Genomic DNA, 72,089 nt, shown 5'->3' with positions numbered 1-72,089 from the left:
TGGGATTTGGGGAGGCCAGTAAGAAGAGAATTGCAGTAGTCCCGTCTGGAGAGAACCAGCGATTGGCGCAGGGTTTTAAGGGCTTGCTCCAGGAAGAAGCAAATAATCCCCCAAAGAAGGCGCAGTTGGTATCGAGCAGACTTTGCAATGGAATTGATGTGGGAGAGTAGATTGAGTTTTTTGTCGAGTATGATACTTTGAAGAGATTTTGCACTGTCAACAATGACGGGTTTATTGTTAAGTAGATTCATCTGATCCATCCATGATTGAACCGGGGGAGGAGAAAGTGAGGAGGAGAGGAGGATGAATTCAGTTTTGGAGGGATTCAGAATCAGTTGAGGAGTTAACATCCAGTTTTGAATGGAGTTGAGAGTAGAGCTTAGGATGGAGAGATCGTGAGTGGAGGCCACCTTATTTGAGTGTCGTCTGCATAGAGATGATAGTGGATCCCGGAGATTTCCCAATGGTTCTAAATAGAGATTGAACAATGTGGGTGCAAGTATAGAGCCTTGAGGAGCACCTTGACCTACCGCCAAAGGAGATGAAAGACTGTTCGCTATTTTGATAATTTGGGATCTATCAAAGAGGAAGGAAGCAAACCATTTAAGCACAGTGCCCTCCATGCCTATTCTCTGTTAAAGGAATTAGAAAAAAGGGGAAGACCCGGTCACTGGTTTAATTCTGCTATCTTTTTTATTTAGTGCAGAAATGTACACTAAAGTGTTTAATCCTTAGGTATATTTTTTGTTTATTTGGATTAATCAGAAAGTATATAGACCAATTTTTACATAATTGTGACAGTCCGAAGATTTACTTGCTGTCCTGCACAAAGACAATTATATTTACAAATACTACAAGCATACATTACTGTGAAACAAAAGAATTCGACATTTCAAACATTTTGAAACAAAAACATTCAACAAACAATTTTCATTTTTGTGGAAGTACCCTGTCCACTGTTTCTGTATCAGGCCACTAGGATACAGCTATTGTTCTATGTTTAGCCTGATGGCGCAAAGGCAGACATTCTAAATAACATTCAATTGCATTTCTTTGTTTGAAAAAAGAGAAAAGCCTTATGCGCAACAAAACAACATTCGGATTTAAGACAAATGAATAATGAGCCAATGAGCCTTTAAGACAAATGAATAATGAGCCAATGAGCCCGTTCTCTGTTAAAGAGCATAGAGGAGAGTGTTGTGATGGACAGTGTCAAAGGCTGCAGAATGGTCAAGGAGAATTAGAAGCTAAGACTCCCCCGAATCGAGTATCCGCAGCGCGTCATCAATCACTTGCAGCAAATTGTCAAGAAGATCATTGTCCTTGGGGGTGTGGCTTAGCAAGCCACGATGGCGGCTGTGTTTTGCTGAGGCTCCGCGATCGGGCTTGCATCCTGCCCGTTTCCAGGGATCGCCGGGAGCCTCAGCCAACGGAAACAGTCACCAGTAGTGCATGCACACCAGAGGCACCTTCCAGGTGAGCCGCGGCCGTCGCTGAAGTGCGGCACCAGCAGGGGAAATCTTTTCTACCGGAGCAGTGAGCCGAGCCGCAAGGCGGCGGCCGCATCTCCGTCCTTCAAAGATCAATACCACTGAGCCCCCGTACCCGGACCGGAGACCCGGGGAACACACAAACAGACCAAGGCTGCGGAGCTCCTGACCCGGCGGCGTGGCTGACCCCCGGAGGTGCACTCAACACCGGGCTCACCCCTGCAGGCGCGCATCAGCACGCAAGATGGCGGCCACCGAACCGGAGCTTCACCCCACCAGCGCTCCTGCCCGGCCGGATGCCTGCCCGACCGCGGCCCCGACCACTGAGGACTGAGGGGCACCGGCGGACACACCACCGGCGCGGCGCGCGGCCCTTCCAGTGACCGCGACGATTCCTGCGGGTGGTGAGTGTCCGCTTCTCCCCCCCCCCTGGGGTCCCCAACGCTAACACCCCAGCGGCCTTCGGCCTCCTCTGAGGCCCCCCAGAGGACACCCGCCACCCCACTCCCTGGACGGGAGAGCGGAGCGGCCTGAACATACCTGGCACAGCAAACGGCCCACGGATCGGGCTGCCTGACCCTGACATGGCGCCCAAGATGTCTCGGATGCCGGGCTCGGCGCGGGCCTCCTCATAGCGGCGGCAGCGACCCCCCAAGGATACGGCGGTGGCACGCCACAACAGGGACAACTCATCACCGCCACAGTCCCACAGGAACCTACCGCTTAGCCCCACCTACCCCAACTCCTACCAAAGACTGTTCTCTGGCCCGAGGGGGGAGGGGTGCGACCGGCCATCTGCCTCGCTGCGATGCGCCTGCAGATGCCAACGCAGTCCCCCCCCACCTCACCACCGAAGTCACCGGACCCCCGGCGCGCGCCGGACTGGGGGGGGCCCGCGGCGAGCCCAGTAGTACCTCGGCTCCAACAACGACTAGATACTCGACTCCCACTGGGTTGGCATTCGTCCCGACGACCCGCAGCTCCGGGACTCCGCGACTGAAATGGCCATCGAGAAAATGCCGCACACAAGGACCTGGACACAGGCAAACACGCCGAATGCGGACCCCACATTATCGACGAAACTGGACCAGGTGTTAGCAGCTATTGAACTGTCCCGGCTTTCAATGGAGGAACGATTTGGCGTCTTGACAGCGGACATCAGCCTGATTTGCGACGACCATCGTAAACTGGTGGACAGAGTGAAGGAGGGAGAACGAATCGTGGCTGCACTCCAACCCACGGTGAAAACGCAAGAAGCAGACATGAAGGAGGTCCTGCGACGAGTGGCGGCCCTTGAGGAGCGCACGATCGATTTGGAGGGACGCTCGAGGCGATGCAACATCCGCGTCCTGGGACTGCCGGAGGGGATTGAAAACTCGGACCCGCTAACCTATATGGCATCATGGGTCAGATCGTTTACCCCCGAGTCGGAGCGGTCAGCATTCTTCTCAATCGAAAGAGCTCACAGGGTCCCCGCCTGGAAACCCAAACCAGGTCTTCCTCCACGCCCTATGTTGGCTAAGTTCCTACATTTCCGAGACCGCGATGCGGTGCTCCGCGCGGCCTGTTTGGCGGGCCCCCTGCAAGTGGAAGACCAACAGGTCATGGTGTTCCCGGATTACGCCCGAGAGGTACAGCAGCAGCGCTCGACCTATCTGGAGGTTAAAAGACGTCTCCGCGAAAATAATCTCCAGTACTCCCTATTGTTCCCAGCCCGCCTTAAGGTGCTCCATAACGGGAAGGCCATATTCTTCACCACGGCGGAGGAGGCGCAGGATTGGGCCGAGTTCCACTGCCCGTTTATTCCTAAGCCCGGACCCCAGCGGAGACACAACAATGACTCACGACGATCCAAGAGACGAGGCACGAACCGCACCCGGACAGACCCCTCCAAGAGTCAAGCATCTTCTCCCTCGGGCTCGCCCAACCTCACGCAAATCATGCAGGAGAGGCGTGACGCCTTAAGGGCGGTGACTGAACTGCACACTTCTCCCCAAGCATCGGACCTGGAAAGCCAACCACACCTGTTCACCCCTGAGAAGGACCGGGACAGCGACGGCACAATGTCGGGATTTGGCCCGATCTCATCCCCCCTCCTTGCAGGTAATACAACGGACGCTACCCCGGCTGGCCAACCTGGCACCTCTTCATGATGAACCAATGGACGATTGCTGTATCCTCTTTTCTTGGTTGTTTAACGCGCTGTGCGATGTTTGTGCGCCAAAGATGCATAACCAGTTGGCTGTATGTGCACACGCGCGATAGACATCTCTCCTACAACAGCCCGATCTGCGAATAAGCCCGGCAGTAACACACGCTGCCACCCCTGCAGAATTTTGTTATATTTCTCCCCTAGTGGGACTCTAGTTTGGATATGCCACCCCCGGTGATATATCCCTGGTATTGGGACTGTTACCCACCTTTGGTTCTACCTGTTGTTGCCCCCGTTAGACCCTCCCCCACACATATGGAAGCATGGCGCGTAGGGGCACACACGAAACACATGGCCTCACTGGCCTCGGGAACTGCAAGGGTGCCCCATTCACGAGCACGATATCTTAGCAATGGCGACTCCAAGGTCGGACGTTAACGTCCTCACACTGAATGTACGGGGCCTCCACACACCTAGCAAATGCTACTCCGTTTACTCCTACATTAAACGTATGTCAGCTTGCGTAGCACTTTTACAAGAGACACATACCAACGCTATCGAACTAGGCCGACTACAGGCCAAATGGTGAGGGACCTTCTGTGCCACGACATACTCCGCATTTGCACGTGGCGCCTTAATTTGGGTTAGGCCAGGCACCCCTTTTCGAACACTCGGACGGGTGGTTGACAGGGAGGGCAGATGCGCACTATTAGAGGGAATCTTAGACGGGCATGGGGTCCTCCTGGGCAGCATTTACGCCCCTAACACTGAGCAAGATAAATTCTGGAATCACCTCACAGGAGTCCTGGCCCAGTTCACTGCCATTCCATGGATCTTGGGGGGAGATTACAACTGCTCGCTTGACCCCGCCCTAGACCGATCACACCCACCCCCCGCAGGCTCCCCAATCCCCCGACAAGCGGAACACTTTAGAGCTTGGACCACACACTGGGGGCTCACTGACGCGTGGCGGCACTTACACCCACTGACCCGTGTTTACTGATTCCGCTCGATACCACACAACCTTCGGGTCCGTCTGGACAGGTTCTTATGCTCTGCACCTATTCTCCCAAAGGTAACATCTTCGGACTACCTAGATCGGATCCTCTCGGATCATGACGCCCACATTCTGCGCTTGATCTGGCGCCCACCAGTCCCCACTTGGCGCCTCCCGAAGAACTGCTTATCAGATCAGGTCTTCAGGGACACACACAAAACCAGCATACAGGACTACTTCCTACACAATGCGGACTCGGCATCGTCGACGTTAGTGGAATGGGACACATTCAAAGTGGTAGCACGGGGGGAATGCATTAAACAAATTGCAGGGGTGTGAGAAGGTGGCCTGATATGCAGTGCTCACTATTCTAGTGAACACTATGTATCAGTCCAGCAACCCTTATTGATGATTGGTTGTAAGTCAACCTTATAGACCAGCTATCCTAGTAGCGTGGATACGAGCAGTCTAAGGCTAAAGACTCGAGAGGGCGTGTTAAGCCAGCTGTTTACCACACATATACCCCTTGAACACCAAGTGAAAGGACACCACACAAGTGTTATGAAAATAAACAGTTATTTATTAAGTATCACAACAGCCCTGTACTCTTTATGAGGACAGGGTACTAAGCACAAACCAAAACTCTTACAAAAATACTTAAGTTAGCACAGTATATACAAATGCCCGAGGGGCACGGAAAACCATATACTCTGAAAGTGGAATGCGAAATTACTAGCAGGTAAGTACAGTACTAATAGCTTTTGGAATCGCTAGGACTTGACTAGGGAATCGTTAGATTACTTCTAGGAGGCCTAGGGGACTCGGGTGCAGTGTGTGCACTCTCACGCGAGATGCGGACAGAAGTCTATGGTAGCTAGAAATTGCAAAGTTAGTGTTCTCGGGCGAACCCGACCTGGTGGGAGGAAAACGAAAGTAGATTCTGACCCTTGGATAGTGAGGCTAAGCTGGGGCACCGAAATGCCGAAGTTACCTAGCCCAGGGGCTGCAGCTGCATAGGACTCAAAAGACGTCGGGAATCCTCGTTGACGGACCAGGAGCCTGGAAGAAAGAAGTTGCTGGCAGGCGACCAGTGAAGAAAGTTCGGTGGATCCAAGCCTGGATCGATGGAAGATGACACCTGAAAGCAGAGGGGACCAAGTTCGAGACTACTAGCCAGTAGTCAGTGGGCACCAGGAGGGCACCGGATGGTAGCCACCTCGACTAGGTGAGTGGGTGACGCTGTGCTCGAAGATCTCACGGACCAGGAGGCGTTGTCGGCGACCAGGATGGAGGATCGAGCTGTCCCACGAAGATAGAAGCTGTCGGCGTCGCTGGACCCAGGATTGGGCAACAAAGCCTTGGCAAATTCAAGCCCACGCGGTGGACCTAAAATGGCGTCTGGAGTGGACCAGGAGGGTCCGGGGTGCCTCTCTTGAAGAAGGAGGCAAGGGCCAGTCTGGAGCAACCAGACCAGCAGCAGTGATGTCGTCGGGCGTCGTTCAGAAGGCCACAAGCCAGCCGGCTAGTAGCCAAACAACGCGGTGCACAGCAAACAGCAGAAGGGCCCCACGCAGATCGTGGAGATGCAGGGAGGCTGACCTTGGGTGCTGGAGCTGCGCAGGGTCGGGGCTTCTCGGACCCCAAAGCACTCACCAGTGGAGGACACGGTGGGCTTGCAGTAAAGATGTCGTGCAGTCTTGGCGATCGTCGGTCCCTCGAGGTCTCGTCGCACTCACGGTTCTCAGCTTTGCTGTAGAGGTGAGTAGAGGTCAGAGGTGCCAGGGAAGCCGGGTCTCGTCGAGCTGGGTCGTCGGATTCGTGAAGAAGGACTTGCAGCAGACCGCAGTGTTTCTTAGGATGGTGCCCGCTTGATGCAGGGTGACTACTCCTTAGCCACAAGGGAGAATCTTGATGAAGAAATCGTGAAGTCCTTTCGAAGAAAGTCGTATCTTGATTCCAAAGATGATCTAATTTGAACAGGGGGCCCGCTCCCATCTTTATACTAAAAAAGGGGGCTGACCCGGTGACTAGGTCCTGCCTATGGGTGGGACCAGGAGGGGGGTGGTTACACCCCTCTGCCATGCCGGACTTCCCCAGGCCAGGGGCTGGTGTGCCCCTGGAACTGGTTCAGACCGGCCTATGCGTAGTGAGCACCGGGGTGCCACTCAGCAGTCACCTTCCTGAAAAGCCCTGCCTACCCAGGATACACAAAACCATGTCTGGGACGGTGCTAGCACCGCCCCTGACAGGAAACCCTTGGTCCAGGCTCCCCTTGCTGGGAGGACTCCCAGCTGCAGGGGGTCAGACTCGTGTCTGTGGTGGCAGCATCCATTTTGTGGAGCTGAGGCTTCAGTTAACTTTAACCGGGGTTCACAGTTACATACATGTCGTGTCCCTCTAGAAGGGTGGAATGCTAACCCCGTTGCCAGAATTGGCGAGGGGTTAGTATTCCAATTCGTATGACACCTTACTCGACATGTTTTGATAAAGCAATACCAAAGATAGCATTTAACCGCGAGGATTATAATGCACTTAAGAGTATATGGTATGCGATATCATGGAACAGCTATTAGGACTTGGTTCCGCAAGCTGCAGACAGGCTCAGCTCATGCCAGAGCACCATCTCACACGATTCCAAGCACTCTGCCTTCAGGATTGTCAAGGCCTGCCATAGGAGTGACTGATAGGAATCTGTGTGTCCATTTTAGGGTTAGGTATAGGTATACTACACCTACAGCAAAGGGTGATTACACGACTTTGCCCCAGCTGTCATGCAGCCAGTTGTGTCAAATTTAGGAGGCCAGCCAGGGGTGGCATAATACATGCTGCAGCCCCTGGCAGCCCTGGGTACACCCATGCCCTGAGTTACAGGGTCTGATAGGGTGGCCCAGTACCAATTGGAAATGCACCTAGGGTACATGGAATCCATTTTAAAGAGAGAGCAGTAGGCCTGGGGTCCTGATTGGCAGGGTCCCAGGTCGACTATGTCAAAAACCAGCTAAAACACAGGGCAAAAAGTTGGGGGCAACCATAGTCAGGATGTACCTTCCTACACAACCCCCCTCTCCCCCCAAACGAAAGGAGATAAATCTATCCTTGTCCAGGTAAGCCTCTATTACCTAAGTGGCCATATAAGGAAGGACCAGCTCTGGCTTGGTTTCCCCCTGTGTCATGGTCCACTAGGCAACCCCTCACCCTAAGGGTATCTGAGGGTCTCCACCATAGGGAATCTCTGTTTCTGGTGTGTCTTGGGAAAGTAGAAGGCTGATGTTGGGATGGAGTACTGAAGTGAGGCTCCTCTACCTTTGGGCTCAACTTCCTCCAATCACCATCCATCATGTGTGCCTTTCTTTCTTTAGCTGAGATGCACTGAGCTCTCAGGGTCAGCCTCTGGCTACCTAAAGCTGGAGGCTGAGTCCCTCTGTTTGGCTTACTGGAGGGACAGGTCAGGTCTGGGGTTTTTAGGCCCCATGTTTGGCTGTGCCCAACAGTGTCCAGCTGGGGGAGTTCCCTAACTACTTTTAAGGGGGATCCCTCAGGAGTCTGTTCTATGTTCACTTGGCTAGGTTTACCAGCTTCAGTGATCCTAATCTGCTGATTAAGGGGTTCTTTTGGACAGGGGGCCCTTTGGGGTCTACCACTGGCCTCCCTGATCTCTTCAGCCCTGGGCTGACTGAGACAGGGTAGAGAGGTGCAGGTTACCTGCTCCAGACTGGGTCCCACCTGGGAAGGGTCCACTGCCATCAGGGGCTCTGCCAGGCTAGGCCTGACTACCTCTGGGGCAGTTCCTTCAACAGGGGTAGAGTCAGTTCCCTGAGGAGGCTGGCTCTCACCTAGTGTCTGGGAGGGGGAAGACTCTTCTTCCTCCTCAATGCTCTCTGTTTGAGTGGAGTGATCCATTGTTTCAGGCTTCACAACCTCACTATCTGTTTGAGTAGAGGCTGAGACCATTTCAACCTTGCCAACCTTTTCAGGAGGGCACTCAGTTTGTGTTTGGGCTGTGACTGTCACAGCCCTCCTATCCTGCTCTGGAAAGTCTGTCTGAGCCTGGGCAGTGGCTACCACTGCCCTTTCAACCTTTTCAGGGAGGAATGGTGCTTGGACTGGGGCTGTAGCTATTACTGCCCCACTAACCTGTCTGGATAGGCCTATCATTCTGGAGTGAGTTTCTTGCTCCACCTCAGCCCATGCTGAGAGTTCCAGGTCATTCCCCAGTAAGCAATCTACTGGTAGGTTATCTGTCACTGCCACTCTCATGGGCCCTGTGACATTACCCCAGCTGAGCTTGACTACTGCCATGGGATGCCTTCTCTTCACTCCATGAATGTCTGTCACCTGATAAGTAAAACCAGGGGTCAGTTGAGCAGAGGGGACCAGATGGTCACTCACCATGGTGAGGCTGGCCCCTGTGTCTCTGAATGCCTCAACTTTCTGACCATTCACTAAAACTTCTTGTCTATACTTTCCCAAAATGTGGGGTCCAGTAGTGAAGTTGGCAAACCCCATGCCAGTCTCACAGACAAGAGTGTGGTCAGGGAACCTGGCTAGGCCATAGTCCTCCTGATTGCCAAAAGTAATGCCCACCACATTCTTGGGGGCACTCCCACCACCTGGGGGATTACCACTAGTGGTAACAGGAGGTCTGGGAGTGTTACTTGGGGGTATATTTTCCTTATTGCTATTTTTAGGGCACTTGGCATCACTTTTGTAATGGCCCACCTGTTTACAGGTATGGCAATAAGGTTTCTTCTGTTCTGAAGGAGTGTTCTGGGACCCACCACCCTTGTTGGAGTTTTGGGGCCCTTGGGAAGTCTTCTCTGTGGATTTATCCCCACCCTTCTCTTGAGGCTTGGTTGATTCCTTTTTCTGGTCACCACCCTGGTTTTTAGGCCTAACCCTGGTTCTGACCCATTTGTCTGCCCTCTTACCCAATTCCTGTGGAGAGGTCAGATCAGAGTCTACCAGGTGCTGGTGTAATAACTGGTTCTGACAATTATTTAAGATTTGCTCCCTCATAATTAGATTATACAATCCTTTAAAATCAGTAACCTTACTACCCAGTAGCCAGCCTTCAAAAGCCTTAGTGGCACAATCAACAAAGTCAGTCCAATCTTGAGACTGAGTTTTCTGGGTGTCTCTGAACAGCATCCTGTATTGTTCAGTGGTTAAACCAAACCCATCAACCAGTACATTCTTCAAGACTTGGTAATTGTTAGCATCCTCCACCCTTGTGGTGAGGAGCTTATCTCTACCTTTACCATCAAAGGAGAGCCACAAGATAGCTGCCCACTGACTTTGGGGAACACCCTGCACAGTGCAGGCTCTCTCCAAAGCAGTAATCCATTTGTGGATGTCATCCCCTTCTTTAAAGGGGGGCACTATCTTATTCAGGTGCTTTGTATCAAAACTCCTTTCCCTATTGCTAGGTATATTGCTGCCACCAGTGGGCTGTAGCCCACATAATTTTTGCTCTCTAGCAAGGGCAAGTCTCTCTTTGGCCAGGGCAAGTTCTTCCCTTTCAATCCTCAGTTTGACTGCCCTTTCTTCAGCTTCATACACTCTCCTCTTAGGGGAAGACATCCCTTTGTGAGAAGAGTTGAGAGAGCCATTGGTTCGAAGGGATCTGTTAGAGCCTCTTGATAGAGACCTAACTCGTCCATTCCCAATGTTAAGCTGACCTGAGAGTGGGCCCAGGGGTCCCCCAGTACCAATCTCATGTCTGCTTAAGTTGGACCTGGTTAGTCTTCTGACTTCTACCTGTCCCTTATCTGCCTCATCCCCTGACAACTGGTCATCATCCTCATCCTCAGCATCATCTGCTTCCTGGAGGGGATGGTCCTGGCTATCAAAGGGTCCCTGTAAGGAGGGCAAACTTCCTTCTGGATTAGAAGGGTCTGGGTTACCAGCCCTACTGGCATCATAAGCCTCTAAGGGCCAGATGTAGGTAGCCCTTTACCGATCGGAATCGGCCGAAAATACCGATTTTCGGCCGTTTCCGATCGGTAAAGGGCTATTGAGATGTAGGGGCACATTTTCGGTAATTTTACCGAATCGGTATCATTACCGAATCGGTAAATTTACCGATTGGGTAATATATACCGAATCGGTAAAATAATTACCGATTCGGTAATATATACCGATTCGGTAAAATTACCGAAAATGCAATGTAGGTAGGCAATGTACCTTCTGCACATGGCTTACAGAATCGGTATTTTACCATGGAATACAAATCCATGGTAAAATACCGATTCCGGTGTGCATGCACATGTGTGCATGCACACCTATGTCATGTGACAGGCAGACCTGCCCTTAGGGCAGGTATGCCTGCCACATGGCACCCAAGCCTGTTTTGGGGGTGCCAGGGGGTGTCAAAGTGACACCCCCTGCACCCTTGTGAATTCGGTATTTACCGATTCGGTAAATACCGAATCGGTAATGCCCATTCATTCCTATGGGCTTCATAGCCCATAGGAATGAATGGGCATTACCGATTCGGTATTTACCGAATCGGTAAATACCGAATTCATCCGATTCGGTATTCCAGCACATCTGGAATACCTACATATCGGACCCATAGATTTACCGAATTTAAATTACCGAATCGGTAAAATTCGGTAATTTAAATTCGGTAAATCTTTTCTACCTACATCTAGCCCTTAGAGACCAATCAGAAAGGAAGTGGTGGGGTTAGACCCCTGTTTTAGTTTCCTGAGAGTACACATTTGTCTCATCTCATGGAAGCTAAGAGCAGCATATTTTGAAGCAAGGACCTGTGGAGGGTCCACTGACACAAGGGGATACTCAGAGTTTCCTCCTTTGTCTGACATGCTGATTCTAGTGTGATGTAAGTGATGCACCTACCTACACTATGCGTTTACCTACTGATCCCTTGCTAAGAGTTGCAGCCAAGGTGTGCTAGGCCTTGAGGAGCTACAACAGCTGGTTCAGTAGAACTCAGAGTATTCTAAGCTTTGTTATATGTACTAACAGTACTTATGTGATCTTTCAACAAGATATTCTTAGGATACGTGTGGTAAAACAACAGCAAGCTCAAATCCCAACCGCTGCTCACCAATGTGAGAAGGTGGCCTGATATGCAGTGCTCATTATTCTAGTTAACACTATGTATCAGTCCAGCAACCCTTATTGATGATTGGTTGTAAGTCAACCTTATAGACCAGCTATCCTAGTAGCGTGGATACGAGCAGTCTAAGGCTAAAGACTCGAGAGGGCGTGTTAAGCCAGCTGTTTACCACACATATACCCCTTGAACACCAAGTGAAAGGACACCACACAAGTGTTATGAAAATAAACAGTTATTTATTAAGTATCACAACAGCCCTGTACTCTTTATGAGGACAGGGTACTAAGCACAAACCAAAACTCTTACAAAAATACTTAAGTTAGCACAGTATATACAAATGCCCGAGGGGCACGGAAAACCATATACTCTGAAAGTGGAATGCGAAATTACTAGCAGGTAAGTACAGTACTAATAGCTTTTGGAATCGCTAGGACTTGACTAGGGAATCGTTAGATTACTTCTAGGAGGCCTAGGGGACTCGGGTGCAGTGTGTGCACTCTCACGCGAGATGCGGACAAAAGTCTATGGTAGCTAGAAATTGCAAAGTTAGTGTTCTCGGGCGAACCCGACCTGGTGGGAGGAAAACGAAAGTAGATTCTGACCCTTGGATAGTGAGGCTAAGCTGGGGCACCGAAATGCCGAAGTTACCTAGCCCAGGGGCTGCAGCTGCATAGGACTCAAAAGACGTCGGGAATCCTCGTTGACGGACCAGGAGCCTGGAAGAAAGAAGTTGCTGGCAGGCGACCAGTGAAGAAAGTTCGGTGGATCCAAGCCTGGATCGATGGAAGATGACACCTGAAAGCAGAGGGGACCAAGTTCGAGACTACTAGCCAGTAGTCAGTGGGCACCAGGAGGGCACCGGATGGTAGCCACCTCGACTAGGTGAGTGGGTGACGCTGTGCTCGAAGATCTCACGGACCAGGAGGCGTTGTCGGCGACCAGGATGGAGGATCGAGCTGTCCCACGAAGATAGAAGCTGTCGGCGTCGCTGGACCCAGGATTGGGCAACAAAGCCTTGGCAAATTCAAGCCCACGCGGTGGACCTAAAATGGCGTCTGGAGTGGACCAGGAGGGTCCGGGGTGCCTCTCTTGAAGAAGGAGGCAAGGGCCAGTCTGGAGCAACCAGACCAGCAGCAGTGATGTCGTCGGGCGTCGTTCAGAAGGCCACAAGCCAGCCGGCTAGTAGCCAAACAACGCGGTGCACAGCAAACAGCAGAAGGGCCCCACGCAGATCGTGGAGATGCAGGGAGGCTGACCTTGGGTGCTGGAGCTGCGCAGGGTCGGGGCTTCTCGGACCCCAAAGCACTCACCAGTGGAGGACAAGGTGGGCTTGCAGTAAAGATGTCGTGCAGTCTTGGCGATCGTCGGTCCCTCGAGGTCTCGTCGCACTCACGGTTCTCAGCTTTGCTGTAGAGGTGAGTAGAGGTCAGAGGTGCCAGGGAAGCCGGGTCTCGTCGAGCTGGGTCGTCGGATTCGTGAAGAAGGACTTGCAGCAGACCGCAGTGTTTCTTAGGATGGTGCCCGCTTGATGCAGGGTGACTACTCCTTAGCCACAAGGGAGAATCTTGATGAAGAAATCGTGAAGTCCTTTCGAAGAAAGTCGTATCTTGATTCCAAAGATGATCTAATTTGAACAGGGGGCCCGCTCCCATCTTTATACTAAAAAAGGGGGCTGACCCGGTGACTAGGTCCTGCCTATGGGTGGGACCAGGAGGGGGGTGGTTACACCCCTCTGCCATGCCGGACTTCCCCAGGCCAGGGGCTGGTGTGCCCCTGGAACTGGTTCAGACCGGCCTATGCATAGTGAGCACCGGGGTGCCACTCAGCAGTCACCTTCCTGAAAAGCCCTGCCTACCCAGGATACAAAAAACCATGTCTGGGACGGTGCTAGCACCGCCCCTGACAGGAAACCCTTTGTCCAGGCTCCCCTTGCTGGGAGGACTCCCAGCTGCAGGGGGTCAGACTCGTGTCTGTGGTGGCAGCATCCATTTTGTGGAGCTGAGGTTTCAGTTAACTTTAACCGGGGTTCACAGTTACATACATGTCGTGTCCCTCTAGAAGGGTGGAATGCTAACCCCGTCGCCAGAATTGGCGAGGGGTTAGTATTCCAATTCGTATGACACCTTACTCGACATGTTTTGATAAAGCAATACCAAAGATAGCATTTAACCGCGAGGATTATAATGCACTTAAGAGTATATGGTATGCGATATCATGGAACAGCTATTAGGACTTGGTTCCGCAAGCTGCAGACAGGCTCAGCTCATGCCAGAGCACCATCTCACACGATTCCAAGCACTCTGCCTTCAGGATTGTCAAGGCCTGCCATAGGAGTGACTGATAGGAATCTGTGTGTCCATTTTAGGGTTAGGTATAGGTATACTACACCTACAGCAAAGGGTGATTAGACGACTTTGCCCCAGCTGTCATGCAGCCAGTTGTGTCAAATTTAGGAGGCCAGCCAGGGGTGGCATAATACATGCTGCAGCCCCTGGCAGCCCTGGGTACACCCATGCCCTGAGTTACAGGGTCTGATAGGGTGGCCCAGTACCAATTGGAAATGCACCTAGGGTACATGGAATCCATTTTAAAGAGAGAGCAGTAGGCCTGGGGTCCTGATTGGCAGGGTCCCAGGTCGACTATGTCAAAAACCAGCTAAAACACAGGGCAAAAAGTTGGGGGCAACCATAGTCAGGATGTACCTTCCTACAAGGGGTTCGCCGCACATTAGAACAGACACTTCTAACATCGGAACAGCGCCTTGCTACGCACACTAAACAAACCGATGACTCAGAGGAACACGTCGCGCTCACGGCCGAGGCGAAGTCGGTGTACCAAGCTGCCTGCGCTGATCTTCGGAAATACAATTTTAGGGCCTATGCCTCCAGAGTCCACAAAGACCGGGACAAAACGGGAGCGATGCTTGCCTGGATGGCGAGGCAGGACACCGAGAGAAAACCAATCACGGATATTATCAATCCGGAAGGCGTACTAGTGCGATCTCAGGCTGAGATCCTTCTGGCGTTCCAACACCACTACGCAAAGGTATACGAGGCCCCAGCCCGGTACACCCCGTCATTCGTGGACCACTTCCTCGATCCACTGACACTGCCCACGATATCGGACGCAGACAAGCGCACACTTGACACTAAAATAACACCCTCGGATGTCACCCAAGCACTACGTGCCCTGTCCCGGAATAAAGCCCCGGGGCTTGACGGCTTCCCACTAGAATACTACTCGACGTTCTCTACCCTGCTGGCTCCCCGATTGGCTCGGATGTTCGTGGCAGCCCTCCACTTAGGAGTGCTTCCCCGTTCACTGCTGGAATCCGTAATTGTGACCTTCCCCAAGCCCCACAGGGACCCACTCCAACTGGGATCGTATCGTCCCATCACGCTCCTGTCGGCAGACTGTAAGATCCTCGGGAAAATCCTGGCTGACAGGTACACCCAGGTCATACGCCTACTGGTCCACCCTGACCAATGTGGGTTTGTGCCGGGCAGGAACACCTCACAGAACATCCGCTGCGTCTTCCATGTACAGGATCAGGTTCGGGACAGATTCCCCCGCGCCGCCTGCCTAATTATGGATTTGGAAAAGGCGTTTGACACCCTCACCTGGCCGTACCTTTTTGCGACCCTACGTCGTCTCAACGTCGGCCCAACACTCATGGCATACACTCGTCTCCTGTACACCGACCTAACAACGCGAGTGCGGATTGGGAAACACATCTCCTCTGCATTTGAGGTTCGCCGAGGTACGAGACAGGGGTGCCCCATGTCACCTCTTCTATTCGTCCTGGCCGTTGAACCGCTGGCGGTCTGACTACGCCGGGAGGGGATACACTGGGGCATCCCGCTCGCGAACGGCACACACTGCGTCTCTCTGTACGCAGACGACCTCCTTATATATGTCCGGGATATCGAGGCGGATCTAACTCCCATAGGAGTAGCGCTGACTGAGTTCGCAGACGCCTCGAGACTCCAGGTGAACTGGGACAAATCCACGATCTATCCTTTCCACCCGCACGTACCTCCCCGTGACATCGAGCTAGGAACCCACAGACTCTCATGGTCCCCGGAAGCTCCCCGGTACCTCGGTGTCCGCCTGTACCACTCTCTGGCAGACATCTTCGACGGCAATCGCCGTAAAGTGCTCGCTGACCTGCACCCGACGGTCGCCTTCTGGAACAAGCTCCCATTGGCCCCGGTAGGGCGGATTGCTCTGGCCAAAATGGTGATGCTCCCCCGACTTCTCTACCACTTCACAAACCTGCCGGTGGTGCCGCCCAGATCCTTCTTCCGGGACCTCAACTCTCTCCTAGGTACCCTTATTTGGGGCACGAACCGACACAGAGTGGCCCTGAAAACCCTCCAACTTCCCACAACACAAGGCGGGCTCGGAGCGCCCTCCTTCGAGTCCTACTTCCTAGCGGCGCAGCTTCAGTGGCTGTCGTATTGGACGGCGGACCGTTACACTCAGGAGACCTTCACCCCGACCGGTAGAGTCCCGATCCCGGAGCTCACCCGTCTTCGCCTCCCGGGCACCAAACCCCGGCGCACATACCCCCTTCAGGTCACGATAGCGCGTCAATGTATGATGCGGATCCACCGGATGGCCCCCGGTAGAACCCCATACTCCCCGTTACTACCGTTGGTAGGCTGCCCCAGACGGGACTCCTATTTCTCGGCGCCAATGCTTACTGAATGGACGCATTGTGCCATCACGGATATGGAGTCGCTCTTCGAGGAAGGACAGCTGAAGCCAATCGATCAGTTGGTTGCAGAGTATGACCTTCCCCCAGGTCAATTCCTCAGACATCGACAACTACTCAAGGGATTCCGTCCCTACTGTAATCTAAGGGCAGGTGAACCAGACACGCATCCAGTAATACACACTATCCTACACATGGGAGTGGGACGCCACTTGGTCACCTGGTTGTATAAATCAATTCGGGAACTCTCGCACGCCCCCCTGATGGCCCTACGGGCCACGTGGGAGGAAGACATTGGTCGCGCACTTCACGACACAGAGTGGACCAAGGCGCTCGAGGCCCCGAAACGCGTCTCTAGGAATGCTCGATTCAAAAACATTCAATACAAAAAACTACACAGGGCATACCTCACCCCAGCACGCCTACAGCGGTTTTACCCTTCTACACAATTCCTGTGCCCCAGATGTCGATCCCCTGATGCAGATTTTCGTCACATGTTCTGGAGCGGCCCCGACCTCCACTCCCTATGGAAAACGGTGCACGACACACTGGCAGATCTTACAGGTCTCACATCACTAACCTCCTGGGAATCCAGTGCACTAGGCATCTTCCATGTCCCTAAACGAGACCCGGTACACAGGCGCTTTGTGTCCTTGGCGCTATTGCTGGCAAACAGATGCATAGCTATGCACTGGCGATCTCCGGAAGGCCCCCCTATAGCAGCTTGGATGGGGGCGGTTAGTAAGTGGGCGGCGGCGGAGGAGGACGCCCTTAGGGAGGAGAAAGCCAGAGGTGCGCGTAAGCATCCCATCTCTATGGAATGGGCCATGCTCCTACATGGCTTCCGGCAGACCCTGCACACAGAGGACCCACCTACGCCCCTCACTAGAATGTGCACGTAGTCCCTGGCCAAGGCCCCGTCCCCACACCAACCACCCCACTACACACAGACACAGAATGCCCCCACTCTCTGATTGCTCTACCCTAACGTGAGTGCACACTGAGGGAACCCCTTGTCTCCCGACACCCAATACTTGTTTTCCTCTACCGAGCTCTTGCCAACGCCTATATGCTCCCTCCCACAGTTCTGTCCCCCCAGTTACTGGTAATACCGTTATAAGAACTGTACAGACCCCGATCCTACGCCATCAAGGCGGGAATTCACGCACCCACTAGTATTCTCCTTCCCCCCTTATGGAGCACGATAACAGGACCCCAGCCTGATGACATATCTGATTGATCTGTACTGTTTAATGGAAGAAATGTCAATTGCCACAAGTTTGTATTCAGAAAAGTTGCGCGCACGGCTGACCGTGGCTGAATGTTGACGCCACGCCGGCAATTGGTCCACTTTGTATCCAGGAGTTATGATGCAACAATAAAAACAAATTTAAAAAAAAAAGAAGATCATCGTCCTTGATATGACGAGAGAGTTGTTTTGCTACACATCTTTCTGTGATTTTCGCAAGAAAAGGTAGGTTAGTGATGGGCGAAAGTTGTTGAAGTCGTTCGCATCAGCAGGGGTTTTTTTAAGCAGAGGGGTGACCTGCCCAGTTTTGAAGGAAACAGGAAAGGAGCCTTGACAGAGTGAGAGGTTAACCAGAGTGGTCCAATAGAAAAGAGAAAGGATATAGAAGTCAATGGCAATGGCACTAGGGATGGGGTCAAGAGAATGGTTGGAGCGCTTTGTTTCGAGGATGCATTTGAGGAGAGCATCTTCAGAGATGGGGTCAAAGTTCTGCCAAATGGTTAAGGATTTGCGCTCCTCTGGAGGGGTAGGGTGAATGGCCTGATCCACAAGTGATTTCACTTTTTCGTCAAAGAATATAGCGAATTCCGCTGCTCCAACTTGAAGGTTGGGGGTGAGCATTTTGGATTCTTGATGAGATCGAATATTTTTTTGGGTTTATTTTTGGCTGAGTCAAGGAGGGTTCTGAAGTGCGACGCTTTTCCAAGGAAGATGTGCATGTAGTACTTGGATCTTGCTGTACGAAGCGTGGCAACATTATCAGTGGAGGGCGCTTGTCTCGATTGTTTCTCCAGGAATCTTAGGTACTTCCTTTCTTCATAGAAGGATTTGTTGGGGAGTTGATGAAGGACCCCCTTGAATCTTTTCCTTTTTCAAAGGCTGATCGAAGGGTGTCATGGTGTTGGTTGAGGTGTGCTAAGTATATATATATATATCCAATTCTATTGCCAAAAAGGTCTAGGAGTTTACCAAAAAGAGAATTCAGGCCCATACCAGATCTCAGACACACAACATTTTTTATCAAAAAGACACATTTTGAATGCTAGCCCTTCATAAAATGTACCCACATCTGAAGGAAAAATAACGGATGAAGGCAACATTTTTCTACAGTCCTGTTGCATGCCCCCACAGGAAATGTCTTTGTTGCCTGATAAAAAACATACATTACCAGTACAGAGTACTTCCTTGCAGCTTCAGTGTGTTTTCAAAACGCACAGCTGTAATAGCGGCTCACCCAAGAATGAAAGGAATAGTTATGTATCCTTAGAGTATGGTTGCTGGAAGCTCGCAGTCAAGAGAAAGTATAAAACTATCTGTTAACAGTGTGATTGCTGAACAAATTATGTCTATGAGCAACAGAGCAAAAACAACTTCTTCTTTTGACCTCTTTGCAACAGTAGTAAAGAAAAAATGCAGAGATTTTTGGACAGGGAATGCCCTTTTGATCAAATGGTCAAGTTTCTTACTCTGCCCTTTTCCGCCGATCCCATTAATACCAGCAAAACTTTGAAGATTGCAATCGAAAATGTAACTGATTGCTCAGATTGACCTAGGCTCTGGTGTACCTGGATTCATTACAAATGTCCATAACACCACCCAAGAGGCTGGCGTACAGAGCAGACCTGCTGGGGAGACTCCAGGATCAAATCACACAGCACTTGCAGCATTGAGTTTGGCTGCTGAGGCCAGGCAATACGGACATCTACATTTTCCTCCTGCCTTTATGGAGCTCTTGAAGGAGGTAAAGCGTCCCTCAACAAGGAAGGATATGTTATGCCCTAAAGTGGAAAGGTTTCTGTATTTCGTGTCAGCAGAAAGAATACAACCCAAAAACATGTCAAGAAGATGTGATTCTCCCTTATTTGTTACACTTGGCCCAATCGAGGTTTTAGTTTTCATCAATAAAATGTCACCTGGCATCCACTACGGCATGCAGAAAGGCTCCAAGCCACTTATAATTTTTCAATGTTGCAGTCATCAAAGATTTTTGGGGGAGGACTGTAAAAAGGTTTTCTTCTGATTAGACATTCCTCGTCCCTTTGGGGGAGTTAACAACAGTGCCTTTGAAGCGAATTGGTTAACTTTTCCAACCTATACACAAATCTACTTTAAAGCATTTGTCATAGAAAATAGCTTCCTTGATAGCTATTGCTTCAGCTTGGAGAGTAAGGAAGCATTTACTATTTTCCACTCTAACAACGTTCCCATCCCTCATTCCTCCCGAAGGTAGTTTCAGATTTCTATATTAATCAGACTATTACTCACATTACTATATAATTCTATCTGGAAAAAACAAAGGATTTGAGGTAAACATGTCAGCTTTTGGTTTGTTAGGGGCCAATAAGACATGGTAAGGCCACATCTAAACAGTCTATAGGTAGCTGGTTAGTTTCTTGGCTCACACTATGCTACCAATTAGCAAACACACCATTACCAGGCTACCTTGAGCACATTCTGCTGGAGGAAGAGCTTGGATCAGAAACATACATGTAGCTGATATATGTAAAGCAGTTACTTGGAAGTCATTTCACACATTCCCTAAATATTATTGCTTAGATTCTGATGCACAAGAAGATGCAAAAATGGGTCACAAAACACGAAGGAATCTCTTCAAATAGAGCATTTCATTTTCTGTTGTAAGCACTTAGTTCTGCTCCTTCAGTCAAGGAAAATTGTAGAAAAATAATTCTCTTGCTACTGCCCAATGGCTGCGTTCAAAGGCTTGGATAAGCCTGCTATTCTGTTCTAGCTTTTATGACTCCCAATGAAGATCCAAGTCATTGTACTCTTCCAGAAAAATAAATCGAGCCTCTGATAGGCTATTATAAGGTGTGCCTCATTGTGAAATCAGATCGACATCAACACCCTGTGGAGATTTAAAATGGATTGTACATATATGAAGAAGTGCCCCGGGAACCACACATTCTAGTTTTTATGACTTCATTTAAGATTCCTATGATACAGAAACAGGACTACTAGTAAGTAACCCATTCTTCAGAACTTTCTTCAAGAAAATGAGGAATTTCTTGTGGAATTTGAATTTTATGTTTTTAGCACTATTTTCTGCATGTGTCATACTTTCTCCAGTATTAGGGGTGTCTTTCATAGATTCACATGCTTGAATATTCCCCGTCGTCGAAGTGGGAGTCCCACGGTAAATAAAATAGCAATAATGCTAATAAATATATATATATATATATAAATATATAAAGTATCATATAAGTAGTAAAACTGATAAAATATGTACTGAAAAACCTTTACAAAGGTTACTACATAGGAATGCATTAGAGAGAAAAAACTCATTTGCAACATATCAGTGTCATTATGTTAGTCCAAACTGCAGCCAATCAGGCCCAAGCACCCTCTAGAACCTTCTCCTCAGAAGCTCAAGCCCTCAGATTTTCTACCGCACGTCGTGTGAAGGGAGTCTCCCTGAGCTCTGCTCAGTTCTTTTCAACTTATCTACTCTTCTCAGTTTTTTCACAAAGATGTCAAGTAAGAAGTCTTTATTTAGACCTTGTTCCTCCTGTGGGAAATTACGTTTATTTGAGAAAGACCCTCATGACAAGTGCATTTATTGCTTGTATCCTGATCACAAAGTGGTTGATTGTAGGTTATGTAGAACTTTCAATCCTAAAACCCTTAAGGACAGGGAGGGTCGCCTCCTATTATGGCTTAAGCGCCTTCAAGATAAGGACGCGGTTGTTTCTGACGCAGAAAGCCTTCAGTCAGCTCCTTCTTCTGTGGCTTCTAAGCGTGGCAGTGTTCAGGAGTTACCATCTCCTTTCCTGAAGAAAAGAAAGCTGGCTTTGACTGTGGCTGCAGTGCCACCTACTGCTTCTGTGCCTGTTATAACTACGCCCACGAGATCTGGCTCTCAGGCGTCGTTTCCAGCTTCTATTAAAGTGGTTACACTTTTCACAGCGCGGTCGTCGACGGGCTCGTCGACGACCACTCCGACGACGAGATTGGCTGCTGTGGCTTCGTCTACAACTACAGTCACGACGACATCGGCGTCGTCATCGTCGACGAGAATCTCGACGACGGCTCTCACGTCGACGAGAGCCTCTGTTTCTTCAATCTCGTCGACGATCCCTATCTTATCGTCGACGAAGAAGCCATCGTCGATGAAGAACCCATCGTCGACAATCCCATCGTCGACGAAGGCCTCGTCGACGAGGCTCCCGTCGACGGCGACGACGAAGCTCCCGTCGACGAAGATTCCGTCGACGAAGCTCCCGTCGACGAAGCTCCCGTCGACGAAGATTCCGTCGACGAAGATACCGTCGACGAAGGTGCCGTCGACGAAGGTGCCGTCGACGAAGGCACCGTCGATGTCGAGGATGCCGCCTGCAACACAATCACCGTCGACGGCCCAGACGACGTCTACTACATCGTCGACGACAGCATCATCGACGGGCTCGTCGATGAGCAAACCAGCGACAGTAGGGCCTAAGCCTTCTACGTCCACGGAGGCGCCTATAGACTTACCGTCTACGGCGACTGCTTCAATATTGTCATCATGTACGCAGGGCTCTGCGTTGACAGCAACTTCCAGTTCTTCTTCCTATGCCAACATGCCTTTGGTGCCCTTGGACACTTCAGTTTCTGCTGTACAGTCCTCATTCAATAAAGAGGAAGATTCCGCTTTCCACCTTCAATCCCCTGCTCTACAACCACCACTCCAGTTGTTCGTGTCTGACCATGAGACTGAGTCAGTTCCAGATGACACTGTTTATGGGGATGCCCGGAGTCCATCAGATTTAATCATTAAATGCCAGGACACTTCTTCTGAGGAAGAAGAAGAAGAAGAGGTTGAGCAGGTAGATCAGCACGAAGACCAATGCGTGCAAATCCCAATGACGTCTATTCCAATGACACTTTTCTCTAACCTCCAACACATGTTGGACGATTATAACAGACGTTTTCCACCTACCCCCCAGGGTACTCCGGTTCATGAATCTGCTGATGTAGCACTTTCGCATCAACCTCTACAAACTCCTCCAAGACAGTCGGCTCCGTCAGTACATTTGAGTGCTCCTCTGTCTACTAATCCTCTTACGGACACTGACTCAGAGCCAGAGAGAGAGGAAGGAGAGGTTTGTCAGGATTCAGATGGTGAGCAGGATCCTTATTTGGCGGAATTTGATAATTATCGAGTTCAAACACCCTCGCCGCAACAGGGCACTTCAAGTGATTCACCTCCTGTGGACATCGCTAGTTTTCATAAGCTTATGGACAAGGCGGCGGACCGCTTCAAGTTGTCAAGGGTCCAGCGTGATGAAGACTGTTTTCTGTATGATTTCAAAAATCAGCCTTATAAGCAGGTGCATACAATACCAATTATTGAATTTATTTGGAAGGAAGGGCAAAAGATTATGAAGGCTCCTAACTCCTTGCCGGCCCAGATACCTAGATTGGAGAAAAAGTACAAGGCTCCAACTGGCTCACCTGCTTGTCTGCTCTCTCATCCAAAGCCAGATTCAGTGGTGACTCAGGCAGCACAACGTCGTGCACGTAATCCTACAGCGCCTGTCACTTCCCCTCCCGATAGAGAGGGTCGCCGATTGGATGCAATCGGAAAGAAATTTTCGTCCATGGCTTCAGCTTCAGCCCGTGCTGCGAATGCTCTCGCAATTTTGGGTCGTTTCGACCGACAAATGTGGTCAGACATGTCCATCTTTCTTGCGCAGCTTCCTGAGTCATCCAAAGTGGAAGCGCTCCAGGTCCTTCAAGATGGTCAAAGGGCTTCGGAGGAGATTATAGACTGTGCTGTGGATGTAGCGAATACTGCATTCCGTATCCTTGCCAGTGCGGTGGCGCTCCGACGCCAGGGATGGTTAAAATCTACTTCTTTCAGGCAAGAGGTCCAGTCAATGATAATTGACATGCCGTATGATGGCGAATCTTTGTTCGGTTCCCAAATCGATGCTTCTTTGGAAACCATAAAGAAGGATACCGACACGGCGAAGTCGCTTGGGTCCTTACAATTTAAGAAGCAGCCCTTTCGTGCAGCACGGGGGCGGGGCACCTCGTCCAATTTTACCAGAGGAGGACAGTCACAGTACCGCCAGTACAATCAAGGAAACCAACGGTACTCGAATCCACAATCTGCTCGTCAACAACAATCCAGACCCTATAGAGGGAAGTCCAATTATAGAGGTGCCAACAACACCAACAAACGACAATGACTTGCCAGTTCAGCAGGATGTTGGAGGTCGAATCTCGCAGTTCTACTCTCAGTGGTCTCAAATAACATCGGACCAATGGGTGTTGGACATTGTGCGCAAGGGTCACGCCTTGGAGTTCACAGAGTTTCCTCCTCCATCTCCGCCTTCGGGTCCGCCACCTCCCCATCTAGAAGAACTACAACATCAAGTTCAACTATTATTAACAAAGGGTGCAGTCGAAGTGGTTCCTGTATCACAGCGGGAGAAAGGCTTCTATTCGAGGTTCTTCCTCATTCTAAAGAAGACGGGGGAGTGGCGTCCCATTATGGATCTGAGGTATCTCAACCTCTTCCTGAAACAACAGTCCTTCCGCATGTTAACATTGTCAGAAGTCTTGCGGTTTCTCTGCAGCGGCGATTTTTTGACTACAATAGACCTGCAAGACGCCTATTTTCATGTACCAATCATTCCTCAACATCGAAAGTACTTGAGGTTCAAAGTAGGACACAATCACTACCAGTTCAAAGTCCTACCGTTTGGCCTCAGATCAGCTCCTCGTGTGTTCACGAAGGTTCTGGCTCCGGTCATGGCTTACCTGCGTCTTCAGGGGGTCCAGATATTTCCTTACCTGGACGATTGTCTGTTGAAATCCCAATCCGCAAGTCAGCTGCATCACGACACACGCTTGTGTCTCACCCTCTTCAATTCTCTAGGGTTGACCATCAATGTAAAGAAGTCACATTTCACACCTCTACGAAGCAGGACATTCCTCGGAGCTGTTATAGACACGGACGTGTCAAAAGCGTTCATCTCCACCGAGCGGAGACAGAAGATAGTTCATCTGGTCTCCACCATCAGATCAAGAAAGTCAGTTTCAGTGCGAATGTTAAAGTCATTTCTGGGGATGGCATCATCTTGTATCGCACTGATCCCGAATTGCAGGTTACGTACCCGTCCTATTCAGGAGGAATTGGACCTACAATGGCGACAGGTGTCGGGGTCGTTCAACGACCAAGTGACAGTCACAGCTGGCATGAAGACCAGTCTACTCTGGTGGGAGCGACGGACCAATCTGAACCAAGGGGTCTCTTTCCTTACCCAGACTCCAGATCTGACATTGACCACGGATGCGTCCATGGACGGATGGGGAGCCCATCTCCTGGACCTTTCCATCAAAGGAAAGTGGACGGCGACTCAGAAAACCTGGCATATCAACAGGCTGGAATTGCTGGCGATCTTCCTAGCGCTGAAGGCCTTCTTACCAGTGGTGCACGGAGAATCGGTGCTGGTTCAAACAGACAACACCACCAGCATGCACTACATGAACAAACAGGGAGGCACAAAATCTCAGCCCCTGTCTTGTCTTGCCCAAAGGATTTGGGAATGGGCACTTCGTCACCACATTTCTTTGACAGCAGTCCATTTGCCGGGAGCGTCAAACATACTGGCAGATTCCCTAAGCAGGTCTGCGTCATCCACTCACGAATGGGAGTTACACCAGCCGACTCTGGACCTCGTGTTCCACCAATGGGGTCATCCCAAGATGGACCTATTTGCAACGCCAGTGAATCGGAAATGCCAGGCTTTCGCCAGTTGGCATCCACATCCGGAATCCAGCGGCAATGCCCTACTCATGGATTGGACCAGCCTATTTGCATATGCGTTTCCACCACTCCCACTGGTGCCAAGGACGTTATGGAAGATGCGCAGGCAACCCTGCCGCTTAATTTTAATTGCCCCACGTTGGCCCAGACAGGCGTGGTTTTCAGAACTCCTTCTAATGTCCCAATGCAAACCAATTCGCCTCCTTCCACGTCCGGACCTTCTGACAATGGACGGCGGACAAGTTTGTCACCCAGACCCGTCAACGCTTCAATTGTGGGCATGGAACCTGAATTCATGGAATTTGCCTCTTTAAGTATACCTCAGGACTGTAGAGACATTCTAGCGTCAGCTAGAGCTCCATCAACAATCAAAACATATAGGTTAAAGTGGAAACGCTTCTGTCATTGGTGCGCAGCATCCAACGTACACCCTATCAGTTCCACTCCAGAACAACTGTTACCGTTCTTCTTAAGTCTTGCTCAGTCTGGTCTTTCACATGCCACATTGAGAGTCTTTTTGGCGGCCATCTCACGCTACCGTCATGATGGCTCTACGTCTCTCTGTTCATCCAGAATCATCAGACAGTTCTTTAAAGGACTTTTCAGGAAGTTCCCTCCGTTAAGGCGCCCTCCTCCAGCTTGGCACCTCAACGTGGTGTTATCACAACTTATGAAACCTCCATTTGAGCCAATTCATCGTTCAAACCTCAAGTTTCTGACCTGGAAAGTGGCTTTGCTTTTGGCTTTGACTTCGTCTCGTCGTGTAAGTGACTTGCACGCTTTCACCATCAAACCTCCATATTTGCAGTTCAAACCTGATGGAGTGTCACTTCGTACCAATCCTTCTTTTCTTCCAAAAGTACCTACTGACTTCCATTTGAACGAGCCAGTTTTCCTAAAGACTTTTTTCCTGGATCCTAAATCCCCTGCGGAACAGCGACTACATTCTTTAGACATCAAACGGTGTCTGAAATTCTACATTTCTAGGACAGCCCCTTTTCGTAAATCCAATCAGCTATTTATAGCATATGGACTACTGCGCAAAGGACACTCAGTGACTAAACAGACAATAACACGATGGCTCTCTTCAGCCATATCGTTTTGCCATCAGCAGGCTGGCAGGCCTTTACCTACTCCAGTGAGAGCACATTCTACGAGAGCGATGGCGTCGTCCATCGCATTGTTTGCCGGAGTGCCTCTACACCAGATTTGTCGTGCAGCGACATGGTCCAGCAGGCACACCTTTACCAGACATTATTGTTTGGATGCTGTCAACGAGGCGGATACCACAGTGGGGCAAGCAGTGCTTCGTCATCGTTTCAAATAAGGTGAGCCTCTTTCCCTCCTCCATTCTTGAGATTGCCTTGCTTTTATGCTATATATTGTTCTTCTATTGTTTGGAAATATTGCAATCTCAGCTCTAGGAGGTTACTGCTATCTATTCTATTCAAGCATGTGAATCTATGAAAGACACCCCTAATACTGGAGAAGAACAATTGTTACTTACCTGTAAACAGGTGGTTCTCCAGTATTGGTGTCTTTCATAGATTCACATGCGACCCACCCATCCTCCCCTCAGATGCTCTTTTCTCCTCATGCGCTATTATTACTAGTGCTACGAAAATCTGAGGGCTTGAGCTTCTGAGGAGAAGGTTCTAGAGGGTGCTTGGGCCTGATTGGCTGCAGTTTGGACTAACATAATGACACTGATATGTTGCAAATGAGTTTTTTCTCTCTAATGCATTCCTATGTAGTAACCTTTGTAAAGGTTTTTCAGTACATATTTTATCAGTTTTACTACTTATATGATACTTTATATATTTATATATATATATATTTATTAGCATTATTGCTATTTTATTTACCGTGGGACTCCCACTTCGACGACGGGGAATATTCCAGCATGTGAATCTATGAAAGACACCAATACTAGAGAACCACCTGTTTACAGGTAAGTAACAATTGTTCTTACTTTTTCCCTTTTTTAGATTTACTTTGTGGATGCTGCAGTTACTATTCAGAATACCGATCCCTGTGTAAAGCAGGGGCTTGCACTTGCATCAGAATTCACTAACCCGCAATACATATTATGGCATGCAATTGCTACTTAGGTTTCAAATGGGCAATTTGTTTATTGTCTGTCAGTGGTGATTCACAAACTGGGGTGATGTGAACAAGTGCATGACAAAGGCACCCAGCATATTACAGTCAATGAGAATATTGTCTGGCAATGGTACCTTCCTTAATGGGGCAATGTGAACACTGGCATGGCAATGATAGTTTGCCTGCTGTGCTCAATGAGGATGCTCACATGATAATGTGGCTTTGCATACTAGGGAAGGTAAACAGACATAATATCGAATCCAAAATATAGACTGGACATAATATCGAGGAAAAAATATAGACTAGACAAAATATCGACCAGACATAATGTAGACTACAAAAATATCGATTTATATCGATATTAATAGCCAAAATATCGAATCAAAAATATAGACTAGACATAATATCGACTAGATAGAATATAGACAAAAGAAAATGGAAAATAAGGTAAGTTTTTACTAATTTTTAATAATTGTGTAATATAAATCTGTAGCGGGTAGTGGGTTTATAGGGGAATAGGGTGGGAAGTAATTTAAATATAATTAATTAATTATGTAATTATTAATAATAATTGTAAAATAATTAATAATTGGTAATTAAATAAAAAATAATTGGTAATTAATAATAATTGATTAATTGATAAATAATTAATTTATAGTAAATTAGTTTTAGTAGCGGGTAGTGGGTTTATAGGGGAATAGGGTGGGAAGTAATTTAAATATAATTAATTAATTATGTAAATTAATATTAATTGTGAAATATTAATAATAGGTAATTAAATAAAAAATAATTGGTAATTAATAATAATTGATTAATTGATAAATAATTAATTTATATCAAATTAGTTTCAGTAGCGGGTTGTGGGTTTATAGGGGAATAGGGTGGGAAGTAAATCAATAATTAATTAATTAAGTTAATTAATTAAATTGTTTAATTAAATAATAATTGTCCATGAAATTAAAATTAATTGGTAAATAAAAGTTATTGGTATAGGAAATTAAATTTACTTGGTACTAATCTTTCTATAAATTATAATTAATTATGAAGTTTTGCCTTTTTATACTGTTGCACTCACTGGAGTGGGAATAGCAATTGTAACCCCTACGCTATCCAACGCTTTCCCTACTGTTGCACCCACTGGAGTGGGAATAGTAATCTTTACCCCTATGCTATCCAGGGCTTTCCCTACTGTTGCACCCACTGGAGTGGGAATAGTAATTTTAACCCCTACGCTATCCAACGCTTTCCCTACTGTTGCACCCACTGGAGTGGGAATAGTAATTTTTACCCCTACGCTATCCAGCGCTTTCCCTACGGTTGCACCCACTGGAGTGGGAATAGTAATTGTAACCCCTACGCTATCCAACGCTTTCCCTACTGTTGCACCCACTGGAGTGGGAATAGTAATTTTAACCCCTACGCTATCCAACGCTTTCCCTACTGTAGCACCCACTGGAGTGGGAATAGTAATTTTTACCCCTACGCTATCCAACGCTTTCCCTACTGTTGCACCCACTGGAGTGGGAATAGTAATTTTTACCCCTACGCTATCCAGCGCTTTCCATACTGTTGCACCCACTGGAGTGGGAATAGTAAATTTTACCCCTACGCTATCCAACGCTTTCCCTACTGTTGCACCCACTGGAGTGGGAATAGTAATTCTAACCCCTACGCTATCCAACGCTAACCCTACTGTAGCACCCACTGGAGTGGGAATAGTAATTTTAACCCCTACACTATCCAACGCTTTCCCTACTGTAGCACCCACTGGAGTGGGAATAGTAATTTTTACCCCTACGCTATCCAACGCTTTCCCTACTGTTGCACCCACTGGAGTGGGAATAGTAATTTTTACCCCTACGCTATCCGGCACTTTCCATACTGTTGCACCCACTGGAGTGGGAATAGTAAATTTTACCCCTACGCTATCCAACGCTTTCCCTACTGTTGCACCCACTGGAGTGGGAATAGTAAATTTTACCCCTACGCTATCCAACGCTTTAGCTATTGTAGAATTCACTACAGTTGTTACAATACATTTTAACCATTTTGCTATGCTACGGTAAAATTATTATATATGTTTATTTAATAAAAAAATTATATAAATATATATGTATTCTTTTTTTTATATTTTTTTTAATGTACAATAAATATTTATTAATATAACATTTATTTAATAATTTTAAGTAAGTTTATAATAAATATATTTATTACTACATTAGTTGTAACTTAATTTAAAGACATTTAAAAAAACCGATATTTTTACAGTCTATATTTTAGTAACTCGATATTTTAGAGTCGATATTTTAGTACTTACCTGTTTAAAGATAGCCAGTCGATATTTTGTCCATCGATATTTTATCAACGATATTATGGCAACTCGATATTTTTGAGGTCGATATAATTTCAGTGATCCACTAGGGAACAATAAGGCTACTCACTGAATATGGCTGGTTAAAATATGGGCACTGACATGGCAATGGGGGGGCAACGTGGACCGCAGTGGTGTTTTTCATGCTAGAAGCAACGCGAACACTGGCATGGCAGTTTTCCCTTCAATACTGTCAGCAGTGCAGAAACTGACACGACAATAGTGCACATAAGGAACATCAGTAAATTCAACAAATATGTATCATTTAAAAAGTCACCTTTTGCCATAATGTATGGCTGTAACTCAAACTGACCATATGGTGGGTTTTTCTTCACGTCTGTTGTCTTTGCTTATGTTTATTTTCGCGTGCCTGAAGCTGAGGTTGTGTGCTTTCTCTAGTGAACCAGTCACCCGAGGCTTGTTCAAGGGTACCTAGAGTAGGGGTTAAATATGAGCTTTAAATCACTAGGGGGTTACTGTTTCTAATGGAGAGAGACAGACATCAGCCAAGTCTGGTTGCTGAAAAAGACTTGTGAGTGGAATCGGGTTTACACTAAAGGTTGCATACCGATAAAGGTGGGGGAATTTCTCCTTTTGGAAGAAGTGCCCTCACACACCCATATGGGTGTCATGCTTCATCATCGGGCTTGTGCTCCTCGTGGGGGTTGCGCTGCTGTCCCCCACTTGCCCCGCAAGAGGGCTCTTTGTTGGAGATCTTTTATGAGTGATGCCGCAGTTGTGAGTGTGGGCGTGTGGGTATAAATACTGTGTGAGTGAGTTAAAATGACCCCCGCAGTACCTAGAAACAGAGTTTTATTCATGGGTCCCAGTGGTAAGATTAAAAGCAAGAGATAAGGAGAACCGCTTTCAAAAAAATATTGTAGAGGAGGGAGTATTACTGTGCTGCTCTCTTATCCATGAGTGTGAGGGCAGGTGAGAGTGAGATTCAGGTAGACATGTTTTGCGCTAAGACTTGGTCCGTAATACATCGGCGAAACCAAACAGCGGCGGGTAGGTAATGAACTGCAGCTCAGGAGAAGCATAGTATTCTTCTCCATTACCGTATGGTTTGGCTGAGGCGGCCAATCTTTACTAATTTAGGGGTTGGAACCTGGAACGCCTATCGGACGTTCAAACAGGCACATTGACGCCTGCACTCCTGACTCTAGGTATCATTAGGAATATAGGGTGTCGTTATCTCTGATTCCTAGTTTTATTGTTATTTTATATCACATTACGGTCCTGAAGAAGTACAACGGGATCCATTAGGGACCAAGACTTAGCCCGAAACATGTCAACCTGAATCTCACTCTCACCTGCACTCACACTCACACTTTTTCAGCAACCAGACTTGGCTGCTGTCTGTCTCCCTCCATTAGGAAAACTAACCCCCTAGTGATTACTACTTGACTCTTTGGGCGCAACAGTATTGGACCTCTCCTTTCTAATTAGCTCCCGGTCCCCCCTTCTATATTGTATTGTGGGGTATAAATACGAGCTCAACAGGTTCCTTAGACTGCAGCAGCCTTTGTGTTTATGACTCTTGTAGATTAATAATTTGCAGCAAAATCAGGATTAAGTCACGATGTGAGTAATGTCTGCTGAGCTATAGTAGAAAAATAGAGAGGTGCACAGTCTGCAGGGATGTGGCAATGTGCTTTACGGTTATGGTGTTGCAAATCATGGATCTGTTCTTTTGTGGTTACTGTGTCAATGTGTGTATAGGGTTACTTTGTTGCAGGGTATGGTCCTGTCAACATACTTATTTATTTATTTATTTATTAAGCAATTTGTATTGCGCAGACTAAACCCGAAGGTATCAAGGCGCCTATCAAAGTCAATAAACAGAAAATATACAGAATGTAGAATGCCACTAATACAGAATGCCACTAGGAGTATGCAAGTATGAAAAGATGAGTTTTGAGCGCAGATCTGAAAGTTTGCAGAGAGGGGCTAGATTTTACTTCGAGAGGGAGGGCATTCCACCACTTGGGTGCCAGAAAGGAAAAGGCCTTACCTCCCCATCTTACTTTTCTGACACGGGGTACAGAGAGGAGGAGTTTGTGACCGGAACGAAGATTTCTACTAGGGTTGTGCCGAGAAAGAATGGATCCCATACTTGTAAGGTTGGGTTTAGCAAGAGCTTTATACACCAGGCACAAGGATTTGAAGCGGATCCGGTATTCAACGGGGAGCCAGTGCAGTTGTTTTCGGGCTTCAGTGGCAGAAGCACGCTTAGGTAGGTCAAGGGCAAATCTCGCTGCCGCGTTCTGGACCACCTGCAAGCGCTGTAGGTGACTCTTGTTCAACCCTGCATACAGCGCATTGCAGTAGTCCAGTCGCGAGCCCAGAAAAGCGACAGCAAGTTGCTTTCTTGCCTGGGGTGACAGGAAATGCCTGATTTTCCTCAGTGTGTGGATGATCCCCCAGCAGGTCGAAACAGTCCTGTTGACCTGTTGGCACATACTGAGGTTGGGGTCGATCATAACTCCCAAGTTTTTAGCTGACAGGGTGGGCTCGGGACATGCACCCAGCGAATCCGGCCACCACTCCGCCGACCAGATCGATTCCTTTCCTCCAAAAACCATCACCTCCGTCTTCTCCCCATTCAGCTTTAGTGAATTGTGGATCATCCACTGACCAACTGCCTCCATGCAGGATCTAAAATTTGCGGCAGTTGACGTAGCTGGCTGGGAGAGAGAGACTAGGATCTGGGTGTCGTCCGCATAGGAAACTACCTCCATCCCAAAAGATCTGATGAGTCTGGCAAGGGGGGTCACGTAGATATTGAAAAGGGTAGGGCTAAGCGCTGACCCTTGGGGGACCCCACATTGCACAGACAGGGATGGAGATAGGAATGAGCCCAGCATTATCCTTTGTTCTCTGTGGTCGAGAAAAGAGGAAAGAAGTCCCAGAGCAGACCCGCGGACCCCAATTTCCCTTAGGCGAGATGTTAATACCGCAGGAGAAAGGGTATCGAAGGCCGCAGTGAGGTCTAAAAGGATCAGGAGGGAGGTCTGACCCTCATCAACTCTGGTGCGGATGGTATCCAGCACTATGGTGAGGGCAGACTCGGTGCTATGTTCCCTCCTGAACCCATGCTGGGAAAGATCCAGACAACCCGAGCTCTCCACAAAGGCAGCCAGATGTTTATTTAAATAGGCTTCGAGCATCTTTGCGGGAGCCGGGAGCAGTGAAATGGGGCGAAAGTTCTTTAACACCCCGGGGTCCAGAGAAGGCTTTTTAAGCAAGGGTTTTACAACAGCATTTTTCCACTGTTGGGGAAAAATGCCTTCCTTCATCGCTCTGTTCATGATGTCAACCAGAGGAGGAAGGAGAGATTCTCTGCACTGCTTGAGGATCTTTAGCGGGCAAGCATCCAGCGGAGAACCAGATTTGGTTTTATCAAGCAGGATTTCAAGATCCTGACAGGAAAGAGGAGGAAAGGAAATCAATTCCTGATGTGGAGAGAAAACCGCAACACTGGGTTCAGGGAGGGCAGGCAACAGGGGGACGGTGGTAGGGGATTTTTGGACCTCCAAAGCAGCATAGATGTCAGCGATTTTAGACTGGAAAAAGGCCGCTATCTTGTTGCACAGGTCCTGGGAGGCAACCACAGGATCCGGTGTCTGAAGTGTCGTAAGAGAATCGACAATTCTGAAGAGTTCTCTAGGAGATGACACTGAGGAGGTGAGTGCCGTGAAGTATTCCTGCTTGGTCTTAATAACTTCAAGTTTATAGTTTTTAAGCAAGACCCTATGGGCTTCTCTGTCCTTAGAGGCCCAGCTAGAGTGCCATAAGCGCTCCTGTCTTCTTACTTCCTGTCTCCGAAGCCGGAGTTGTTCGGAGAACCAGGGGGCGGAGGGTCTTTTCCTTGCAGAATAGCAGGGCCTTGCGGGAGCAAGCTCCTCCATGGCTTCAGCAATGGTATTTTCAAATAAAGAGACCGCAGTGGAGGTATCTGCCTCCCGAGGAATGGACAACCTAGTTGTCCATGGGAGGAAGGAGTCTTCCCTGATCTTTTTAAGGTTCCTTCGCACTTCCGTGGTGCTCGAGGCCCTTCTAATATAGCCCTGTGCGGGATACAACAGGTTGAAGGGAACGGCCAGATGGTCCGACCAGGAGAGGTGAAAGGGGCTAGCAACTGTCAACCTAGGATCGTTGGAGAAAATGCCATCAAGCGTGTGGCCCGCTCGGTGGGTGGGACCGTTCACCAGCTGGGTGAGACCGCAGGCTGACATTATTTCTACCAGGGAGATCGTGTCGTGAGCCTCCAATAGCTCAAGGTGAAAATTAAAATCACCTAAGATGGTCAGATTTTGTAGACCAAAATAGGGTTCCAGAACGTGCATCAGTTTCAACCCAAAGCCTGCTCTAGGACCAGGGGGGCGGTATATCAAGATTCCATTGAATGCTGGGTTAGCAGAGTCCGAGAGGGAAAAGTATAAGACCTGAAAAGTGTCCTTAGGATCAGAAAGGGGTATAGTGTGACAATGAAATATGTCCCGATAAAGAATGGCCAGTCCACCGCCAACACGGCCTGATCTGTCCAAACGAGTAAGGCAGTAGCCCTCAGGGACCGCTTCAACCAGATCAGGACCGGAAGAGTCTTTGGCCCAGGTCTCGGTAATAAAGACCCAGGAAGGAGTCTTATCTAAGACCAGTTCCTTGAAAGCGACGTTATTTTTAATAAGCGAGCGAGCGTTGAGAAGGAGACCGGACTCGCGAGGGTTTTTAGATGTTAATAAAGGACAGGGTTCCGAAGGAACAGAGGCAGGAGTGAGTAGAGGCTCATCCTCCTCAGTCGTGAAGCACGCACAGCTGGGACATATCAGATAATCCTCAGGTCTATAGCGATGAGAGCACGGGGCAGGAGCGGGCTTCAGCCGCAGCAACTCACCTACAGAATATTTCAGGACAGGGGCGCCTGTATTGTAGGGGCCAGTGGTCCAGCCGTCCAGCCCGTCCTCAGCGCGTGACTCCGGCGGTCATCCGGCGCATCCGCTGCCGCGTCCGCTGCGCGGAGCCGCTGAGTACTCTTTTATAGAGACTAGAGCGCGACGTCGCGCCTACTCTCAATATGGCCGCCAAACAGCCCTCGCCTCCCCGGGACCAGCTCTCAGCGTCAATACTCAGCTGAGAGCGGCCCAGGAGGTGGAGGGGGTGAAAAATAAGTGTGCAGATAAGATCCGCTTTTACAAAAGCAGAAACAGGTAAAATACACGCGTTACACAAGACGCGATAAAAATGCACAAGACTATCTAAAAATAGGTCACAAGTCAAATAGCATAGAGGATAGTAGAGAGGAACCTCCGGCTTCCGCCTCAGAGGGTGAAAAGCCTTGCTGCATACGTGGACCTATCAAACCTCTACCGCTGTTACTTTCTTGCATATAGGGATCCGTCTATGGTCTCCTATGGTTACTTTGTTGCTGGTCTATGATTACTTCGATGGTTACAGGGTAACTTCTACAGTTACACTGTGACTATGTAGCCATTTATTTCAAAGTTCTTCTGTGGTTACTTTGTTGGACTGCATCTAGCCAGCAGTTTTCTTCTAAGGTTACTTCTGCAATGTTATTTTATGGTTAGTTCTCTCAATATTCTTTTGGCATTGCTTTGTAATTCCCCAAACCTGTCAATATTCTGCAGTTAATTTGTTGCAGTGACTTAGTATGCATACATGATTAGTTTATAGCAATTTACCCGTCGTTTTAGGAGGAGGCTCGGGTGCACACCATGCATGAACATTTTCATATTTCACTATTGAATATGACTTTGTTGCATGTTGGTAGATACTTAACATACTTCCATTCTTAACAAGAGATTGGGTGGCAGAGATAGACATGGCACTATCTACCACTACTTACAGAATAATTTGTTTTGAGCTGCTGTAAAAAACTATTGCCCACCTCCTAAAACCAGCCACCAAACTTGGTTTTCTACAATACAACTTTTTTAACACACATTTGGAGAGGCAACGTTTAAATCACAATTTCTGGCTACAAATGCCATACAAATTAGAAATGGAGAAGACAGGAGTGATGGACGTTCACACAGAATTTTGAAGATCATAAATATTTTATTTCATTTCAGTGCATCCACAGCCAATGCGTTTCGCCCAACACGAGCTTCTTCAGGGCTTTTTTTCCCACATTTAGCAAGTTTGACCTTCCTTGTCAAATCCCACAGGGTAATCCCTTCCACTTAAAAATGACGCCTGGCAAGTTATAGGACACCGAAGCCTTCTTCAATTGAAGTTCAAATTTCTAGTATACAAGTATCCATATATGTTCCCAACGAACCTCTTTAGTCAAATCTCATATGAAGCAGGAGTTACTCTGTCACGTGCTGATTAGAGCACTGGCGGTGACACTCTCGTCATTATGACGAACCGATGCGTGCCTCGACCCGATTCTGTGTCGTGTCGGAATCGAGTCGAGGCACGCATCGGATCGTCATAATGACGAGAGTGTCGCCAGTGCTCTAATCAGCACGTGACAGAGTAACTCCTGCTTCATATGAGATTTGACTAAAGAGTTTGTGTGTGTTAAAATACTTCCATTCTTGTTCACTGTCAAAATACAAACACCCAGGAATTATTGTTACTTTTATTGGACTATCAAAAATATTTATTAATGAAAAAAGATACAATTCGTTATTGTTGTCCCCCGTCTAGATTTTATCAGAACAATTTGGGTCTTGGCTGCCTTGTACGGGTTAGAGAGGGACCTCTTTTTGCTCCCTCCATAAGGAGCTATGCTAACTTTGGATGAGAGAAAGTGCTCCTTCCCCCAGGGGTATAGCTTCAGGGGGTGTGTTTACTTGCAACACCTACCAAATAAATACATTCTTGGCCTGGCAGTTGGGTCAGGAGGCCCTGAGTCCGATCTGCTAAGGCTGTGTCGGTGGGCCAAGAATACAAAATCAAACAGTGACCGTTGCTGTCAGACAAGAAAGAGAGATAATCTGGTGGCTGAATTTCAAAATGTGAAACCACATTACCTGGAATCACTACCGGCTTCCCTGTTTGTTTAAATGGTGTGATCCTAGGGAATCATTTAATTTCAGAGTCTGCTTTTACTGTATTAACATGTATGAGATTACTTTTAAATTCTTGAGTTCAGGGTTTGTGCTGTACGAGCACCTCTTATGCTTGTTTTAACAGGAAAAATGGTGCTTCATCTATTATAAGAATCCAGGTCCCGTTTAGGGCTTACATGGCTACTTTAAGGTTTACATGACGAGTCTGGGGGCATTCACAACTGCACTTTATTGTACATTGTGTACTACTACTATGATAGCAGTACCAACATATGACAAAATGTTATTCACAAACGGCACGTGTAGAGTACTACCTGTTTTGGAGTGGTATTTTAGGAGTGCAGTTTGTGAACAGCATGTTTCTGTACATTTGTGGTAATATTGCAGTTATACAAAAGGATGCGTGTGAATAGCCCCCAGGCCCTCCCATTTGGTGGAGACATGCAAGTTACACTTTGGAAGTAAATTTATACTTAGATTTTGTGAATTGCCAAAAAGTAGCAAACTTACTCAAAAGTGTAAATTGCTCAAAAGTGTGGATTATCTCTGTGAATCCGGCCCATATAGTGACTGGTTTACCAAACAAATAGTAAAACTGCATCCATAGAAATACTCCTTGAATGGGTGCCAATGTTCTACTTGTTTTAAATGCACAAACATTGGCAGTAGTGGGCTTGGAAAGCTGCGCCAGACGCAGGCATACGACTGGCAGTCAAACACCCAAGAGGGGATGAGACGAAGGCTTGCAAATAGCCTAACCAGCGGCCATCGCTTGGGGTAGCTTTGCAACCCATCGTTTTTAACCCAGTGTGCCACTCCGGACAGAGGCCCACCGGATGCAAATCAGACTGACCCTGTTCCTGTTCCTCATGGCCAGAGTCCATCCCGAACCTTGACGTCTCACCCCTCCACCCTGCTGCCCATGCTTTTAGTGGGGGGATTTGAAATGTCACTGGGTAAACTCCTCCTTTGCCTGCCCCATTGGAGTCTTCAATGTGGTCCACCCTAGGGAGGCGAAGCTCGGAGCTGCTGGGGTCCGACTGGAAGCAAGCGACTGACTCAAGGTGCACAGTATCAAAGCTCCATCAGTGGCAGCATCGACAGGACGCCTGGTTGTGCGGCCGCCGCCCCTTGTCTGTTTTTAACCCTGTTCAATTCATCTGTTTCAATGCAAAGCCGCTGCCTGCATGCGATGCTGCCACTGAAGGATATCTGTGGGACTCGGAGCCGATAAACACGGCCGGTAAAAGGTGTTTTGAGTGAGTCCTTTACAGATGCCGTCTTCTGCAATGCTTGCTCCATATACTCGCTATGCTATGGTGCATATGTTACATCTGGGCTTTGTTACAGTTCCTGTACTTGTTGTCTGTAGTATTTCTCTGACTCTTGCAGATTCTTTCTCATCCCTTTCTCCCGGGTAATTAGGTTTGGAACCGCCTTTACTTGTGTGAACAGGGCCCATGTGTGAGGGGTGTGGGGTGCCTGTGCCAGGACCCCCAGGGCCTCTTGTCAGCGGAAGTGGCTCCGCAGCACGTGTCTCTCTCTGGTGTTCGCTCCCAGTCCGTTACACCGGGTCTGATTCTGACAAGTGCCTCGGAAGCCTCTTCTCGGAAGCCAAAGTGTGTGCCCGCGTGCAGCCCACCGCGGATGTGCGCCGAGCCGCGCCGCCGCCGCTGTGGTTTGCCTCTCGACTCCGAGGCTGCGTTGCGGCTCCTGCTGCTCATCCTTGTGCGGCTCTCGAGGCCAGAAGAAATCTGTGCTTAAACTCAAGCAAGAAAACAAGGCCTGCCTGTGGTACCATCGGATCCGCGCTCCCTGCTCGAGCTGCGGCCTGCAGACAGGCGTCCATCATCGGCCTGTGCCTGTGGAGTGGGGGGGGGGTTTCACCAGCGGGGGGTTCAAGGGGTGTTTCATTCCCTCTCATGGCTCGAGCTCTGCAGTCCTCTCCTCCCCGGCTGCACACATGGACTGTGTGCTGTGTCTGCTGAGTCCTGTCCACTCAGCAGAAGGACGTGCTTTCAATACTGAGACCTGCTAGAGGAGGGAAGGCGCGCACCTGCTCCTCTTCTTCGTAGCTTAAGGTTCACACTTTCCCATTTTTACCAAACTCCACCTATAAATACAGAAAATAATGTTTGTCTCTTCACTTCTTCGTATATTAAGGTTCACGCTTTTCCGTTTTTACCAAACTCCACATATAAATACAGAAAAGAATGTTTACCGCTTCATTTCTTCGCATATTAAGGTTCACACTTTTCCGTGTTTACCAAACTCCACCTATAAATACAGAAAAGAATGTTTGTCTCTTCACTTCTTCGTATATTAAGGTTCACGCTTTTCCGTTTTTACCAAACTTCACATATAAATACAGAAAAGAATGTTTACCGCTTCATTTCTTCGCATATTAAGGTTCACACTTTTCCGTGTTTACCAAACTCCACCTATAAATACAGAAAATAATGTTTGTCTCTTCACTTCTTCGTATATTAAGGTTCACGCTTTTCCGTTTTTACCAAACTCCACATATAAATACAGAAAAGAATGTTTAACGCTTCATTTCTTCGCATATTAAGGTTCACACTTTCCCATTTTTACCAAACTCCACCTATAAATACAGAAAAGAATGTTTGTCTCTTCACTTCTTCGTATATTAAGGTTCACGCTTTTCCGTTTTTACCAAACTTCACATATAAATACAGAAAAGAATGTTTACCGCTTCATTTCTTCGCATATTAAGGTTCACACTTTTCCGTGTTTACCAAACTCCACCTATAAATACAGAAAAGAATGTTTGTCTCTTCACTTCTTCGTATATTAAGGTTCACGCTTTTCCGTTTTTACCAAACTTCACATATAAATACAGAAAAGAATGTTTACCGCTTCATTTCTTCGCATATTAAGGTTCACACTTTCCCATTTTTACCAAACTCCACCTATAAATACAGAAAAGAATGTTTGTCTCTTCACTTCTTCGTATATTAAGGTTCACGCTTTTCCGTTTTTACCAAACTCCACATATAAATACAGAAAAGAATGTTTACCGCTTCATTTCTTCGCATATTAAGGTTCACACTTTTCCGTGTTTACCAAACTCCACCTATAAATACAGAAAAGAATGTTTGTCTCTTCACTTCTTCGTATATTAAGGTTCACGCTTTTCCGTTTTTACCAAACTTCACATATAAATACAGAAAAGAATGTTTACCGCTTCATTTCTTCGCATATTAAGGTTCACACTTTTCCGTGTTTACCAAACTCCACCTATAAATACAGAAAAGAATGTTTGTCTCTTCACTTCTTCGTATATTAAGGTTCACGCTTTTCCGTTTTTACCAAACTTCACATATAAATACAGAAAAGAATGTTTACCGCTTCATTTCTTCGCATATTAAGGTTCACACTTTCCCATTTTTACCAAACTCCACCTATAAATACAGAAAAGAATGTTTGTCTCTTCACTTCTTCGTATATTAAGGTTCACGCTTTTCCGTTTTTACCAAACTTCACATATAAATACAGAAAAGAATGTTTACCGCTTCATTTCTTCGCATATTAAGGTTCACACTTTCCCATTTTTACCAAACTCCACCTATAAATACAGAAAAGAATGTTTGTCTCTTCACTTCTTCGTATATTAAGGTTCACGCTTTTCCGTTTTTACCAAACTCCACATATAAATACAGAAAAGAATGTTTAACGCTTCATTTCTTCGCATATTAAGGTTCACACTTTTCCGTTTTTACCAAACTCCACATATAAATACAGAAAAGAATGTTTGTCTCTTCACTTCTTCGTATATTAAGGTTCACGCTTTTCCGTTTTTACCAAACTCCACCTATAAATACAGAAAAGAATGTTTACGGCTTCATTTCTTCGCATATTAAGGTTCACACTTTTCCGTGTTTACCAAACTCCACCTATAAATACAGAAAATAATGTTTGCCTCTCTATTTTTATTTTGATAACGGGAAGCAAGGGGAGGTAGGTCTTTTGAGCTAGTCTCAAGGTTGTCAGTAATAACTGCCAGGCCAACTGCAAGTGAAATGTTATTGTAATATTTATTGAAAACTTTAAACCCCCAGTTGGGGCACCGAAGCGCATTAGGTGGCATGCTGCATCTTAGTGGGGTGTGTATTTGGTGTGAGCCTGTGTGGGAAGCTGTTTGGTGTCACGCATGAATGAGGAGAGCTGCATCTATCTTGTCTTGGGGCACAGCGCCTAGAAGCAGGGTTGTAGTGGGGCCAAAAATGGACACAGGCACTCCCCCAAAAAGTGGTCCACATTTGCAGATAGTGATTGTGTCTAAGAGGGGACCAATTTTGGGAGACTTTTGTACTAAGTTAAGTGTTTTAAAGCTTGTAAGGGGAGTAACTTTGGTTAAGCTTGCAAATGCCATTATTACACTAAAACTCATCCACAGGTCACATGATGTTCAGCTTCAGGTTTTAAATCTCCGTCTCACCACTAAGCCCCTGAATCAGCTCACCATTTGGGTGCTCAGCCCTTATTCACCCTGAGATCCATGGATGTCCCTATCACCATCATCCTTGGGTATCCTCATTTTCCACTGACTGACAGAACGCCTAAAGATCATGCTGACCCATAGGTCTGGAGATTTGTGTTCATCCTCAGGAACCCAGGAGCCGTACTCACATTCAGACCGAGTGTTTCGCTCCTCAGCAGTTGGTCCCCAAACTACCCTCTGGATCAGTAAGGACATTTCCACCCTTAGGTCCCCAAGGCTCCTGTTTACTTTCAAATGACAATAGAATCACGGTCACCCTAAAGTCACTTGTTACCTCTGCTCACCCGTAGGCCCTGTAGCTCACGCTTACCTGAAAGATCCTGAGCGCCATCAGGTCTGTAAGGATTGTGTTTCCCATTGTCACGAGTCTCCAGAAATGTCCTGGTTACCTCCCAATTCTACTGGTGCTGTACTTACCTTAAGGGTCTCAGGCTCCTGTGAAACTCCAGAACTCCAAAGCTTCACCCCTTCCGCAATGTTCCAGAGCCTCTTACTCATACTTGGGTTCTCAGTAGCTGCCTTCTCTATTAAAATCCATTTGGTTGCTCCCCATACTAAATTTCTTGATGCTCCTGCTAACCCTCAATTTCCTCTACAACTCTTGTCGTCCCCAGGTGTGTAACTTGTGCCAGTGGACGGAGGTGGTGGGCACCAGGACTTATTTTTTCATCATCAGAATGTTCCCAAGGTCGAGAGAAAGAAAGGCAGCAAAGGAAACAAGACTTATGAAGAGAAAGATAGGAAAACAGTGACAGGGGAAAATAGCAGGGCTGAAAAGGTACATGTAAGAGTGAGATAAAGAGACAGGAAGTGTGGAATAGTGGAAGAGGCGTGAAGTGGATTCAGGCATATGCATCTTTGGTAACTAGCCACCTCAGCCTTCAGCCACACCAGAGGCCATAGGAGAAACTTTGATCCCTGTCAAAACTCTTTCTACATATGAAACACTGAAAAGTCCCCATTCACACACCCACACTGAACGACAGGGATTGCCACTCAGTTATCATGAAGCATGGCCTGCCTGGAAGCCAAAGTGCCCCCTTGCACCATTGGTCAAACCAGCTCCACACTGATGGAATCGGCTGCAAGAACGGACACATGTGGGCTTTCAGCTTTGAAAGATGCCCCCTAGCCTTAAAATACCAGAGGGGCAGAAGTTGTCGATGCAAAGGATGCTTGGGTCCTTGTGCAAACCAGATTGGACCCCTTCTATTGTGTAAACTAACAAGGTGTCTTGTTGCCATATTTATTCAACAATAAAGGTACCAATGTTCTGATTTCATTAGCCCTTGTGGTTTATTTCACTTTTCTTTTTTTGTTTAAAAAAAAATCTTTTTTCATTAAGGCATGTCTCAAGGGCAACACTTAGGGGCCAGATGTAGGTAAAATAGATTTACCGATTTTTAATTACTGAATTTTACCGATTCGGTAATTAAAAATCGGAAAATCTAAGGGGTGGATATGTAGGTATTCCAGATGTGCTGGAATACCGAATCGAAAGAATTCGGTATTTACCGATTCGGTAAATACCAAATTGGTAATGCCCATTCATTCCTATGGGCTTTGAAGCCCATAGGAATCAATGGTCATTATCGAATCAGTATTTACCGAATCGGTAAATACCGATTTTCACAAGGGTGCAGGGGGTGTCACTTTGACACCCTCTGGCACCCCAAAACAGGCTCGGGTGCCATGTGGCAGGCATACATGCCCTAAGGGCAGGTCTGCCTGTCACATAGCATAGGTGTGCATGCACACATGTGCATGCACACCGGAATCGGTATTTTACCATCAAATTGGATTTGATGGTAAAATATCGATTCGGTAAGGCCTCTGGGACTCTGAAGAGTCCCACCTACATCTGTGTGCCTCAGAATCGGTAAAATTACCGATTTTTTATTTGACCGAATCGGTAAAATTACCGAATCAGTAATTTTACCGATTTGGTAAAATAATGCCCCCTACATACCTGTCACTCATTTACCGATCGGTAACGGCCAAAAACGGCCGTTACCGCTCGGTAAATGGCCTCAAATGGCCACCTACATCTGGCCCTACGTTTTGAAAAACAAAATAAAAACAAATATTGCACAGTTGATATGCATGAGTTACCAAACTACATATAATAACCTACTGACATATTCATATACATAAACAACATCAAATATTTCTTTGCCCTGTCCTACATTAACACATTAACGCTAGGCGGATTGTTCAATTTGTTATGGATAGTGTGTCCGGCCAATGTGTATTGCCCCGGGGTCGCTACTTTTGAATGTTGTCAAGGAGAGAGCAGCGACAATTCTAGATCCCTCTCAGAGACCTGATGATGCGACTGTTCTTTCCCAGGGGCATGGGTCTACGCGTTTCAATCCCTATTTATTCCTGGGGTTCTCCTCAGGACCTGGACTCGGTTATATCTCTAGTCGTGTCAGAATGGAATCATCCATTGTCGAATATCACCACAGAGGATAATTGTGGGAAAGCAAGTTCCTTTACATTATAAAGCACTGTTCGTATGCCTTTGCCTTTAGCCTTCCTGCTTACAATGGGTGCCTTCAATAATCCTTGAAGTTCTTTTCACTCCATCTGCACGCTGGCTTCAATCTCGAGGAAGAGCTGGCACTCAGTCCCATGTTAGAAAAGCTCACTCTCCCTGCTGAAATTTTGGCTGATTGTATCTTCTATTGGCATTGCCATGTGCCTGCAAGTAACATATTAGACTCTTGGTAAGTTTCAGCATTTCGGGAAATTACACAGTGCAGCTAGTTTCTCTGATAACAAATGTTGGTTGTGTCACTGTCACTCTAAGAGCTCTGCCCAGGGTCCTTGTGCTCCACAGAATTTGTTTCAAGGCTCCCTGCCACATTCAAATGTGGCCCCCTTTTTCCAAAGAGTATGTCTCCTGTCTCCCCCCATATAGACCAGGGTGATCCCCCCCCCCCTTGGAACATTCAACTTTGTATCTGAGATCCTCTTTTTAGGAGTCACCATTGTGATTGCAAAGCATTTAGGTTCATAGGGCCCCAAGTATTGGAACATCTTCAGGGGATGTCAGGTCATTTGACTTTCTGAAAGCGTTTATGATCTTCTTTTTCTGCTATATCCACTTGCCTTGGGCTATAGACACTCTTACCAGAGTTTTATGCTCATTGTGTTCTCTTCTTTAGCCTGGCCTAAGGGTAGTTTAGAACATCTCACCTTCCTTTATAATAAAAAAATCATAATTAATCACACATTTTTAAAGGCATTTGTACATGCGCAGAGGGCTTTGGATCAGCCCTCTGCAGCCCTTTGTCAGTTGAACTGGCTTTCACATTCTTCTCCCTCCCACCACAGCAGCAGGCAGTGTGTCAACTCACCTCCTCCTCTAGTAGTTCTCTTGCATGGTGGGTGACTCTATTTTGACTACTGACGTATACACGTCTGCCCAATAAAAGGTGCACTGCAGTGTCAAGGCTGGTGGGACAATTCTTTACTTTTTGAATTACTTTTTCTTTTCATTCCTAATAATTCTGTGATTTTGTAAGTCATCCTTGAGTGATAAAAACTATACCTCCACACTTTGTGCTAGACCCTCCACAGCCAATCAAAAGCAACAGCAGCTTTCACAGGTGGCGCTGCTTGTAGTGGGCATCCTCACCATTCAGTGTTTCTTGTAGGTGATAACACCAAAGATGGTCTCCTACCAGGGGTGCCTGATCACATTTCAAAGTGACCATGGAAACTCATTCCAAGCTACTCTGGATTCTAACAGCGTCCACAATAACTTCATTTCAGAAAATAGGGGCCCAAAACAAGATTTGACCCTAGCATTTTGCAGATGTTTAACAGCATTTTCACCATGCTTCTTTCAAAATCAACTGAATTAAAGTCTATTCATTCACGTGTCCTCATTTTTATAAAGCAACTTTACGGTTCCTTGCCTTTGAAGAATTTGGATATGTTCCACTGGAAACGCTTTTCTATTTAAATAAAAATATGTGTAGTGGTGTGGCTCACTGGTTAGAGGCGGCAGACCTGGAAGCAGAGGTTGGCCCGGGACCAGGGTTCGATTCCCGACGCGGCAGGGTCTTGGGCCATGGTCAGCGGACTCGATAATTCTCTCCTCTGTGCCTACTCCAACCATGGGTCCCACTCAGCAACTCTGGGCAATAGCTTGCTTAATCTCTACTAACTGCCCCATCAGTGCCGGGGATGATTGTCTTCACCTTGGAGATGCCCAGGAGGGACCATCTCACAGGGAAAGCCAGGATGGGTTCCCCAGCGGTATACAGCGCCGGGACGCCCCTTTGCTGGGTCAGCTGTGCGCTTTACAAGTATTTAACATTTATGTGTTTTTTGCTAAAGATTATTGAAAAACTGAAAAAATAGCCAGGTTGATTAAACAATCTTCAGAAGACTTAATTGCGCGTGGCCAAACTACAGTGCCAGTAGGTAGTGACCCCGGAAGCTGGTCAGCAGGTAATACACAAATCCTTAGGTCCAGAGTGAGGTGTGAGCTTGAGCAAGAGGAATGACTTTGCGTGTTGAACCCTTCTCTCTGTACCTGACATTCAGTCAATGTCCTGTGCACTCAAACTGAGCCGGTGGGAGACAAAATACATCACCTAGCTGGATCACCCTCTCTTCCCATGAAGGTAGTGCGTTAACATTGCTCGGAACAAACCTCAGCTACTCAGGGTGGTGGGTGGAAGAACAAAATAATGATGAGAACTTACTAGCCGCTCCCCCACCTGTCATCACTAGCTCCCTCAGGTGAAAGCTAGTGTATCCAAGCAGCTGCCCCACTGGTCTCTGTTACACCTGGAAAGAGCTTGGTGGTGGAAGCCCCTCATGCTGTCCTTGCTCCGGCGGTCCATTGTAATGTAGCTACTCTAAGGCTGCGGTGGCCTGCCAGGCTCTGCTCATGCGGGGCAGCCGGCCCAAGCCCTGTAATCCATTGCAGGGGGGAAAGACGGCTCACTAGCTGCCCTTGACCACAGGCCCATCTCCCTGACTAGAAGTGCAATGAACAGGAGGTTTGAGAGATGGCGCAAAAATTATTAATAGGATTGAAACATATTGTGACAGTGTGCGGAGCTACAAAGTATAGCATTTTCTAATAACGATGACCGCTTGCAGATGTGTCGTACAAATAACTTGCATTTATTGCTGTAATAATTTTGGTGCTTGGATGGGGCAGAGTTAACTCAACACACACCAAGTTGTATTGGTTAAACATATCTGGAAATATCCCTGGTGCAACTTATTTTTTCACAGGACAGAAAGTAAATGTGGATACTGTGAGAAAGTGCCATCTTTCTTGCATTGGTATGCCCCCACTTTTTCCTGATTGCTGATGTGCTTTGACTAAGTGTGCCCTGGGCTTCTGCCAACCAGGTGCCCAGGGCCTGTGTTCCTTCCCTAAAACTGTGTTGAAGCTAAAACCCAATTGGCATCTCTGGCCACCTGTCAGCCCCTAGTAAATGGTACCTTAGGTACCCAGGGCATGGTGACCAGAGAAGGCCCCTAAGGACTGCAGCACTTATTGTGCCACCCTTAGGGGTCCTGTACCCTGGCACCCACACACTGCCTTTGAAGGCTGAGTGCCTAAGTAGAGAACTAAAACAAAGAGTCAACATGGCACACATCCCTGTGTGCCATGCCAACAAACCCACTGCCCTGGCATACATCAGCCACCCCTCTAGCTGGGTGCCCTATTCCAGTGGTGTGGGCACAGGTATATGAGCCTGGGCCCCTACAGTACCCAGGGCCATTCCTGGGGCCTGTAAGTGCAGTGATGTCATTAAGAGTATATGGTGCTGGGAGGTCGACATAATGAACTCCACAACACCATAACGGCTACACTGAAGGCTGACACGTTTAGTATCAAACTTCTCAGCACATTAAATCCACACTGATGCCAGTGTGGGATTTCATGAAAAATGCACCACAGAGGGGATCTTAGAGATGTCCCCTGAAACCTAACCGCAATCCACGTCTGGACTGAGAGGCTGCCTAGGCTGCCACACAGCAGACATGTTGCTGGACACCAGGGTGAAGAGCCCCCCGCTCTCCAGGGCCTGCAACAATGCACATCCTTGGTGAGGTGCTAGGTCTCCTCCCCCAGGATGGGCAGGGGGAAGCTTCAAAGGCATGCCGCCTCTTTGTGAGCTTCTCCAGACCATTTGCTGTACCCAGCAACTGGCCCCCACCAGTCCTGACCCCCACTCTGGCAGGAAGACGTGGGAAAAACTACGTCAGGAAGGAGGTGGTGCCAACCTGGGCCAACCCCACCCGTCAGGTGGGGGAGACGAGGTGAAGCACGACCCTGGGCTCCGACCATCTTGAAGATGGGGAGCCCTGCCCAATCACAGCTAGGCCCCTACCCCCTCCCAGAGGAGAGGAGCAGGCTAGGGGGTGTACCCACCCCAGGGCATGGACCAATAGGTCCCTGCCCTTGCCCTACCTGTAACGCCCCTAAATTCAGTATTTAGGGTCACCCTGAACCTTCATTTCTCAGATCCCGATAAGAAAAAAAGATCAAGAAGAAGACCCGCCATGCAGCTGCTAACAACAGGACGACAGCAACTGACTTGGCCCCAGCCCTACTGGCCTGTCAATCCTGGAACCTGCTCCTGCCTAATCCCCGCGACTCATGCGGACAGCAACCTTGGGACACCCAGAGGGCGTGCCTGCCTTGACCCTCTCGAAGATTGGGACTCCCATCAGCAGAGGCTCTGTTGCAACCACACCCCTGGTGCCAACCAGGAAGCTCCGGACCAGCCCACTCTGCACCCGCCGAGCCCGGCCTGAGCCCAAGTGATCCAAGACCACAAGGACGTCCCCCAGCGACTGGGTCCCAAAGTCCAGTGCCCAAAGACCCTCCTCGACGACCCAGATGATGCCTGCAGACTCAGAACCAGGGGCCCCCCCAACCGCGACCAGCCGAGGGTAAGCTTTTCCGACACCCAAAGACACCCCTGCACCCGCCGCCCTGCAACCCCCTGCGCCTTCCTTTGAGGTACCTGCCTGTGCTCCAAGATCCCAACTTACCTCTCGAAGTGGTGGTCGCCCCTGAAGAGTCTCCGTCCCTGAGCCTGCAGCCATTGTGCACCTTTTACCTTTCCTGTTGAATAACATTGAGCGCCCGACGGCTCAAAAGCACACTGCACCCAGCCGCCCGAGTGCCTCTGGCCATGCAACGTTTGCCCTATCCTGCTTCCCCATTTTCCCTTAGCAAGTGACCAGAAGCCCAGCTCCCACTGCCGCGTGGCCTGCTAGCCAGCAGCCACCAATCGGAGGCCCCCTGCCCCTCATTGGATAACATTGGGCCTAACTACCTCTGCACCCGGCCGCCCCTGTGCCGCTGAGTGTGAACCAACTGTACCTACCTGACCCTGGGGGACCCCTGAGTCTATGCCCAGAACCTTAACTTCACCAGTCGAGTACTCACCTGGAAACCGATAACTCACTTACCTGCCGTTGGATAACATTGACTGGTTTGACTCGAAAAATCTTCTAAGTGTCCACTTTTGAAAACTTAAAATATTCATATAAAATATACCAAATTCCGAAGTACTCACCTGTGCTCAGGAGAAAAGCCAGTACTGTACCTTGTAGCCCAGTACTGAACCGCAAAAGTAATCCTTACCGGGTTTACTAGTAACCCGTATTTTCTCCATAGGAACCCATTGTCTGCTTTTCAATGAAATTTCTTCTGTGTACTTTTGAAAACTTGAAATATTCTTTAAAAATCATACAAAACGTAATTACTTACCTGTTTTAAGTTGATACCCCAGTGCTGGACCTAGGAGCCCAGTACTGGATTACAAAAGTAACAAGATCGTACTTTACCTGCAATCTGAATTTTCACCCTATGGATAACATTGCCAAATTCTCATTGAAAAGTTTGTAAGTGTGAACTTTTAAAACAGCTTTATATTCATGAAAGTTCACTACAGTAACTAAAACGGTTTTACTAAATTGGTTTCAGCTTAGACCCCAGGACTGAATCTAGGATCCAGTCCTGGAACTACCAAAGTAATCTACAAAGTAATCAACTGTACTTATATGATGAAAACCCTTTGATCTCAATGCTATAGTGTGTTTAGAATTGTGTTGCCTCCTGCAACACCTGTATCTATTGTGTTCACAAAGTTTATTGCCTCTTTGCATAGTAATTACATGAGAGTACTCATCTCGAGAACATTATATTTTGATACCTGTTGGTTCTAAAAATAAAACAACTATATCTGTTGATATTAAAACAATTGGCCAGGAGTTCAGTCCTTGGGTGTGTGAAACCTTTTGCTGACTGAGTGTGTACAACAAATGCTTTACACTGTCCTCTGGTACTGCCGTACTGCTCGACCCAGCTACCACTTTAGAGAGTAAGGTCAGACCTGACTTTAACCTCTGTTATACCTCTGGGGATTGTGGACTCTATACACACTGTACCTTATTCTGGTCCAGTATATATAGAGCCACTTTCTCACAGATACTTACTGATAAGGTGACTAAACAAAGACTATGTACAAATCCAGATGCAAATGTCCCCCAAAAAATGAATGATTGTCAGAGATAGAGGTACATCAACACATCTGTACTGATGAGACACAGCTGTCCTTTGGGTCATCTACAAAGCATAGGCAGGAAGCAAAATTGTAAAGCGCTCTGATATCCTTCGGGATCTAGTTTGCGCTATATAAAACGTTATAAATAAATAAGATCTTTGAATAAATCCTGTTACATGATCATGTTTAAAGGCCTGCAGCGTGCTCAGTGCTTAATGAGTGCTGGTGGGTACTGGTGTTCAATTTTGGGGATCTTTATCAGACTTTGACCCAAAGCAAGTTGAAGAAAGGCAGAAAAGTGAGAAAGAAAGAGGTAGAAAAAATAGGAAAACAGCCACAAATGGAGAAAGTGGTGATGACAAAGAACCCACACAAGTGAGATAAAGAGATAGGAAGTGTAGAAGCATGTACAATAGACACGTCATATCTCTCCGGACCCATAAGACTCTTCTGTTCGCAAGTTCTTTATATCTACAAGGCCTGCTCACGAGCCAGTATCTACAACTAAAGTCGTGCCAGTGTGATCAAGATTTGAAAGATCTACCTGGGATGGAAGATTAGTGGAAGTAACAGGTGCACGTTTTGGGAATAACTTGAAACAGAATCTTAAATCGAAACAGAGTTTTCTGCCCTTCAGAAAAAATGAAAATATTATTTATCTGATTCACTGGTTCATTGTGACGAGGAAACACACAGCGACAAGCACTGGTATGCCATAATGTTAAATAGACACATGGAAGGCTAGGCAGAAAGGGATATCATTATATTAACATTCTGCTCTGTTCTTCGGAATTTATATAGCCCATAGCTACCCAACGGGCCTCACAGCGCTGGTAATAACCTCTGCTCTAAGATGAGTGCCTGCTTGAAACTTGAATAGTCAGGATTTCAATTGCTTCCCAAAGCTGCGTTCGGATGTCTTCTGTCTGATGTGAACAGGGTGCACGTTCCAAAGTTTGGGAGCTAAAACTGAAAAGGAGCTTCCACCACCTCTCACTTTCTTGACCCTTGGGACAAGAAGTGAGTTCTGACCCTCGGATCTTAGAGTTCATTTTGGCGTATAGGGGGTTACCACTTGTTGAATTAGTTAGGGGGCCTTTTTTGAGCATGGGGCAATAAACCAAACAAAGGGATTTAAACTGTATTCTCTTCTGGATTGGCAGCCAATGAAGTGCTGCCAATGCAGGTGTTGCTGAGATACGCTTGGGGATTTTGAAAAGTGAGCGTGCTGCTGCGTTCTGAATTACCTGTAGTTGGTTAGTTACATATTTGGGGCTGCCTAGGTAGAGGGAGTTGCCATAGTCCAGACGAGAATTAATTAGATCCTGTACTATCATTCTATGGGGTTGGACTGGGAACCAACTTCTTAGGGAGTCAAGAAGTCCGGAGCAGCATGGAGCCAAATTCTAGGCCTGGGTTTCCATGGAGAGCCTGTCATCTATCCAAAACCCTAAGCTCTTGACTGACGAGGCAGGTGTGGGTAGTGGTTCTAGACAGACTGGCCTGTTGAGTTCTCGCTAGAGGGATGGATTATTTCCTACGACCCAGACCTCTGTTTTGTCTCCATTCAATTTTAGATAGCTGTCTGACATTCAGTTTGTGACATGCTTGAGGCTTGCATTTAGTTGGTGAGAGGTGTTCTTTGTGCCCGTGGAGAGCGAAACGACAAGCTGTGTGTTGTCTCCGTAGAGACAAGAGCAAGCCCATAGGTTTGTACTATTTCTGTCAGCGGGCGTATGTAGAGGTTGAAAAGTGTGAAAGATCCCTGAGGTACTCCGCATTTCAATGTGTATGTTGTAGGGAGAGAGAAGTTCTCCTGGACTTGAAAGCTCCTTTGCTCTATGAAGTTAGTTAGCCGTTTAAGTTCATTTTGTTGAGCCTGTTTCAAACATAGAAAGTTGATTGGAAATTTGGAAAGTTTATGCAAATGGTAAGCATTGTGCATTATTTAAATGCCAAATAACAACAAAATCAATAATATAAAGACATGTTACTATGGAAATATCGTAGAAGCCATCCGTTGGATGACTGATAACGTTTGCCAATATAAAATAGTTCACTGTTCACATAAGGCAGCGAAGGACTGCAGCCATACGTTTTTTGATGGGAAGTAGTAGGAAGTCTACGTCTTACTGAACATATGTCTATGTTGTAAAAAGTCTTTCTTTTTTTTATTGTATTCCATTCAAGTGTCTGTGTTGTAGCTATTATTACATTTATTTTCATTGCATTCCTTCAAGTGTCTGTGTTCTCACTGGGCTTTCGTTTGTTTTCATTGCATTCTATGTTTTAATATCCCCATACCTTCCAGAGATTCTACTTCACTTAACTTCTGCAGCTCCCAGTTGCGACTTTTTGTTAGTGTCCTACAAGTTTCCACTAATCATGCGTTTCTTACATGCAGAGCATTTTCATCATGTAATATCCAGCAATTATCATTGCCCTTTAAAAACATGCTACTATGTTGTGGTACACGCATACAGTGTTACGCATCCACAAGATGGGGTAACATTGAAGTTTAGCAAATGTATTACTCAGTAGCAAAGTTAAAGCTACTGAATCCAATTGGAGGGAATGGTGGCAAAGAATGAAGTAATGCCGCAGGACAGGTATAGCCTACTTTGACCCTGTTCCAAGAGAGCATTTTATTTATTTTATTTTAAAGGTTTTATATAGCGTTGGCTAGACCTGGAGGTATCAGAGCGCTTTACATGAGCATCAGATAATAGTTACAGGTTACATCGTTACAAAGGTTACACAGTTATTAGAGCATGGCAACATAGTTACCTGTAAGGTCGAGATAAACAATAAGCACAAATACGTAAGGGGAAAAGCAGGCAGGGGGAAATATTCAGGGGAGGGGGAAGGAGCTGGGGAAGTACACAGGTAATGAAGGTGGGAAAGAGGCATGGAAGGAGGAGGGGAAGGGCGACGGGGACACAAACCGGTAGACAAGTCAAAGCAACTTCCAAAGTCCAGTAAGGTCTCTGATGATCTTCTATTAAGATGAGCCGCTTGGTCTCTGATGATCTTCTATTAAGATGAGCCGCTTGGTCTCTGATGATCTCCTATTAAGATGAGCCGCTTGGTCTCTGATGATCTTCTATTAAGATGAGCCGCTTGGTCTCTGATGATCTTCTATTAAGATGAGCTGCTTGGTCTTTGATGATCTTCTATTAAGATAACCTGCTTGGTCTCTGATTATCTTCTATTAAGATAAGCTGCTTGGTCTCTGATGATCTTCTATTAAGATGAACTGCTTGGGCTCTGATAATCTTCTATTAAGATGAGCCGCTTGGTCTCTGATTATCTTCCTCTAAGATGAGGCGCTTGGTCTCTGATGATCTTCTATTAAGATGAGCCACTTGGCCTCTGATGATCTTTAATTAAGATGAGCCGCTTGGTCTCTGATGATCTTCTATTAAGATGAGCCGCTTGGCCTCTGATGATCTTCTTTTAAAATGAGCTGCTTGGTCTCTGATGATCTTCTATTAAGATGAGCCGCTTAGTCTCTGATGATCTTCTATTAAGATGAGCTGATGAGCCGCTTGGTCTCTGATGATCTTCTATTAAGATGAGCCGCTTGGTCTCTGATGATCTTCTATTAAGATGAGCCGCTTGGCCTCTGATGATCTTCTTTTAAAATGAGCTGCTTGGTCTCTGATGATCTTCTATTAAGCTGAGGCGCTTGGTCTCTGATGATCTTCTATTAAGATGAGCCGCTTGCTCTCTGATGATCTTCTATTAAGATGAGCCGCTTGGTCTCTGATGATCTTCTATTAATATGAACTGCTTGGGCTCTGATGAGCTTCTATTAAGATGAGCCGCCTGGCCTCTGATGATCTTCCACTAAGATGAGCTGCTTGGTCTCTGATGATCTTCTATTAAGATGAGCCACTTAGTCTCTTATGATGTTCTATTAAGATGAGCCGCTTGGTCTCTGATGATCTTCTATTAAGATGAGCCGCTTGGTCTCTGATGATCTTCTATTAAGATAAGCTGCTTGGTCTCTGATGATCTTCTATTAAGATACTGATGATCTTCTATTAAGATTAGCCGCTGGGCCTCTGATGATCTTCTTTGGTCTCTGATGATCTTCTATTAAGATGAACTGCTTGGGCTCTGATGATCTTCTATTAAGATGAGCCACTTGGCCTCTGATGATCTTCAATTAAGATGAGCCGCTTGGTCTCTGATGATCTTCTATTAAGATGAGCTGCTTGGTCTTTGATGATCTTCTATTAAGATAAACTGCTTGGTCTCTGGTTATCTTCTATTAAGATAAGCTGCTTGGTCTCTGATGATCTTCTATTAAGATGAACTGCTTGGGCTCTGATGATCTTCTATTAAGATGAGCCACTTGGCCTCTGATGATCTTCAATTAAGATGAGCCGCTTGGCCTCTGATGATCTACTTTTAAAATGTGCTGCTTGGTCTCTGATGATCTTCTATTAAGCTGAGGCGCTTGGTCTCTGATGATCTTCTATTAAGATGAGCCGCTTGGCCTCTGATGATCTTCTATTAAGATGAGCCACTTGACCTATGATGATCTTCTATTAAGATGAGCCGCTTGGTCTCTGATGATCTTCTATTAAGATGAACTGCTTGGACTCTAATGATCTTCTATTAGGATGAGCTGATGAGCCACTTGGTCTCTGATGACCTTCTATAAAGATGAGCCTCCTATTTCCCGAAATTCAAGTCTCTACTCAAAGCCCTCTTCCTTGAGTGCACCTGATTTTAACAGGAAGAACATAGGACCTGCTGGAAAAAGCGTGACAATGCTCCACATCCCTGTTGGGAACGAAAGATCAGCGGCTTCAGAATTTTAACCACCGGGATTCTTCCATACCTTGTCCGACTTGATGGACTCCCCTCTCGCAATCAGCAAAAGATCTCCTCTGTTTCATACCCCGCAGCCGCAACCCTCCCGGGGACCACATGATCTGTATGATAATGTTATTTGCAATGCTCTTAAGTTGACCAGATGTGGATTCTGCCTTCGCCGCTAAGGCACATTATTGTACCTGATGTGAAGCGCTCCGATACCCTTGGGTCCAGCTAGCGCTATACAAAACTTAGAAGAAATAAATAATAAATATAAATAAATAATTAAGATGAGCCGCTTGGCCTCTGATGATCTTCTATTAAGATGAGCCGCTTGGTCTCTGATGATCTTCTAAAAAGATGAACTGCTTGGTCTCTGATGATCTTCTATAAAGATGAGCTGATGAGCCGCTTGGTCTCTGATGATCTTCTATTAAGATGAGCCGCTTGGTCTCTGATGACCTTCTATTAAGATGAGCCCCTTGGCCTCTGATGATCTTCTATTAAGATGAGCTGCTTGGTCTCTGATGATCTTCTATTAAGATGAACTGCTTGGTCTCTGATGATCTTCTATTAAGATGAGCTGATGAGCCGCTTGGTCTCTGATGATCTTCTATTAAGATGAGCAGCTTGGTCTCTGATGATCTTCTATTAGGAGGAGCTGATGAGCCGCTTGGTCTCTGATGATCTTCTACTAAGATGAGCCGCTTGGTCTCTGAGGATCTTCTATTAAGATGAGCTGCTCGGTCTCTGATGATCTTCTATTAGGATGAGCTGCTCGGTCTCTGATGATCTTCTATTAAGATATGCCGCTTGGTCTCTGATTATCTTCTATTAAGATGAGCCGCTTGGCCTCTGATGATCTTCTTTGGTCTCTGATGATCTTCTATTAAGATGAGCCGCTTGGTCTCTGATGATCTTCTATTAAGATGAGCTGATGAGCCGCTTGGTCTCTGATTATCTTCTATTAAGATGAGCTGCTTGGTCTCTGATTATCTTCTATTAAGATGAACTGCTTGGTCTCTGATGATCTTCTATTAAGATGAGCTGCTTGGTCTCTGATTATCTTCTATTAAGATGAACTGCTTGGTCTCTGATGATCTTCTATTAGGATGAGCCGCTTGGTCTCTGATGACCTTCTATTAAGAGGAGCCGCCTGGCATCTGATGATCTTCTACTAAGATGAGCCGCTTGGTCTCTGATGATCTTCTATTAAGATGAGCCGCTTAGTCTCTGATGATCTTCTATTAAGATGAGCTGATGAGCCGCTTGGTCTCTGATGATATTCTATTAAGATGAGCCGCTTGGTCACTGATGATCTCCTTTTAAGATGAACTGTTTGGGCTCTGATGATCTTCTATTAAGATGAGCCGCTTGGTCTCTGATGATCTTCTATTAAGATGAATGGCTTGGTCTCTGATGATCTTCTATTAAGATGAGCTGCTTGGTCTCTGATGATCTTCTATTAAGATGAACTGCTTGGTCTCTGATGATCTTCTATTAAGATGAGCTGCTTGGTCTCTGACGATGTTCAATTAAGATGAGCCGCTTGGCCTCTGATGATCTTCTATTAAGATGAGCCGCTTGGCCTCTGATGATCTTCTATTAAGATGAGCCGCTTTGTCTCTGATGATCTTCTATTAAGATGAGCTGCTCGGTCTCTGATGATCTTCTATTAAGATGAGCCGCTTGGTCTCTGATGATCTTCTATTAAAATGAACTGATTGGTCTCTGATGATCTCCCATTAAGATGAACTGATGAGCCCCTTGGTCTCTGATGATCTTCTATTAAGATGAGCTGCTTGGTCTCTGATGATCTTCTATTAAGATGAACTGCTTGGTCTCTGATGATCTTCTATTAAGATGAGCCGCTTGGCCTCTGATGATCTTCTATTAAGCTGAGGCGCTTGGTCTCTGATGATCTTCTATTAAGATGAACCGCTTGGCCTCTGATGATTTTCTATTAAGATGAGTCGCTTGACCTCTGATGATCTTCTATTAAGATGAGCCGCTTTGTCTCTGATGATCTTCTATTAAGATGAACTGCTTGGTCTCTGATGATCTTCTATTAAGATGAGCTGATGAGCCACTTGGTCTCTGATGATCTTCTATTAAGATGAGCCTCCTATTTCCCGAAATTCAAGTCTCTGCTCAAAGCCCTCTTCCTTGAGTGCACCTGATTTTAACGGGAAGAACATAGGACCTGCTGGAAAAAGCGCGACAATGCTCCACATCCCTGTTGGGAACGAAAGATTAGCTGCCTCAGAACTTTAACCACCGGGATTCTTCCATACCTCGTCCGACTTGATGGACTCACCTCTCGCAATCAACAAAATATCTCTCTGTTTCATACCCCGCAGCCGCAACCCTCCCGGGGACCACATGATCTGTTATGTTATGTTATGTTATGAAGCTTTTATATAGCGCACGGCTACTCAATAGGAGTGTCCCGGCGCTTTCCACCTGCAGCTCAGAGTAAAAATAACACAACATACGAAAATGAAAGAAGAAACAGAAAAGAAAACATTTGAAACAGCCTAAAGATTAAAAAGCCAGGTCTTCAGGCTCTTCCTAAACTGGAGCAGGTTGGCAGTGCTGCGGAGCAAGAGAGGAAGCAAATTCCACAACTGGGGAGCTTTGCAGCTAAAAGAGCGACCTCCCGCACGGGCCTTCCTCACCAGCGGGACCACCACTTTATAAAGGGATTCCGAACGCAAGGAGCGGGCTGGTCGATAGAAGGCCAGTCTCCGGCGCAAATATCCAGCCCCAGATCCAAACAGGGCTTTGTGCATCAAAGTCAGGGATTTGAACTGAATCCGCTTCCGGATGGGCAGCCAGTGTAACGCATGAAGCAGCCCAGAGGCTCGGGCTCGTCTATGCAGCCCAAAAATCGCCCGGGCGGCGGAGTTCTGCACCACCTGTAGACGCTGAACCAGATACTCAGGGAGGCCAAGAAAGAGGGCATTAGCATAGTCTAGCCTTGAGCCAACAAGAGCCTGCACAGTAATCCGCCTGTGCTCCTCAGACAACAGAGGGAGGAATTTACGGAGCATTTTCAAGATTCCGTAACAGGTGCCAGCCAGACCAAGGATATGTGTTCTCAGCGACAGCTGGTTGTCCAGCTTGACACCCAGATTTTTAGCCACCAAGGAAGACTGTGCAGGAGGGCTCATGTCAGACGGCCACCATTGCTGCCACTCTGGATCAGCAACGCAACCAAAGAATAGAACCTCGGACTTGCTTGAGTTGGCCCTCAGACTGTTCCGCTGGAACCAGTCGAAGACCAGTGCAAGACAGTCCCGAATTCTCTCTCCATCAAACTGCTGGTCTTTTCCGCATGTGAAGAGGACTTGCGTATCGTCGGCGTAGGAGACGATCTGGGCCCCGTATGCAACACCAAGGCCGCCAAAGGGGACATAAAGATGTTAAACAACGTCGGGCTCAGCACAGAGCCCTGTGGAACCCCAACTCCCAGTGGCGGCATCTCGGCAGAACTCTGGGAAACCCAGACCGTCTGGCGGCGGCCTTCAAGGAAAGATGTGAACCACCTGAGCACCGTCCCCCTAAGGCCGATGTCATAAAGCCTAGCTAAAAGCGCCTTACATGATCTGTATGATAATGTTATTTGGAATGCTCTTAAGTTGACCAGATGTGGATTCTGCCTTCGCCTCCAAGGCACATTATTGTACCTGATGTGAAGCACTCTGATACCCTTGGGTCCAGCTAGCGCTATACAAAACTTAGAATAAATAAATAATAAATATAAATAAATAATTAAGTTGAGCCGCTTGGCCCCTGATGATCTTCTATTAAGATGAGCCGCTTGGTCTCCGATTATCTTCTATTAAGATGAACTGCTTGGTCTCTGGTGATCTTCTATTAAGATGAGCTGATGAGCCGCTTGGTCTCTGATGATCTTCTATTAAGATGAGCCGCTTGGTCTCTGATGACCTTCTATTAAGATGAGCCGCTTGGCCTCTGATGATCTTCTATTAAGATGAGCTGCTTGGTCTTCGATGATCTTCTATTAAGATGAGCCGCTTGGTCTCTGATGATCTTCTATTAAGATGAGCTGATGAGCCGCTTGGTCTCTGATGATCTTCTATTAAGATGAGCCGCTTGGTCTCTGAGGATCTTCTATTAAGATGAGCTGCTCGGTCTCTGATGATCTTCTATTAAGATGAGCTGCTCGGTCGCTGATGATCTTCTATTAAGATGAGCCGCTTGGTCTCTGATGATCTTCTTTGGTCTCTGATGATCTTCTATTAAGATGAGCCGCTTGGTCTCTGATGATCTTCTATTAAGATGAGCTGATGAGCCGCTTTGTCTCTGATTATCTATTAATATGAACTGCTTGGGCTCTGATGAGCTTCTATTAAGATGAGCCGTCTGGACTCTGATGATCTTCTACTAAGATGAGCCACTTGGTCTCTGATGATCTTCTATTAAGATGAGCCGCTTAGTCTCTGATGATCTTCTATTAAGATGAGCTGATGAGCCGCTTGGTCTCTGATGATCTTCTATTAAGATGAGCCGCTTAGTCTCTGATGATATTCTATTAAGATGAGCCGCTTGGTCTCTGATGATCTTCTATTAAGATGAGCCGCTTGGTCTCTGATGATCTCCTATTAAGATGAACTGCTTGGTCTTTGATGATCTTCTATTAAGATGAGCCTCTTGGTCTCCGATGATCTTCTATTAAGATGAATGGCTTGGTCTCTGATGATCTTCTATTAAGATGAACTGCTTGGTCTCTGATTATCTTCTATTAAGATGAACTGCTTGGTCTCTGATGATCTTCTATTAAGATGAGCCGCTTGGCCTCTGATGATCTTCAATTAAGATGAGCCGCTTGGCCTCTGATGATCTTCTATTAAGATGAACTGCTTGGTCTCTGATGAGCTTCTATTAAGATGAACTGCTTGGTCTCTGATGACCTTCTTTTAAGATGAACTGCTTGGCCTCTGATGATCTTCTTTGGTCTCTGATGATCTTCTATTAAGATGAGCTGCTTGGTCTCTGATGATCTTCTATTATGATGAACTGCTTGGTCTCTGATGATCTTCTTTTAAGACGAGCCACTTGGTCTCTGATGATATTCTATTAAGATGAGCCACTTGGCCTCTGATGATCTTCTATTAAGATGAGGTGCTTGGTCTCTGATGATCTTTTATTAAGATAAGGCGCTTGGTATCTGATGATTTTCTATTAAGATGAGCCGCTTGGCCTCTGATGATCTTCTATTAAGATGAGCCGCTTTGTCTCTGATGATCTTCTATTAAGATGAGCTGCTCGGTCTCTGATGATCTTCTATTAAGATGAGCCGCTTGGTCTCTGATGATCTTCTATTAAGATGAACTGCTTGGTCTCTGATGATCTTCCATTAAGATGAGCTGATGAGCCGCTTGGTCTCTGATGATCTTCTATTAAGATGAGCTGCTTGGTCTCTGATGATTTTCTATTAAGATGAACTGCTTGGTCTCTGATGATCTTCTATTAAGATGAACTGCTTGGTCTCTGATTATCTTCTATTAAGATGAGCTGCTCGGTCTCTGGTGATCTTCTATTAAGATGAGCCGCTTGGCCTCTGATAATCTTCTATTAAGATGAGCTGCTTGGGATGGGACAACATAGATATTTTGAAAGTGGGTGATGTCTGGGAATGAGACCCAGTGCGGGCCTTCCGGGACCAGGGCGCAGACTTCCATATGCACCCTCTCAGTTCTTCCAGTATCTTCAACTTCATCATGCCCTTGCTGCCTACCAAGAGGACTTGGACAATATCCCAGAGTACAGCCCACTAGAGAGAAGACTGCTTATCGCCCCCCTGTTTTGTGTGCTGGATCATAAGCTGGAGTAAAGGTCCACACAGATAAAACCGTAGTGCTGTGTAGTTTCTAGAGGTTCCCCAGGACCTTTGCGTTTTGGATGACCTAAACTGAGGGCTTGATGTCCCAATCGCTTCCGGACACCCTCTTTCTCTTTTTACAATACGAGGAATCAGGGTTGTCATGTTCAGTGGTTTCCAGAAACTACCTACACCACAGTAGAATACAAGGGGGTGGTAGTGGCACTGTAGAGCTAGCTGGTGTAACGACTGACATATCCTGTGGGGGATAGCCGAAAGAAAGATAGTCAGGCAGTGGACTTACCCCACACCTCTGTCAGTGACAGAGGTGGATGAAAGGAACGGACTGGTGTGGAAAGTTGGAAGAGAATTTATGAAGCTAGGGACTGCCCCTGCAAGTATGAAAGAATTCAGAGAAAGTGGTGGTTACATCAGGGTTTGTAGGGATAATAAAAACTAAAGTGTGAATGCTAACTTGAATCGCGGCTCGGCCAATACTGTAAAATGGGGTGGAGGACCCACAGAAGGTGAGGGTTACGGTATATTTGCCTTACACTTGACAGGAGTTCTTACAGCGTGTATCAACAAAATAAAAAATGTTTCTATAAAAAAAAAGAGATGAGCTGCTTGGTTTCCAGTGATATACCATCAAAATGTTACTCATTAAAGTAAACAATCGGTAGTGGAGTCAGAAAGGAGGAGAGGACAATGCGACCAGGAAGATATTTCATGCATCTCTTCTTAAAAAAAGATTAGATCCCTATTATTGAAATCTGGTGCACTGTGTATACAGTGTGAAAGACTGGAGGGACCAGTGAATAGCTAGCAGTGCTGAGGATTCATCATCAAACTTTCTCAGCGATTAGAAAAGTTCTGGATGGAGAGTTATGAACACCTGTCAATTACAACGTGAGGAATTCATAAATCACGACTGGGAATTCCATCATTAAGTGGATAGGTGAAAAAAGCATTTACTACAGCAAATCGATGAGGGTGAGACAAAGATCGCCGAATGTGCTTGAGGTTCCTCAGATGGAAGAAGCCTCTCTTCGAGAGAGCTGAGATCCGGCATCTCAGAGAGGGGTTGGATGCTTCCATGCATCCCAGATTCCTCATCACAATAGGCGGGGTGGAGCACAGCTTCTGAAGGGCTTTTTGTACCCACCTGCACACCTCCACAGGTCGGTGTCCAGGCCGCCCGACCTGGTAACAGTGTTTCCAGAAGCAGTTACTTTTGGCCACATTGAATCTTATCTAGGAAGTCTTGGGAGGGAACCAGAGTTAGCCTCTTTTTCTGTTGACGATCCACCCCTTCCTCTTATGGTGTAGAGTTAAGATATAGGTGAGCTACCGAGACGGAGGTCCCACGGACAGTGCCACTGGCACCCGCCCTCTCGACCTGCTACTGGGGGTACTAAAGTGGCTATTCCTAAAGGTTTTGGGAATCTGGGAAAGGTCTTGACTAGCAGGCACCTCTGCAAGGCCGGTAAGGGAAGGGACAGTCAGCCACCCCACATGCGACGGACTCTGACCTCACCTCCTGGTTTTACCAAGGCACTGACCTATTGAGAAATTGCTGAGTTATTCTTGGGACCTAGGCCACCACTTACACCACAATGACATTTCATGCTTTTCACACAGGCAATGGAAAAAAATATATAAAATATTTCATAATAATTTGTGAACATGAGCAAACGAGCTCGAACTTTGTGGAAGTGAAAAAGAGAACTCCCTTCGCTTACAGTGTGAAACAGCTCGTATCTGCAATGATGATTTGTCTCATTAAAGCCGTGGCAGAGTGAGCCTGTTTTTGAGGGTCCTAGAGTCTCGTTTGGACACAGGGTTTCACAAGGCTTGCCCCGTCCCATCACAGGGGTCGTGTCCAGTAATGCCACCTCCCCCTGGACCGCTGGGCAGCCTGGCAAGGACAGCCGGCTCTTCCCTCCACAGTACACGCTGCAGTGATTGCACTTCCGGGCTGGCGGGCCTCTGATCTCTGCGGAGAGGCTCATTTCCGGCCTTTGTCTTTTTACGCCAAGCTCTGATCCATATCTCACCAGCAGGTTGTTGGCCCACTCGCGGCGCTCGTGTGGGGGCCATGACGCGGCACAGCTACCAAAGCACAGGCAGAGCGGGGGCTGCTCAGAAGCACACAAGGAGAGGCAGGGAGAGGGCTGCTGAGAGCACACAAAATGGAGAGACAGAGAGATGGCTGCTGAGAGCACACAAAAAGGAGAGACAGAGAGAGGGCTGCTGAGAGCACACAAAAAGGAGAGACAGAGAGAGAGCTGCTGAGAGCACACAAGAAGGAGAGACAGAGAGAGGGCTGCTGAGAAGCATACAAGAAGGACATGCAGGGAGAGGGCTGCTGAGAAACACACAAGGACAGGCAGAGAGAGGGCTGCTGAGAAGCACACAAGAAGGAGAGGCAGATAGAGGGCTGCTGAGAAGCATACAAGAAGGACAGGCAGAGAGAGGGCTGCTGAGAAGCACACAAGAAGGACAGGCAGAGAGAGGGCTGCTGAGAAGCACACAAGAAGGACAGGCAGAGAGAGGGCTGCTGAGAAGCACACAAGAAGGAGAGGCAGAGAGAGGGCTGCTGAGAAGCACACAAGAAGGACATGCAGAGAGAGGGCTGTTGAGAAGCATACAAGAAGGACAAGCAGGGAGAGGGCTGCTGAGAAACACACAAGAAGGACAGGCAGAGAGGGGGCTGCTGAGAAGCACACAAGAAGGAGAGACAGAGAGAGGGCTGCTGAGAAGCATACAAGAAGGACATGCAGGGAGAGGGCTGCTGAGAAACACACAAGAAGGACAGGCAGAGAGAGGGCTGCTGAGAAGCACACAAGAAGGACAGGCAGAGAGAGGGCTGCTGAGAAGCATACAAGAAGGACAGGCAGAGAGAGGGCTGCTGAGAAGCATACAAGAAGGACAGGCAGGGAGAGGGCTGCTGAGAAACACACAAGAAGGACAGGCAGAGAGAGGGCTGCTGAGAAGCACACAAGAAGGAGAGGCAGGGAGAGGGCTGCTGAGAAGCACACAAGAAGGACATGCAGGGAGAGGGCTGCTGAGAAGCACACAAGAAGGACAGGCAGAGAGAGGGCTGCTGAGAAGCACAGAAGGAGAGACAGGGAGAGGGCTGCTGAGAAGCACACAAGAAGGACATGCAGGGAGAGGGCTGCTGAGAAGCACACAAGAAGGACAGGCAGAGAGAGGGCTGCTGAGAAGCACAGAAGGAGAGACAGGGAGAGGGCTGCTGAGAAGCACACAAGAAGGACAAGCAGAGAGAGGGCTGCTGAGAAGTACACAAAAATACTTTGACCGAACCCGGAGCATTTACCTGCGCTTTAGGGTCACTATTGCGATTTTTATCTAAAAAAAATATGGAGCAAAATCTGCCTTTTATAGCACTATCTCCCAGCTGCTCAGGGTGAGAACTCCGCGGTTAAGGCCTTCTAGAGAGGGCATCAGCTGCGGTTAAAATGAACTGTCCTGCAATAAAGTGTCTGACGGTCTGAACAAAAAGTGTGTGCCCATATTGAGCAAAAGGCAATGAATTACTAGTGACGATGCACCTGCGTGAATTAGGCTATTAGACCAGGATGGCTGAGCGAACTGAGCCCTCACCACCTCAGAATTTACAATCCCAGCATGGCTGACTCATCATTTCATCCTTTTTCCAAGCGCTCTCAGTTTTCGCCGGTAACAAACTCGATCACTTACCGCTTTGACAGCTTCTCCATTTTGTCAAGTGAGAGGCGGAGGTTAAAATATGATCAAGGGTTTTTTACAGCACTTCTTGACACATAGATGCTGTTTCTAAGCACTCTAAATAACATGTTTTGCTACCACCCAATTTATGGCACTACTTCATCAACTTGAAACGGTCTGTCTTGCCGGATTCATACTCATGACTTTCAGATCACCACAATTGTCAGCTTCTAATATTCAACTCGCTGGACCACCTTCCGTTAAAATAAATAACTCTCAGGACCTCGGGCCACTTCTAAAGTTTGAGCGGATTCAACTGGGGCCAGGTTACCCTGGCTCAACTGGCCAACTTGGCCCGGTACCTCATCATGGGCATAAAGGCCTCCTCCCGGAGCCAACTCTAGCATGAACGTGTCTTTTAGCAACTGTTGACTACACCCACTGGGGGATATGAAAGGGTACACAGAGAATACCCATGTTCAGTGGGTATGAGTGGAAAAGAGAGCCAGGGATCACAAAGAAATGGGCGCAAGGCTCAGCAAAAAAGGGTAATAATGGAAGAGAATGTTGAGGTGAGACAGAAATGGAGATCTGAAGTGAGCAAAGGGGGTGAGGGGATGAAAGAAAGCCAAGGTGGGGAGACATGGGACCTGGGTAGGGATGGAAGAGAAGTCGTGGTGGGAGAGATATTGCGATATGGGATGCTATAGAAAGGAAAAAGGAGGAAAAACCAACAGAACGAGAACGGTTTTTACAAAATGTATTGTTCTCAGCCAGTTGCCAGCATTAGGTGTGTCTACTCTTAACTCAGTCTCATCTCAGTATTGGCTTAGACTTATCTTACTGTTCCACAGTCCTATCTCAATCTCAGTAATGTCTCAGCTCATTTTTTGTGTGTCCTAATTTGTGGTAGGAAATATGAACCCAGCTGAGATGTTATCTGAAGGTAGCGCCCCTATCTTAAGCTGGATGTCCCCTCGTCGTCGAGGCCTCATCCACCATTGATAGGATTTCTGTGGTGGCGCTGGTAGTCATCACTTGTCGGTTTTTCAGTCATAGTCATTGGACACAGCAGGGGTACTCACTTGTAGTTGTTTAAGTGTTGATGCTTCATAAGTCCGTCCCAACCACATTCCGCCTTTGGTTCCCACATTTCTGCCCTTTTGGTGAACACGCATTTACGATCGAGCCTGTTAACTCATTGAGCTGAAATTGCCCATTCTCTAAATCCCGGAGGTAAACAGCATACCCATTTCATGCCTATCTCCCTTTTTGGCAGTAGAATTAAAATAAATAGAAGTGATTTCTGTTTCTTGTGTAACTTTATAGTAGACCCATCATCGTCTAGAATTCAAAAAGTCACCAGTGCAAGGCTTACCTTAATTTATCTGCCCACTACATCCGACAGTGCCTTACCCACTTCTTGCTAGAAGAGTTGGATGGTGGGACACTGGCAAAACGTGTATGTCATCAGCTGTCTGCGTACCACACTTAAGCAAGACTTTGTCTCTCGATCGCCCAAGACTTACCAGCTTATGCAGGGTCCAATAGGCTCTGTGAGGTGAATAGTTGGCTTTTCTTGAGAGCTGCAGAACTTACTGCGCCCCAAAGAGTAGATATGGGTACTTGCCATTAGGATGTCAATTCCAAAGTCGGTAGGTACCTTCTCCAAATCTCCTTGGGTAGCATAAAGGCTCCATCGATGCCTTGCACTAGCATCCAATACCACTTCGCCACCTCTCTTTATTGGGGAAAACTTCCTTGCAATTTTTCTTCACTTTCCAAGTTCCGCTCCATCCTTACCCAACCCACGTACCCATCTGGTCATCCGATAATTTTGAAACCTGGATAACCTATTATCCGTCATCCAAGTAATATTTTCCTAAAATACCAGACTACCATCCTTAATAATCTGTCCCATTTATTTAAACCTTCCTCTTTTAATGGTCTTGCCAAACTGTCCTGCAGACATTTTGGGGTTACAGGCAAGTTTCCAACTGGGGCAAACTTGAGGGGGTATCCCTAGTATTCGTCTGATCTGGACCCAGAGCCTGCAGGTTGCATTTAGCCTCTTCAGTCTAACAATCTTAAAGAACTTGGGGGGCCAAATGTATACAGAAAGTGAATACCACCATGAAGGGCCACAATAATGTGGGCAAGTAGTCTATATTATATAGTGGCCCTTAATGAAGTGAGCAAAAACTGATGAAACAGTGTCACTCAGTAACCAGCTCAAATGTGGCCCGATCTTCAGTCCTAGGGAGAGCAGACACACTGATGTAGCAGTGACACCCACTGATCGAACAGAATATGGCCCTAGTCAGAGACTCTGATGCACCAGTGCTACCCAGTGACCTGTCTGCAGCCATAGAGGGAGCAAAAACACTGATGTACCATCAATAACTATTGAGCAGTCAGAGTATGAGACACTGTATCAGCAGTGACATCTAGTGACTTGTCTGAGTATAGCTATGCCTTACATGCTAGAATGTCCTGCAGTTTGCCTTTCAGCTCCAAGGTGTCACTGTTGGCGGTGCCTGTGTCATTGGTAGGGGACAACATTTGATTGGGTTTGCCAAGACCGCACGAACGCAAAGCTTGAGCTGAATAAGTGTGATTCTGGTTATACCGCCTACTGGGTGTGATGGCAGTGCTTCCCTCCTCTGGTGGTATGGCCATATAATGCCAGTCAAAGGCGTAATGCTGCCCTCAACACCCACTGTGGGGTGCCAAAGTCTGTGCCGTGGACTGCACCCACAACCTACCGCCTTTTCCCATTTATGCTGATTGGTACCAAGACCGTGGCAGGGCCTCCTTTACGGACTAAAACCAATTTAGGGCACCTAATCCGGAGCACCTCTTTAGCCAGACATACACGAGGATGTTTAACCCCGCCCACAGATATACTGCATCAGATAGCAGATTGTTAATTCATCTTAAGTGCCAAGAGGCCAAGAAATTGTCAGCCACTGTGTTATAAAAATAAACATGTAACATAATTTTAAAAAAAATTGAAACACTCAAGTGACTGAGCCAGATATCACCCGACGAATACTAGAAAAAAGCACACAACAGCCATTTTCTGTTTCTTACTCCTTATGTATTTTGCTAGGAGAAACAACTTGTATGAAAAAATACTTTCAGTATGTGTAAGAAAGGAATAAAAGAATGTGCATTTTAACAATAGGTCTACATGCAAAATGCCTTTTTCGGTTCTATTTTAAAATTGTCATTTACAGATGTTCCTCTTCACGATCACTGATTTCTTTCTCCTTTTTTGCATATGAGCTACTTTCTCTTCTCCATTTTTAGAGCTTTCTAGAGGTAGTTTTAAAGAAATCAAGATTTTTGTAGCACTGCCGAGGTGAAAGTTCCAGACTCCTCGAGTCCATCTTTCACACCGGAAACCAGCGATGCGAGTGAGATATGGCTTGATTGACAGCGCTTCTTCTGTGAACAGTTGTGCCCTACTATGATTTTACGTGTTAATATTCCTGAATTTCCAGGCCTCGTTCACTGAGCTTTTTCTGTAGGGAGTTGAGGCTTATTCCAGACTTACAAATGACTCCTGAATTTCCAAAAGTAAAACATTTTAACTTAGAAGAAACACTGCCAGGGTAATGCACAGAGATAGACTGAGGGAGTCTCAACACTATTTACAGACTCCTTTGAAAATCCGGTTAGGCTGGGGAAGAGTCTGGCATATACCCAAGTCCTTACAAAGCAAACACAATAAGATGGTGGTCGGAGCGCTGAAACATTTCAGATTCACTCCTAATCACTATTAGATCTAGATTGAATCCATCATGGTTCTTTTGCTCACTTCACTTCAGACCCAGCCAAATGCAAATCAATCTTGATTCTGTTCCTCATGGGAACAGTCCAGCCCAAATTGCCAAGCCATGTCTTCCCTAGACCGGTAACAAGCACCCTGGCTGTTCGGGCTGGACTGTTACCATGAGAAACAAGGTCAAAACTGATTTGCATGTGGCGGGTCCAAACTGGGATAGCATTGTGAGCAAAAGAATGACGTATTAAAGCCAAATCTGTGAGTGGTTGAAAAGTTTTAGGACACTGTCCATCGTCTTGTTGTTTTTGCTATGTTTGCCCTAAGTGGCCAAGGGTATGCCCAGGCGTGGGTACTTTGCTCGCTGTGCCACTGGATTCAAAATAGTCTTTTTGATGAGGGGTGAAACTATGAAACTGCTACTTGTTTCCAGTTCTGGGGAGACCTGCCCTGGCCGTTGTGGCTGGATTTTTCCCTTTAGGAACAGGGTCAATTCTGATTTGCTTATGCTTATGCTGCGGGGGCCTTTGTTACGCCCCTGGATCAGCGCATCATCATTCTAAAGATGAGCACCATTTCTTCTGCACTGGAATTCAGTGTGACCAGACATTCAGGTTATATAAACATAAGGGATGGTACTTTGGGGGTCAGAAGTCACCAGGAGATGACCCGCATTAATATCACTTATATGAACATAAAAAACTGCAATTTACTATTATGATCATAAAAACTGATGTTTTGCAGCCATGTCTTAACCTACTCTAGTGCCATTTATCACATACGTAATCTCCACTGTTCTAACAACAACAAAATAAGCCTCTCTGACTTCCATAGCACTCAGTGCATCAAAGGCAGCTTCAGTGCACTAGTTTTTTTTTTCAAGAAGTACACAGACAAAAAGAGACACTTCGGAAAAAATTGAGAGGCTGAATGAAAACTTTACTGGTAGAATTAAGCTTGTAGTTTATTATAATTTGTTTTTAATGTATTTTCTTGGCAGTTTTTAAGGGGGATGTTTGAACATTCCAGTACGCATGTAGGCACTTTCCGAGATGAATAAAACCACTTTCCAGGATGAATGTTGGCACTTTCTGAAAAGAATGTCAGAAGTCTCCTAAGGGAACACCAGTACTTTCCTGAGTAATACTTGTTCTTTTCTGTGGACGTTGGCCTTTTCTAGGAAATATAGTGGCATTTTCCAGTGAGAATTTTGTGGCAGACCGTTGGCAACTAATTCTGGGTGGCTTTTGATGTGTTCCAGTTTAAATAATGGTATTTTTCAGAAATAACTCCACTGCTTTCGTGAGGTAGTGTCATAGTTTCCTGGATGAATGTTGGAGAATCATAGGAAGAGTTGTGGTACTTTGCTTAAAATATGAGGTCACTTTATTTGTGGAATGTTATCAAATTTTAGGCAGGGGGCTCTTTGACACTATCTATAATGAGTCTCATTTCCAAAGTCTGAGACGGTGCCCTGCCCCATCTCTCAGTTCAAAATGTTGCATGTATTCCCACCAGGAACAGAGAGGGCAATTCCTTTCCACCTATCACTCACTGAGTGTCGCACGATGTCAGTCCTTCCTCCAGTGGTCAACTGTGGATTATATATTCCGCCATCACCAGATCCAGGAATTCTGTAAAAAGGGTTGCATCTTACTTTATTTTGAAACTCAAAGGGCGTCAACAGGTTGTCCTTTGACCACGTCAGTGCACTGTAAGGAGAGCACAAGTCTAAAAAAAAAAAAAAAAAAAAGAAGTGGGGGGACGCTGACGTCACGACAGGAAGTGACGTCACGAAAGGTGGCTTGCACCATCAGACTCATTGCCTCCCCTCGCTCACCCCTTAGATGCAATTGCATCAGAGTAGCCAGCGCGTGAGCAGCTTTCTGAATGGGCTCCGATCTCGCCCCAGAGAGGCCAAAGAGTGAATGTGTGGCTCCATTTGCTCCAGTTATCGAGCTACTGGTAAAATAAGTGGGGGGACGCCGTCCACCCGCGTTGTACCCCGACGCGAGCTCTGACTGTAAAACAGTGGAAACATAAAGAAACGCAGCAGGTTGAGCGCCAGGGAGGAGGTTCCAGGCATCTGCTCTCAGCTATGTTACATATGTATTCACCTGTTGCAGCGCCTAGAGGCCCAGTCACATATTCCATTTACAACTGCTGCCAGCAACAGTACTGCCTTTTAAGACCCTGGCTGCCTTTTGCTGCCCACAAGCCTGGGTATGAGCTCCAGACCTACGTTACACTCATTTCAGTGACAGGTCACATTTTCCACAGTGAATGACGGGTCCTAAGGAAGGTGACAATTACTGTGGGAACAGGGTCATGAAAGCTTTCCCTGACGCGGTGACGCAGTCCTCACACCGTGAGACCCCACCTCCCGCCAGGATATAAGTGTGGTGAACAGGCCGGGCGCAAGGCTGAAGAATAGGCGCGCTGTCTTCGAAGAGGCCCAAAAATAGCCATGTGCTCATGCAGCCCAAACATGCCCTGAGCTCACGCTCCTGACTAAGAGGCCGCGCGTCTTCGGCCGGCTTATATACGCGCTCCCGAAATATCTGGCCACCCATTGGCTGCGCGCCCCGTGTCATCATCTCGGCCGGGGCCAATGGCCGTGTCACACTTCCGGCCGCCGCAAGGTGTTTCCTGTCGATAGCGCGCCAGGGACAGGGCCTCGCACGCGTGTTGTCTTTGGCCCGGAGGGACTGCCCGGCCGCTGCTTCTGGAGGTCACGGGGCCGGGGCCAGAGCAGGCGAGGGGCACGGGAATAATAATAATTCCAATATTAATATTAACCGTAATAATAATGACAGAAACAGTCATATTAATTATAACACGGGTAATAATTATTCTATAGTAGTATTCATGATCATAAAAATCGTTGAGTTGGAACATTCATAACTAAGGCACACAGGGATTAACTGTGCATTGTTTTCGTTCTCGCATTTCTGAATGCTGTGTATTGTATTTTATTGTAATTATCAGTACATATTTTATCCTGGCTATAATGAGCTGAATTGTTTTCATTATCTTATTTTTAAAGTCTAAAATGGAACAACCTGAACTGTAATGAAAACTCGAATTAATGATTAATATCAGTATTGTCCATTAGGCCAATGTTAATAAGGAGAATAATAATGCATTATGATAAAAATAATATTTTTGACAATTAGATTAATAGGACAAGTAATTATAATAACAAAAAAAAGTAATGCAGTTTACATGTTATATATATATATATATATATATATATATATATATATATATATATATATATATATATATATATATATATACACACACACACACACACACACACACACACACACACACACACACACACACACACACACACGTTGGTGCAAAAGTGCAACTATTATCAATTGCCAACTCACCAAGAACAGCATACTGAATGAGCACTGCTGGGGCCCAGGCCTGCAGAGCGATGGCTGCACACAGATTTCTGCAGTGTGCGCTCTACTGTCTGAGCCATTAGAGAAGTACTTGGCCTGCTTCTCTCCCAGCACTCGAAATCAAAGCACGTGAGGGCAATAAGAGGGTAAGTACCCTGCCACCCTACCATGCTTACCGCTACAGTTATTCAGCATTGAGACAAAGGCGGTCAGAACAAGCAGATATTACTCCTTCAGCATACTCACCGATACAGAGATTCACCCTCAAGAGGCGTCTGAGCGCTAGCATTGTACTCGCCCTGCCCTACACTTACTGCTCAGGAATCAAGTTCACAGTGCTCATCTGTAGTTCTCGTGCCAGCCTCGCACCACTCTCGTCATTTACACCCGATATCATCCCACTCATGGGTAGTGTTCCCAGCGTCCCTTATACCACA

Source organism: Lissotriton vulgaris, chromosome 12 (assembly GCF_964263255.1).
Source record: "Lissotriton vulgaris chromosome 12, aLisVul1.2, whole genome shotgun sequence".
NCBI classification, from domain to species: Eukaryota; Metazoa; Chordata; class Amphibia; order Caudata; family Salamandridae; genus Lissotriton; species Lissotriton vulgaris.
Note: the sequence above shows the minus strand (reverse complement) of the source record.